General features: G+C 36.3%; 1 protein-coding gene and 2 long non-coding RNA genes across 4 annotated transcripts; 2 read left to right on the top strand and 1 right to left on the bottom strand.

Moving 5' to 3' along the window:
• The first annotated feature begins 24,524 nt into the window (after positions 1–24,524).
• Positions 24,525–44,615, top strand: LOC104604189 (indole-3-acetaldehyde oxidase). The gene is given in 11 exon segments (XM_010268456.3): positions 24,525–24,761; positions 25,429–27,011; positions 27,014–27,095; positions 29,418–29,677; positions 29,802–30,011; positions 31,642–31,860; positions 33,520–34,485; positions 39,200–39,295; positions 41,238–41,336; positions 41,788–41,977; positions 44,151–44,615. Coding segments are annotated over 11 exon segments (4,065 nt in total). The 5' UTR covers positions 24,525–24,619; the 3' UTR covers positions 44,369–44,615.
• A 517-nt stretch (positions 44,616–45,132) lies between these two features.
• On the bottom strand, positions 45,133–50,315 carry LOC148802318 (uncharacterized). Of its 2 annotated transcripts, none has more exons than XR_016082013.1 (2): positions 50,007–50,315; positions 45,133–49,937 (listed from the first exon to the last, which is right to left on the bottom strand). It is a non-coding gene; the product is annotated as an uncharacterized LOC148802318 (long non-coding RNA). The 2 variants fall into 2 exon arrangements; XR_016082012.1 differs by having other exon boundaries at positions 50,040–50,315.
• A 16,636-nt stretch (positions 50,316–66,951) lies between these two features.
• On the top strand, positions 66,952–69,801 carry LOC104604188 (uncharacterized). The gene is made up of 3 exons (XR_016083024.1): positions 66,952–67,776; positions 67,848–67,899; positions 67,970–69,801. It is a non-coding gene; the product is annotated as an uncharacterized LOC104604188 (long non-coding RNA).
• The last annotated feature ends 2,288 nt before the right edge of the window (positions 69,802–72,089 follow it).

The raw sequence follows: 72,089 nt of genomic DNA, 5'->3' as shown, positions 1-72,089 counted from the left end.
TTTTTGTCTTTTTTACAAGAAGGAAAAATATAAAAATACAAAATAAAAATATGAAACATAAAAATATAAAATATAAAAATATAATGACAAATGAAAATCAAATTATTATAACACTTGAATCAGGGATGTGGGAGGATTGTCCTTTATCCTTTAATTCATAAATAAGATATTACTAATAAATATGTAGTGTGTTGCACGTGGCAATTTCAGATAACACTAATAATTTCAATATCCTTATTAGAACCATTTAAAAACGATAAATAGTCAAAGCATGATGTGTTGGTGGATTTAGATTTTTATATTTCATTTTCATTGTTAATAAAAATAATTCTTATTTATCATATTTATTTTTGTTTAATATGATAAATTATTTATTATATTTATTTATGTTTAATATCATATTTATTTTTGTTTATAGACAAATTTTTTGTGTTTTCTATATTTTTATTTATATCTATTTTTTGAGCTTTTAGTATATAATTATGACATCATGTGTTGGCCTATTTGATTGAAAGAAACAATCTCATTTTTGGGCAACTTTAATAGTAATATAATATAATATATTAGTATAATATAAATATAAATATAGGTATATTCAACTTTTTTTCACAATTTCTATATTTTGTGTATAGAAAATTCTTATTTATCACAGTTAATTTTGTTTGATATGATGAATATACAATATTGGAGATGTTCTCAAATGTTTGTTTTTTGAGAAATTTATTTCTATTTTACTTTTTTAATTTTTACTATTTAATTAGGGCACCAATGGTTGACACATTTGATTCAAAAGTTGAACTATTAACCTGCCACCAAATGGAAAACAATTTCATTTTTTTTTGTTGAATTTAAATTTTTTATTTCATTCCATCATTAATGAACATATTTTTTGTTTATCACACTTATTTTTCTTTAATATGATTGATAAAAAATATAAGAGATAAGCCCAATTTTTTGTACATTATTTTATTTTTTGGCATTTTTTGTATTTATTTATATTTTATAAAAAATTATTATTTAACAATGACATCATGGGTTGACCCATTTTACCTAGATGTTTGGATTGCTTACCCACCACTTGAATCAAAGAATGAATTTGTTTTTTTGATCATTTTTTCAAATGGATTTTATATTGTTAAAAATATTGGGTATAAACCTAATTAATAGAATTTATCAATGAGAAAAACACTTTAAATATAGGATTTGAGAGTTAATACCTTAAATATAAGACTTAACATGAAGGAAATAAATGAGATGATAAGTAGTGGTTCAAATTTCATTTTCAACCCTCAAACACACACAGGGGAGAGAGAGAGAGAGAGAGAGAGAGAGAGAAAGAAAGACTAAATTAAAAAATAGGGGTGTCTTAATCAATAAAAATAAACGTGTTTTCATTTATATGTGTTTATGCTTTAATTATGACCATCATTTGATCATTAAATTTAGTATTATTGATACATTTTTTGGATTTATTTAAGTTTTTCTAGTGAACTCACATGTATTCTAATCAATTAATTGTATCTATGCATTTTCCAAGTGTATTTTGATATGCATCTTAACATTGCCTTTTGTTTACTCTTCGCAATACCAATACTGTTAACTACAGTATAGTATATATTATTGATACATTTTTTGGCTTTATTCAAGTTTCCCTAATGAACTCACATGTACTCTAGTCAATCAATTGTATCTATGCATTTTTCAAGCGTATCCTGATATGTATCTTAAAATTTGCCTTTTACTCTTCGTAATACCAATATTTGGTCCTTGGTTTTAGTGCTTGATATTAATGACTTACAAGTTCCTCAAGAGTCAGAAAACTATTTTTTTTTTCTGTGGAAAAGAGCTATAAATCAAACATTTTCCTCATATATAATCACAATAAGTAACACTACCAAGAATAAAAAAGACAAATGTTAGATGTGGTTGCCTTTCATGCTTATATCCATAAGATCCTGTACCATGAGAAAAAATGGGTTACAAAATATTGGGTTTTAGATTGCTCTAGTCACATAGAAAAACATAGACAGAAAATTAAGTCATAAAATACATCAAACACCACCAATTAAGAACATAATTAATCCACTCACACCAACCACAAATATATCCACAACTTTGTATATATTAAAACTATGTCCTTTACATAGAAGAATATAAGTAGCCTCTAACAACTAATAACCATATATTATCTATTGAAGAGATAAAAAGCAACTAACAATCAGAATAGAAAGACATTTTATTAGTTATTAGAAATTATCATTGGATAGAAGTAATTGATATAATAAAGATGTTCAAGTTCTTAATAACAAACTCTCAATTTAATGTGCATGTCTAAAGCTATTTATTATTCAAAACAAAAAAGTTATGTTTACTTTCTATCATAAAATATAGTTTGTTTTAGGAAGAAAAAGTTAATAATTTACATAAAAAAGCAGAAACTTAGGCTGTACATTATTTAATGACCCATTAATATGGGTCATTTCATAGACGCCCCCCTGGTTTAACATATTTACTAAAACCTACCCTAAAATTTGTATATCATTATGACACCTCATATAGTTTGACAAAAAGTATGAAATGATGTTATTGAAATGAAAAATAAAATAAAATGTTGATTGTGCCTCATGTTTTCCGTGTTTTTAAATGGTTGATATGAGATCTGACAAGGGTATTTTAAATAAAAACCCTAGACCCAATGCCCTTTCAGATTTTCTACATGACCATTCCCAAACGAAAATACAAAATGTTAAGGATAATCAAGTAAAGTGTGCAGTTGCAAACTATTGAGGTTGTTTTAATAATATACAAATTATAGGGTAGATTTTAATAAATATATGAAATTATAGGGGTGTCCAAGTAAATGATCCTTTTAGATAACAGAAATTCTTGGAAAAAGAGTTTTGGGAGGTTTTGAAAAGTTAGGGTAAATTTATGAAAAATGGAGAAAAATGAAGAGGAGTTTTAGATAATAACCCTAACTTTTTTCACTTAGAGGAACATGAAGGGTCATTTTGGGCCCGAAAAGACATAATAAGAATTCCTATTTTCTCATATTTTTTTGCTAGATCACACATAATTAATCTTGCAACCCCTAATAAAACACAGACACAGAATGACCATCAAATAGAAAAAAAAAAGAAGCAAATAAAACCAAACACAACCTTAATGGGGACTGAAGAAGTTACTAACCCCTTCCCCCCTACTTAGTTAATGAACACTTTATTGATAGCTGAAGCAAATAAAACCTTTATTGAGCTCTGCAAATTTCAGATCTTGCTATTGAAGGAGATGCGCTGGATGTTGTCCATTTCCTATTGGAGTCTAAATTGAACTTCGTCCCTTGGCACATGCAATCTTATGTGGCTGATTGCAGGAACCTTCTCTCTTTCAGTTTGTGTGTTGCCAATCAGCTAGTTAAATTGGCCTTGACTTAACCTTTTATTTATTTCTCTTTGTAACAAATCCTATGAAGTATCAATGGTTTTAAAACCAATTTTCAAAGAATTGAATGCTAGGGACCTGATGTTGCTCGATCCTAGGAAGTGCAAGAACCGAGGTTACAATCAGATAGTCCCTACCAACCGGGGAGCTGAGGTGGAAGGACGAAGCCGCACAATGAGATCTGTGATGTCAGAGGCCCGAGGAGTTATCCCAAATCCAAAGCTCAAGTCAGTAGAGGGCAGTAGAGAATAGTGCTGGTCCGAGCAGTATAACGATATGAGAACTAGAAATTGGATCCCTTACCTCAAGCGGGGAGTACCTTTTTATAGAAGAAGATCCGTGTCCTGATCCGTGTCGGGATGAGGTTAACCGCCGATGTCTCTAGGATAAGACCTAATCCCCAACAGAGTTGTCCCCATCTACTCTCCTGTCTTGGTCGTGTCTATCCACATGACATGGAGTCATCGTGGCTAGAAAGGCAGAGTGGGGCCGCGGAGGTGATGCGGTGCCAATGTGGCCGAGGAGATAAGGTAGGCTATGGATATGACGTGGTGTCTACGTGGTTGAGAGGATAGGGTGGCAATGTAGGCGCCACGTGGTGTCCGAAGCCAGCTCAACCATAACCCGAACAAGACCCATTACTCCAAACATGTGGTTTTGAAAACCGGATGAGATTGGATGGTTGGACCGGTTGACCTAGGAACCAATTATAGATCTGGGTCTGGTTTTAGACCCCAAAACTGTCCAACCTGGGTTTAGACTGGATGGTCAGACCATCTGACCCAGGAATCGGTGGCTAAAACGGTTCCGTTTCCGCTCCAGTTTCCAAAACCATGCCCCCATGATATATAGATAGTCAGAAATAGGGTGATCAATGGAGGCAAGAGAGTCGGTGATTTGTCTAGAATGCTATGAATACAAGGCTACCCAGACCTTAGACGCAATTTATATCAATGCACCTAGGAGAATGTAGTTTAAAACTGTGACTAGCTATAATATGACTTTTGGCAAAGTTGTCTACTCTTCACCATGTTAATTATTCTGAGAATGGTGAAGTTTCTGGAGGTTCCTTTTGTGGAAGTTCTCTTTCTTTGTATGAGTAGTGTTTCCACATTCAGAGACCACTGAGATAATTCCACATGAAAGTTTGGTTCTAGGAGAGATGTTTAATGTTGATGTTTGAAAGAGAATTAACCTGCAACTTCAAAACTAATCATCATTGACTTGACCAATCAACTGAGCTGTTCCATAAAAGAATGGTTCATCTCCTTAGGTTTGTATGGTTCTGAATCTGGTGATGTTTGACAAAGAAGCCAGAAAGAGGACGCAATGGGTAAAGTGTTGTAGCTAGAAGTATCTCACTTCTGACCTCTCTTTAACCACATTTAATATCATGAACAATCTGAGACCAAGTTGTGGAGATCTCTACTCACAGTATGCGATTAAGAGTGGAAATTAAATTAATCTCATTGAATATAAAGATTACAATTATACAATTATGTAACAACTTTTATACAGGTAATCAATTTTCCAATTGCAGGATAAGAAACCAAACTAATAATGAAATCAGAACAAAATCTATACAAATGAAACTGGTTATGTTTACAAGAGAAACCAAAGAAGAGGACACAATGGGTGAAGTGTTGTAGCTAGAATTGTCTCACTTCTGACCTCTCTTTAACCACATTTAATATCCTGAACAATCTGAGACCAAGTTGTGGAGAGCTCTGCTCACACACAGTATGTGGTTAAGAGTGGAAATTAAATTAGTCTCATTGAATAGAAAGATTACAATTACACAATTGTGTAACAACTTCTGTACAGGTAATTAAGTTTCCAAATGCAGGATAAGAAACCAAACAAATAAATGAAATCAGAATAAATATATTCAAATAAAACTAGTTATGTTGCAAGAGAAACCAAAGAAGAGGACACAATGGGTGAAGTGTTGTAGCTAGAATTGTCTCACTTCTGACCTCTCTTTAACCACATTTAATATCATGAACAATCTGAGACCAAGTTGTGGAGAGCTTTACTCACAGTATGTGGTTAAAGTGGAAATTAAATTAGTCTCATTTAATAGAAAGATTACAATTACACAATTGTGTAACAACTTCTGTACAGGTATTTAAGTTTCCAATTGCAGGATAAGAAACCAACAAATAAATGAAATTGGAAAAGGATTTAAACTGTTAAATAGAAATTGCATAATTACATCCAATAGGCCAATACTCTCTCTACTGTCAGACTCTCTCACACAAACACACACCCCTTCTTTTATTTATTCTCCCCTCTGTGTGTGTATGTGTGTTTAAGCAAAGACAACATGGAGAATGCAGAATGGCCTTGTGTTATGTCTCATCGTTGGATCAATAGGTTAGGTCTCCCAGAGGGAACAAACCCCATTTTCCTCTTTGAGAAGCAGCTTACACTTACAGATACTAGTAGCAGCCAATATCGTTTGACGCTTCCTGTTTACTGGGTGGAGAAAATTATTCCTCTATTGACAAGTGAGGAAAGAAATCTAATGGGGAGAGATGGATTAGAAGCCCAGTTGTGGGATCATACAGGGCGAAAGGGAGAGATTCGAATCAGGTCTCAACCTACTTTTGCTATTGTGGGGAGGGGGTGGAAAGAGCTGATGAATGCCAACCATTTGACAGGCGGTATCGACTCAGTTCGCTTATGGGCTTTCCGCCATGGGAATGAACAGAAGTTCTGTTTGGCTCTTGCTCATGTTCGACTACCCTCTGAACTTTATATGTGAATCATTTGGGTGATCAAGTTGTTTGCTTGCAATAGTTTTTACTTTCTTTCTTCTTTTCAGGGGTCATACCATGTTTCTTTGGGAGAGAAAATGGTTAGTCATCAGTCATTATGTCTTAAAATACACAGATAAGATGTGATGCTAGATCTTGGTTATAAATTATCATTTTATTCATCAATTAGAAACATGGAATGTTAGAAGAATTAATAGGAATTAAGAAGATTGAATAGGAAATGTAATACAGTTATTAAGTTAAACAATGAGTTTTGCATTTTTACTGAATAAATTGAACAAGGGAAAAAGAGACTTGTATGTTTGTTTTGCAAAAGAAGGATACTAGTATTTGTTCTTGTCTTTGATATACTAGTATTTGTGCTACAGGGTTAGAATGCAATGAGGACCTCCTTGTACTACATTTGGGTGTCATCATTTAGAGAAATCTAGCTAGAGATGAAAAACACAAGCTACATATTTTGGGATCAGAATGAGTTTCCAGAGAAAAGTTTCCCACCAAAATTTGAGCTTCTCAATGTGATTAGAAGTTTTGGTTATTACTGTCATTTGTGCAAATGTGAAATTCATTGTAGGGTATAGTGCTGGCAAGGATATCCTCCTGTAAGTTAATAAATGGTTCCCCCCTCTCCCCAATCTAGTGGATGATATAGATTGGCAATGGATTTTACTTCCATTGCAGAAGTTGGTGGGGTTATCTATCAAGCTTCCCTACTGTAGACAATTATTATTTAAACTTTTTTCCATTAGTAAAAAAAAGGCAATGGATCATCAAGACAAGCTTAATATTGAGATTTAAATATCAGTTTATGATATCACATTTAAAAGCAACAATGAATTTTGTCAACAATCTAAAATCAATCTATGTTTTTGGCATCCTTGCATTGATGTGAATCATTTAATATCCATTACCAACTTTCACAGAGAATCCTACATAGGGTGCTTGTTTCTACAAAAACAAAAGTCCCCAAAGATTTTGGTCCACTGAGCCAAAGAGTGAGCAGGCTTGGTAAAGGCACAAGGTTTAAAAACAAACTTAACAACAATAAAGGAATTTAAATAGTTATAAATAAAAGTAACCCAGTTTTCCAAAAACCAAAGGATTGCACAACTTTCCCCATTCAGTGAGCTCAAAATAGCTTTACCATCTGACCAAATGATTATATCCCTCCAACCCTATTCTTTTGACAATAAACAAGCTTTCCAAATTGCTTGAAGTTCAACTTCCAAAGAATTTGAAACCATACCATCTGTAGCCAAACAGAATTGTTTAGAATCAAATAAAGCACATATACCATAAGTGCAAAAACTTTATTTAGTAACAACACCCCCATCACAAAGAAGAAAATATGATTACTAACACTATTGACAGGCTTAGAAACAAAGCCAATCTCCCATCTCCAAATTGAATTACATTATTAACACATTTAACACCCAATTATAAGATAGACTGAAAATATTATTAAAAACATGATTATTTCTTGCTTGCAATATATAATAAAAAGAAACAGCCAACCAAGACAAAACTTTTAAGATTTCAGACTTATCTAGACTAGAATTTAGGACAAATGAAAAAGGAATCTAAAATTGAATGAAAATTAGAACATGAGACATTAAGGACATGTTTGGTTTGCTGCTCTTGGCCTCATTTTTGCCATGGTTCTCGGTGTTTGGTTACAAAATTTTTGTTATGGTTCTCATTCTTTTCAGAATGAAAAATCAACCTATAGCACAAAAATTGAGGCATCATGCAGCATAAAAGATAATCATGCCCCATCTTGCACATTTTCATTCTTTAAAAAAACTCTATTCCAATAATCATTAATCATCCTAGGTCCACAAAACCACCACCATTAATGTTTATTGGTGGACTGTTGTGAAAACTTATACCAACGGGCATTGACCACCATCCATCCACCGATAAACATCTATGAGATGATTTTGGAGACCTAGGTCGGCGGTTTATGACCACTAACACAGTTTTGTTTAAGAACGAAAATAAGCAACATAGGGCACTAGTTAGTTTGAAAAGAATTCATTTTTAAGATAAAAGTGTTTGGTTCATAGCAATATTTTCTCATTCTACCCATTTTTGTCCATTTTAAAATTTCATTTTGGATAAGAATAAGAAAGAATGAGACTTGAACCAAACATGACCTTAACCTCCTTGCATCAAATTGAAAGTGACTCAAGTAGGCACCACTATGAAACATGAGTAACCATTCTAAGTGCTTATTTGGAATGCTTGAAAATAAGTGCTTATTTGGGTCGGGACCACACCATTAAGCAATTAAGCACTTACTGGTGTTTGGGAAATAAACCCAAAATCAATGCTTATTTTAAAAATAAGTATTATACAATAAGCACTTTTTCAATGTTTTTTTTCCAAAACTGTCCCTAGTTATATTTTAAAATACCACTTATGCCCTTGCCAATCGTCTTCTCCACCAACCAGAGTCTTCTCCAATCATTGATCCTACTGGTTAGGCTAGCAACGACTATAACAGGCATAATTGCTATTGTTACTACTGAATCAACCAGAACCTGTGTTTTAAGGGGCGATTAGGGGTGGATTCAAGACGAGCCAAGTCGAATACTTGGCTATTCGAGCTCGGCTAGTAGGAATAGTTTCAGGCTCAAGCTCAACTATAAGCCAAGTTTTTTTTGAAAAATAAAAATTATATGTATAAAATTATTTTTTTTTAATTTTTAGACAAAAAATTAGGAATTATAAAAATTATTTACTATTATATATAAAAAATAAAAATATTATTATATATAATAAAATTATTTATAATATGTATGTATGTATGTATGTATGTATGTATGTTGTGTGCATATATATTTATGTATGTATGTATATAGATAATAAAAATTATTTATTTAATACTAGGCTTGCGAGCCTCACGAGCCAAGCTTCACTGGGCTCGCACTCGGCTCGAATAGCAAACGAGCCTATATATCATGCTCGAATTCAGCTCGAAGCTCGGTTTAAACCGAGTTGAGCTGAGCTTGAATAGCTCGTGAAAGGCTCGACTCGTGGCCACCCCTAGGGATGATCATATAGTAGCTATACCAAAACACATCATACTGTTGTTGTTGGTCACACAGATCCGGTCTAAGCTTGATACATTAGCTATACCAAGAGCAATTGCTACTATTGTTGTTGAATCAAACACCTAGAATCTGTGTTTTTGGTGATGTTTGATTCAATAGCTATAGAGCCTCAAACCTCTCAAAACGGTCTTGGTGTTGTTTCTCTGTTAAGTAGATAAGTCAAACTTAGAAGTTCCTCTGTTTTCATTTTCATTCTAGCATTACCCAGATATGTCTTTTCGAAAAAATAAGGTGGCATTTAATAACACTTTTTAGACGTTTGAAGTCTGCAAACTTTGCTTTTCAGATGTTGGTGTTTTTGGAGGACCTGAAACACAAATTTAGATCTAAATTTGTTAGACATGAAACCATGTCATACCAAAATCAGACGCATTTCAGACATGATAAAATGACATTAATGCCCTCATTATTGTCATCTATTTAATGATGATGATAATAATAATAATTATTATTATTTATTTATTTATTTATTTAATAATAGTAATATCATCATTATTATCTAATACTAATAAATATATTAGTACTGAACAATTATGATTATTATAAAATTATAAATAATATCATTTTAATTTAAATAAATAATAATATTTAGTATAAATATTTATATAGTAATAAGAATATTTCAAAATATATTTATTAGTAATAATTAAAAAAATTTATTTATTATTAGTTAATAATAATAAATAAATATTTTTATTTAAATAATAAATCATCATTTATTTCAAAATATATAATACTTATTTCTTAATAGAATACTATTTTTGTTTAATACTCTTTTTATTATTTATAATATTATCAAACAATCTATTTCTAAGGATAAAATAGTAAGCTTCACAATTTCAGATATTAGAGAATTGCTCCAACTCAAATGATCTTATCTTTTCAGAACCTCTAAAAAGCAAAAAATCATTTCTACTTCCTTTTAGATTTTAGACCCAAATAATATCTTTTCAACTTTTCATAATTCAGATTTCAAATTTATCAAACACCACCTAAGTTCTTATTAGAGAAAAAGACCACCAAACACCCAGAATCAACTAAGTGATTATTTTTTAAAATAAGCACTTGAAAAAGTTGAATGCCAAATGCAAATAAGTGCTTATTTGAATAAGCAGTTGTTTTTAAGCACTAATTCAATAAGCACTTAATTTTAACAATATTACTCCCAAACATAACCTAAGAATTTTAAATGGTTCTTCTAGGTTCTAAAACTGACTTGAGGGATATGATGAGTGGTTTTCTCCTAAAAATACTCAAAAATAAAGAGAACAATCCAATTAGGATACACTGAAAAATAGGAAGATGTAAAACGAAAGAGAGTAGTTGCCAAGATGGATAGGATTAGATCTCCGTTATTCTCTCCTATATATCTAATTGCCCATGATTTTCTCTTAATTGGAAGGGAGAGGGAGAGGTTAAGAGCCTTTCTGACTTGGCTTAATGGAGAAGACTAGGAAGGGGTAATGGATAGGGCTGTCAATGGGTTGGGTCTACCCGATAGACCTGAACCGTCCAAACCGTATTTATCGGTTCTGGTTCTATGATTCATTCCAATGGGTTAGTTCTGGTTTTATACTATATGTCCCAATTAATATCGGTTCAAGACCGTTTTTGACTGTCCTAAACCGGTTATATATACATGTTTTAGAGTTGTAGGTATACCAAAAATTGTAATTTTAATTTTAACACCTTAAACCCTCAAGCTCAAAATCTTTTGGCCTTTACCCTTTTGTTTTGCTTTTGCCGCTTGAGGCTTTAGCTTCTAAAGTTCTACTCGTCACTTTCTCTTTCTCTTTCTCTGAGAAAGTTTCTCATCACCATCTCTGTGTCTCACCAATTCTCAGTCACCACCATCTCCTACACACCAAGCTCTACCATGGACAAAGAAAAAGAGAAGATGAGGTAGAAGAAAAAAAATATTATCATAGTTTAAATTCCACCCATGTGAACCTGGGACTGGGAGTACCAGATAAATGGACGGCTAGTAAGTGGGCTCTAGCTTAATTGCTGGATATTTCAATTCTTGAATAAAGAGGCAGTCTGATTTCAAGATCACTCGATATATGCAGGTTTGCTTAGTTTTTTCCCATTAGCTTCAATTTAATTGCTATTATTTTGATTTTAGTAAGGTTAAATTGAAGTTATATAGAATTGTAGGTTGTTTCTAAATATTAAGATTATATAAGTATAACATGGTTTTTTTTTGACAAATATCCTATTGATATTCTGATAACAAGTTATTGAAAAAATTGCTCTTTTCTTATCAAACTAGAATCAAGTAAGTCCCTTTTTGTTGTTGTATTTATTAGTAATATTAATTAATTAATATAGATATTTATTAATACTACTAAAAGTGTATGTGTGTTCCACGTGGCAATATCAAATGATGATGATGATAATGATAATTAACAACCAAATGACCTTACTGGTTGAACCATTAACCTATTTAACCAGGAAAATGGACTATGATTAAGACATTGATTCATTTTTTCTTTGTATTTTAGCCATTTCTATCTTTACTAGCAATAATTCATATTTTTCAAACATATTTTTGTTTAATATGAAGAATATATAATATTAATGCATGTTCAAATTTTTCTATAAAATTTATAAAAAATTCTATATTTTTATTTTCTATTATTTAATTTATAAGATAATAAAAATTATTTATTTACCAAGAGGAAATGCAATTCCAATATATTGTTTGAATATTGGTTTTTAATATTGTGGTCAAATCAATTATTTATATATAATATATATGTTATTTATTATTTATTTATAAATATGTTATTTATATTGCATTTTGGTAAACTTCTTATATGATGAAAATAGTTGAAAAAATACTTATATTTTTTGTTTTTCTTTATTTCAACTATTATATTTTCTTTTCCTTTTAATAATTTATTATTTTTTAAATTAAATCGAGTCATATCAGATTCAAATATCCAATATATTGATTGGATTCAGATTTGAATCAATATTTATGAGACCTGATCAGATCTTCAGATTGAATTGAATTCACATATACCCTGATTCAAATCCGATCAAATCTATTTGCATTCTTACCAAACCACTTGCCTATAATGACCTATCTAATTAAATAATTGAACCATTTGACATGGTTAGTAGGGTCATGTGTTAGACATTAATGCTCTTTATTTTTTATCCTAACTTTTATCCCATTTTTATCATTAATGAAAATAATTCTCATTAATCACACTTTTTTATATGATGAATATATAATATTATAGAATGTACCCAAAATTATTGACAAATTTTTACATTTTCTAGAATTTTATGTATTTTATTATTTAATAATAACATCCATTTGACATGGATAAATTAACCACTAACCCATCACTTGGATGGAAAAATGATTTTGCTTTTTCAGTTGATTTTAAATCATGTATTCCATTTTCATCATTGATAAAAGTAATTCTTATTTTCACATTTATTTTTGCTTATTATGGTGAATATATAACAATAGAATTGTATCAAAATGCTTTATACAAAGCTTATATATATATATATATATATGTGTGTGTGTGTGTGTGTGTGTGTGTGTGTGTGTGTGTGTGTGTGTATGTATTTAATACTCATTACTTAGTTATGACATCATAGATTGACCCATTTGACCTGGAATTTTAGATCATTGACCTACCTACCATCTAGATATGAAAATGGTTTAATTTTCAAACTGGTTTTAAATTTTGCATTTCATTTATATCATTGATAAAATAATTATTATTTATCATACTTATTTTTGTTTATATTATTAGTATCTAATATTATAGATATACCCAAAATTGTTTCATATTTTTTTGTACTATTCTATTTTAAAAAAAATATTTTAATTATACATCATGGATTAACCCATTTGACCTGAAAGGTTGAACCACTAACCCACCCCCTAGATAGGAAGATGGTTTAATTTCCCATCGGTTTTAAGTTGTATATTTGATGTCCATCATTAATAAAATTATGTCTATTTTATCATAGTTATTTTTTAATATGACAAATATATAATAATAGAAATGTGTCCAATTTTTTTTTCAAAATTTGTTTTTTTCTGTATTTTTTGTATTTCTTATATTTCTAAATTTGTATTATTTATTTATGATATCATGAAATTATCCATTTGACCCAAATGGTTGAAGTATTTACCCACTACCTAAATGGAAAATATGATTTCATTTCTAGGTTTATTTTAAAAATATAAAATTGTATTCTATTAATAATTATTGTGTATGGATTTATTAGTAGAATTTAATGATGATAAACAAAAGTATTTATTATATTTCTAAATTTGTATTATTTATTTATGACATCATGAAGTTATCCATTTGACCCAAATGGTTGAACTAATTACCCACCACCTAGATGAAAAAATATGATTTCATTTCTATGTTTATTTTAAAAATATAAAATTCCATTCTATCAATAATTAATGTGTATGGATTTATTAGTGGAATTTAATGATGATAAACAAAAGTATAAATGTTGGATTTAATGAGAGATAATGTGATTTGTTTAATGACTTAAATGTGAGACTTAATGAGAGGTAATTGAATGTACTTAATGGTATTCTTTTAATTACATTTTCTGCCCTTTCAATGGAGATGAACTAAATCCAAGCAGAGGGGTATTTCAAAAAAGAAAAAGTCTAGAAGTCAATACCTCCTCATTCACACTTTTATAATAGTATAGATAGGATATTTTATGAAAAACTACAGGTCTTACCATCTTAAGTATGGGTTTTTATTTAATTGGGTTCAATTGGGTTAGACCCAATTGTTTCGATTGACCTGTCAATTCGGTACCAGTTGTGAAATAATAGAACTGATTGAGTCTGGTTCGATTCCGGTATTGTCAGTTTTAGCTGTCAATTCAGAACGGTTCTACCCTGTTCCGAACCAGACCGAGACCGTTGACAACCCTAGTAATGGAGACAAGAGAGAGCTACTAGTGTAGACTTAATTGCTATATAATATAGTAATAGATTCTTTCAAGTCTGACCAATCTGACTAAGCTTTACCCTACCCAAACCTAAACGTAATTCAAATTATATTGGGTTAAGCTCAGGTTGGACCTGGGTTAAAAAACTTGAATTTCACCTCAGGTTGGGCCAGACTTGAACTTGAGATTTGTACCTTCAAAATTTGAGCATAGATTTACCTTTAACCCGACCTAACTGGCCTGCATTTCATATCAGATTTTCCCATGCAATGGACGGGAGTTCACATCTCCTCCCCACAAGGGACCGCCCCACAACGTCCCACAGCACGTCTTGTATTGGGAACATCTCCCAATAATACTACCAGAATCGATGATGTCATCATCGGGAGATGTTCCCAATACACGACGGGGATGTACTGTGGGACGTTAAAGGGCGTCCCCTTGTGGGGAAGAGATGTGAACTCAATGGATGGCCCCTGCTAGTGGTTAAATGGAAAATCATCATCCGTCCAATGGATTATTTTTATTTAAAATAACACATTTAATACTTTGGTTGTGTTTGGTTGCAGTGCAAATTTATTTGCACAAATGCATAGGAGTGCAAATGTAAAAAATGCAATTTTTTTTTTAATTTTACTTTATTATGCTTCATGCCTTATTTATACTACAATTAAATAAAATAAACTAAAATTTAAAACAAAAATAAGTCAGAATTTACACCCAAATTATTTGCACTGCCGTGATTTTACATCAGTACAAATTTATTTGCATTGCAACCAAACACAGCCATCGCTCAACCACTCCGTTCAGTCATAGTTCAACCACTCCGTTCAAAAAAGCAAAGCTGCCCCATCGCTCTCATTGACAACGTAACAACTATTAACGAAGATTTTCCACTAACAAAAATCAAGATCAACCATAAACAGCCCAACCATTAATATTAAGTTGTTAGCGTGTCAAAGATTGTAGTGGTGTAAAGTTTGAAGTTTGAAATGATCACCCTAACACGTTGTAATATTTGACACGATATATAAATAAGATTAACTTCTTAAACATATGTGGAGTTAGTAGGTTTGAATTTACCTTAATCCTATTTATGTCAAAATCACATCTACCCATTAATACACGATTAATACATATGTCAATTTTGATAACTTGAGTACCAAGTATCAGATTATGTATATATATTTGGATGAATGTTATTATGACAGGTAAATAAAACATCAAATGATTTTTATGAATTTGTTGAGGTAATTGATGATTGAATGTTTATTTTACTATTTAAATTTATTTATTGTAGAATTTAAATAGGTTAATTCTATTGGGTTCATGTTAATTCGAGTTATACGTGTCATTTACTATACAATGAAAAGGGTTAATCGTATTAATTTGGGTTACGTGTGTCGTGTTTAGGAATGGCAACGGGTTAAGGCACCCCTCCTCGTCCCCGGCCTCTAGCCAAGATACCTTGCCCCATCCCTGCCTGTCCCCAATTGTGGGGTGGGCACGACTCCCCATTGATGATAGGGAATCCCTAAATCTTCCCCGGCCGTCTCAAGTCAAACACTTATAAATACATCTAATTTGGGGTATTTTGGAAATAAAATTATGTGAATTTGAGGGTATTTTAAAAATGGAATTATAGGATCCTAGGGTTTTAGGAATTTAGAGGAAACTAGGGGTATTTTAAAAATGGAATTATAGGAACCTAAGGTTTTAGGAATATAGACGAAACTCAGGGGTCTCTTAAAAATTAATAGTAACTCCAGGAATATTTTACTAATTTACCATCGGGTTTGGACAATTACGTGCAAATCCTATCCCCACCCCATCCCCGATTCAAAGAAAAAAAATATTTTACTTGTCCCTAGTTAAGATCAAATAAAACCCACCCCAAATGGACTGGGGGCCCCACTTTTATGGAAAAACATATTCATGTTTGAAAATTTGACACAATTAATTAATTGTCCTATATTCATATCGGCTCACATATGTCAATACTCCTTCCTTGACATGATAAGAATATAGTACAAAAACACAAAAAGTCAAGGATTCACTTTTATCGCGATGATATAATATCTACCCAGACATGGCAAAAAGTTGACCCAACCCGTGAAACCCAACTCAACCCAACCCAAAAAAATAAGGTTAGTGTCTCATATTTAGCTACTTGGATGTGAGAATGACTTGACTCGACCCAACCCGAAAAAATAGGGCTGGATTGGGTTGGGTCATGAGACAACCCGCTCACCCGATTGTCAGGTCTAATTGGGACTATTTATACATTGTTAGAAGTTTCCACTCTTTAATTTTTTTCTATTTAGTCTTTACTCTTTATTGTTTACTCCTTAAATTGTTAAGTGTTCAAGTTTTTTTATTTTATATTTGGAATTTTAAGATTAATTCCTTTAATTTTGGCATCTTTTATGTAGTTTTTCTTTATTTTTTTTAATTTTAGTTATTTTTTGGGATGACACGAATTGACACATGGGTCCCCTAACCTGAACATTTAGGGTTAGGGTCTAGCATTTGATAACCCAACCTGAAATTTAACCCGACCCACCCAACTCAATTGCTTGGTCTATATCCACCTCAATTGCGTTGCCTCTCTCTATCTCTCAATGTCTATTTGATCAGACATTTATTTCTATAAATTATTTTGTCATTTGTTTGGGTTTTCCTGAATGAACGCATTCAATTTCAACTGCAAGACAAAGTTCCATCTTCAACTACACTCTTACCCAAAAATTGATAGAAGTGTTAGGTTAGAGTCACCTATGGTAAGCTCCTAGAGAGTTAACAAGGAAGATAATATCTCTTTAAACTCAACTATAACAAGAGGTGTAGGTTTTTTCAAGGTTTTTAAAACTAGATTGGACAAGGAACCATTCTAGGTTCGGTTCCTAGGTCAAATGGTTCGATCATTTGGATCTAACAGATGGCCCGCTTTGACAAAAAAAATAAAAATTAAAAAAAAAAACAAAAAACAACCAAAACCATTGTCCGGGTTGACAGTTCAATTGCCTGAGTTAGTGATTCACTGACCAAATCAATGGTTGTTGGCAAATAAGAGGAATAGGGTGAAACAGAACCAATTAGGTGACTAGTTCCTGGTTTTTTTGGTCCAACTGTCCAATTCGGTCCGGTTTTGAAAACACTAGATTTTTCCTATAGAGATGAAGTCAAATGGTGTCCTTGTGGAAAGGGTATAATCAAGTCCCAAGCTTAAGTGGGATGGGGGTTGTGCATATTTCTTTTGGATCCTAAACCCAATAGTCTTTACTTAATTATTGTTAGACAGTGTATGCCCTTACCTCCAATATGATTGATGTACATAAACATTTATCTGTAAATGCATAAAGTATATTATTGTTTCATGTTCATATTGGTATTTTTCTGTGAATTACCCCTTAAACCGAGCACTTAAGAGACTCGTGTTAGTTTAGAATGCTCTTAGCCATTGGATAGGCTTGGAGAGTTTATTCTAACAAAGTTAACACAGGTGTGCTGCCAAATAGTTGGAGTAGCTTGTCTCAGCTACTAGGGTTAGACCCCAGGCATAAACAATGGATGTTTACAAAAAGCATTGAACCCTAATGGACTTGATTATTATACTGCACTACTTATTGGACTAAGTTGTATTTCAAGTTCCTACCAATGAGATCCATAAAAGGTCAAATACCTAGGCATGTTGGAGTAGTTTGGGAAATTAGTTGAGTAGGCGGTTATAATGATAAGATCGACCTCTTTGTTAGACAAAGTGAATATTAGGCTTTATACTCTCTTTAATGGAAACTTTATACTGCTAATAGTGGATTTCAGCTGTATTTGAAATCTAATTTGCAAAATATATCTATATGTTATATTACTATGTTATAAAAAATGTTTGCAAAATGTTTTAATCTCAAAATCAACCCAAGAAGAGAGTGTGACACTACCTTGCAGTTAGGGGAGAGGTCCTTTTCTGCGAGCATTGTTCTGATAATTATGGGCTGAGAGGTTAAGTGTAAGAGACCATTACAGGGTTTTATCTTACATAAGTCCATTATCCTTGGATATTCATAGGGTGGTTGAATCTAATGATCATTTAGTTGTAAATGTTGGGCCCAAACTAAGCCCAAGCTGATTGGGTCAAGGGTTCACTACCCTAAGCAATGAATTCGGCCTAACCTCTTTCAATGATAGGGTTGAACCCTTATAGACTTGTGTGAGAAATTTGTAGGGTATTATGCCATATAATAGTAAGGCCCAAAGTGGCCATAAAACACTTAGGGACGTCAGCCAATGGAGATAATGGGCCTATGGCCCATTACTTATGTGATTAGTTAAGTTGTCATGTGATTTCGGGCGAAACTAGGCATGGATCTAGGTATAGAGAACCCATCCTCTTAAGAGGATAATGTTTATTAATTAAGGATGGAGATCTGATCCAAATTTGATTTGGATTAACTCCTAGTTAGATTAGGAGAGTGCTCTACATAAAAGAGAAAGAGGGGAGAGTCCAATTCAGCTAATTTTCTCCATTATCTTGTTCTCTCCTCTTCTCCCTTGCCTCCCAAAAATCCTAAAACAACCTAGCCATTGCAAGAACTAATTTTTATAAGTTTTTCCACTTTGTTTTTGCAAGAAAAAAATTGGGGAAATCAGGCTCACAAATCTAATTTGATCCAAGCAAATTGGGTAGCAATTTTGCTAAAACAATGTTGTTGAATCAACTTTTCATACACACTGCACCATCTTTAGTTGGAGGCCGGTGTTGGGACTGATATTGGGCATGAACTACCATTTTGGTAGCTGCAACTTGTGGACTCTATATCTGGTATAATCAATTTTGATTTCCATTTTAAATTTGGTCCGATTCAGTGCAAGATCAATCCAAAAATTTCAAATTTCAAAATCGTTGAGAAATCGGTTCCCAGGTTAGGTTAGAAAAGTTTTTAAAATCGCCCAACCATCAAGCATGGTTCGGCCATCGATAATCTGATTTCTAACTCTTCCAACAATTAAACTTGTAGAATCTTCATCTAACTAGTGGACAAGGTGAGTGTATCTCCATCAAATGTTGTAATGGAAAGACGAAAAACCTAGGAATGTGGTTTGGCTGTCCATATCATTATGTCAAAGACACTCTATCTATGTGGTCTAGGGATTTGTAAAATATAGGCCTCCAAGCATGAATGGTCTAAGGGCAAGAAGTTTTGGCTTTGTACAAAGCTCCCAGAAGAGAATGGATGCAAGTTCATTGCTTGGATTCCTTCTCAACAAAGGGACTCTTACCTATGTATGCCAATCTCAGTAGACTTCCAATTTCAAGAGTGTCCTCTAGAACCTAATTGACTCTTCCTTCCAAGGAAGAAGATGAGTTTGATGAGGAACTCTCAGTCACTAAAGCAATCTAGGGTAATGGTTGGTCAAGTGATGACTATGACAATGATTGTGAACTAACTGTTTGAAAGCACTCCAAGCCCTAAACCTTCAAAATGTTGTAACTTCATTTTCTTGTATATATATATCGATTTGTTGTAATATATTTCTCTTCAAAGTAAAAAGAAATGATATTTTGCATTATTAAGAATGTCTTTTGATGATCCATCCATCTTACTTGGATAAATTGCTATTTGATTCACTTGTTACTCATGCCAACTTGATCAACTCTTACCTAATGATATTGGTATATCTATGTGTTTTGATGCTTTCATTGCCTATCAATGTGTTGCTTAGTTGCTTTTCCCCTCTTCTCATTCCTTTTAAATGATATCAAAAGGGGAAAAATAAGTGATTGTTTGAAAAATGGTAATGTGATGAAAGGGGAAGAGAAAAATGTTGGAAAGAAGAAAAGTGTTGGAAAATGCTCATATGTTTAAGTAAGCAACACCTGCTTCTTTTAACACATAAAGGGGGAGAGAAAAGACAAAAACTCTTCTAAATCTAAAAGTGCATCTATTACTTAAAATAGGGGAGATCCAAAATGTATTAGGAATACATCTATACTTTCATGAAACAATAAGAGATTTGAAATAAATGGTATTATAATATCTATACACTAACGGTGTTGCTTGAATGATCAAATATTAATGATTTCCCTAATTATTGCATTTATCCATGTCATGAGAAATAGCATATTGACGAGGGGAGCTAATCTGCACTCCCCATATGCTTATGTTAATGATTTATCATCATCATAAACAAGGAGATTGTTTACCCTATGTATTTTGATGATAAAAACTCATTAAGAGTGTTAATGATATGAAATATAAGTGTATAGATATACCAACTATTCTCTTAGATAGATTAAAGCATATCCAAGGAATGGAAAACTACTCTTATGAACAAGAATGAGATATTAAGTTCTAGTGTTTTCAATATCGTTTCATTTTATTTAGACATGATGTAATCAACTTGCAAGAAGCACAACTATGGGTTTAATTCTTACATTGGTTCTACCAAAACCTTAGAGACTAATGGTTAAGTTAAAAAAAAAAAGGTCAATAGGTTTTTCCCAAACTCTATTTTGGACAAAAATATGTCAATTCTAAGATTGGTAGCCTAAGAAGTTGACTCCCAAATCCTAGGAGTCAACTACTTAAGTGATTTAAGGTTGGGCCATACTTAGTAGTTGATTGTCTAAAAGCTAATAATCAACTAGTTATGACAATTAATTTCGGTGTCACTTAAGGTGGCATTTGATAAATTTGAAATCTGAAATATGTAAAAGTTAACAAGATATTATTTGTGTTTAAAATCTGAAAAACAGCATAGATGCTTTTACTTTTTAGAGGCTCCAAATAGATAAGGTTGTTTGTGTTGGATGTATCCTTTAACATCTAAAATTCCCTGATTTTACTATTTTACCCCTAAAACATACTATTTGGTAATTTCGATTTCAGCGGTCTCATAGAGGATAGCCCCACGGGGAGTTTCACCATTGTCTCAGACCTCAATCACCACCAACAATTGAATGGATTCACACAAAAAATTTAGCAGAGAAATCATATAACATTGACAATAATAAAATCGAGTTCACAGTAGTGCTATCACCTAGTTCTCATTAATGACATTATACGGCTGCACCAAAACTCAAAATATGGAGATAAGTTTTGAAGATTACAAGATTTGTAGTGTGGCCAAGGAATGGGATCCGTTGCAATGGGAGATGGTTGATGTAGATAAAGCCATTGTTGTTTCTATGCTGCAATGAGGGAGATAATTGATGAAGATGAAATCATTATTTCTTCCGCACTTGTCTAACTAGGATTTGAGACTTCGCCGGAAATGCTATTGTGACGTAGGTTTAAAGATGGTGTCAATCATTGATGACAATAGGAACGAAACACTAAATCAATGTATTGGTTGATCAAATGAGGTTTTGGACTCTCCTCATGAAGGGCTTAGACTCCATTGAGTTTCTCGAGGGTGATTGAAACCTATCATAGCACCTGACCAGCTGGTAGAAGTCCAAGATGAAACCAAAGAGTTGTAGTGATGGAAGAGCGGCGGTGATGAACAAGGGAGCAGTGAGGACAAAGGGGTGATGAGAACAAGGGAGTTGGACAAAGGGAAGAAAAGAGAGAGAATGGGAGAGATGGATAACAAAGGGAAGAAGAATAAGGAATGGGAAAGAGAGAGGCTAGGCACGGGTGACACTGCCACTACTAGGAGTTGTAGCAGCAATGATGTGAAGCAAAGGATGTAGAGAACATCGAGGAGGGAGAAGAAGAAGATGATGATGAAGAAAGAATAGAGAGGGAGAGAGAGAAGGCCAAAGGAAGAAGCTTGTCACCACTGTGTCAAGTGGAGAAGAGGAACAATGCCAAAAAATATCAAAATGGATATCAACGTTGATGCATTTCCTTTCTCTTTCCAGTTGAAGAGTTATGTTGGCCTAATCTTCGAGTTAAAAGAGGGGCATAATGAGTTATTTTAAAAATATATAAGGTTATTTTGGACTTTCAGCTTGGTTTGTAACACGTCTGACCGCATTTAGGGGTCGTTTGGTTGCACTTTCAGAGGTCTGAATCTGAAAATGATGCTTTTCAGATCCTCACACTTGTTTGGTTTTACCTCTTAAACTTGACATGAATATTATTTTCAGATCTGAAAATAATAGACCTTGGACCAGCTCTTAATGCGCTTAGAGCCGGTGCAAGGTCGAAGCTGCCCTTACACTATTTTGGAAATGATGCGCGCTACCCCTGTCTTCTTACGCAGTCTGACTGTTTCTCTCTCTCTCTCTCTCTCTTGCTCGCTCTCTCCCCCTGTCTTCCTGCCACCGCTGCTGCAACTTGCAACGACGGCTCTCTCTATCTCCTTGTATTCCCGCTTCCCGCCACCGCCGCTACAAGTTGCAACGACGGTCCTCTCTCTCTCGCTCGCTCTCTGTCTCTCTCTCCCTTGGTTTTACCTCTTAAACTTGACCTGAATCTTATTTTCAGATCTGAAAATAATAGACCTTGGACCAGCTCTTAATGCGCTTAGAGCCGGTGCAAGGTCGAAGCTGCCCTTACAATATTTTGGAAATGATGCGCGCTACCCCTGTCTTCTTACGCAGTCAAACTCTCTCTCTCTCTCTCTCTCTCTTGCTCGCTCTCTCCCCCTATCTTCCCGCCACCGCTGCTACAACTTGCAGCGATGACTCTCTCTATCTCCTTGTATTCCCGCTTCCCGCCACCGCCGCTACAAGTTGCAGCGACGGTTTTCTCTCTCTCTCTCTCCCTGTCTTCCCACTTCCCGCCACCGCCGCTGCAACTTGCAGCGACTCTCTCTCTCTCTCTCCCTATCTTCCCACCACCGCCATCGCCGCTGCAACATGCAACAACGTTGGTTCAGTGAATAATAATAATATTTTTATTAATTATTAATTATTAATTATTTTAATCTTTTTTATTAAACATTAATTATTTTTATTAAATTTATTTGTGTTATTTATTAATTATTGATTATTTTTATTAACTAGTAATTTTAATTATGTCATTAATTTTTAAAAATTATTTTAATTTTTATTTGTGTAAATTATTAATTATTTTAATTTTTTTATAGTCATTAATTTTTTAGTTTTAATTGTTTCATTTATTAATTATTAATTATTAATTTTTTATTTTTGATTTGTATTGTTTCAATATTATTTTGAGGTTGAAAATTATTTTTTTATGAGAATGCAAATTGAACTCAACATTTCCAAATAATATGTTTTAGGGGTAAAATAGTAAAATCAGTAAATTTTAGATGGTAAAGGGTTGATCCAACACAAACAAACTTATGGATTCAGATCATCTAAAAAGTAGAAAAGCATCTATGCCTCTTTTCAGATTTCAGACACTCCTTAATATTTTTTTAACTTTTCAGATTTATGAAACGCCACCTTGGTTGACAATTGCCTTCTGAATATAGTTGACTACTAAGTGATGCCAGTGTGATACCCGGCCCGACTGTTACAACTAGATGATTTGAATAGATGATCCGAAATGAATTTTCAGATCTGAATCGGTAAGACGTGGGCTAGGCACTAAATGCGATCAGACGTGTTTCAAACCAGGCTGAAAGTTCAAAATAACCTTATATATTTTTAAAATGACTCATTATGCCCCTCCTTTAACTCGAAGATTAGGCCAATATAACTCTTCAACTGGAACCAGAAAGAAAATCCATCGACGTTGATATCCTTTTTGAGTAATACTGGAACGAGAAAGGTAACAGCTGAGATTGAGCTTCACCTAGTAGTCAACTACAAGAGAAAAAAGATTTTCTCTTATGAGTAATACTCAGCTGCTTGGTCCTGATAATTGACTATACCTACCTCTAACGAGAAGAAATCCTTGCCCTACTTTTTTCTCTTGTATATTCAATTAGACTTAAATAGTTAAATATACCTTCTCACCCTACTTTTTGACAGTTTCAACAAAAAGAAATCCTTGCCCTTCTTTATAACGTGAAACAGGATTGTTTCTACCTTGAGACACCACCCTGCAAATTGGTGGTTCTTCATTGACAAGAGATTCTTGAACCTATATTATTACTATAATTATCATTATCATCATTTATAATTAACACGTGCAAAGCAAAAAGTGATAGAATCCCTTTGTGATTTATCACAGTGACGTATCTGCTGACTTGACGTCCACATATCGTTTTTTGTCTCTCTATCTCTCTCAACGTGTTAATCTGGCTTCATTGAAAAAGTCCTGGCCAGCTTAACTTGGTAGTTTGGTAGTTTGGTCGTCTATTATTTCTTAAAAGTTATTTTGTCGTTTGGTTGGTTTTTCCTGGACGAACGAGTTCAATTTCAAGTCGAGGACGAAGCTCTATCCTCGACTACACTCCTACCCAGAAATGGATAGAGCAGAGGAAAAGCTGATATTTGCTGTTAATGGAGAGAGATTCGAGCTCTCTAGAGTTGATCCTTCAACTACGTTGCTTGAGTTCTTACGTTGTCATACACGTTATAGAGGTGCTAAACTTGGTTGTGGAGAAGGTAAGTTGGTTTGCCGAATTTCTTCCTTGGTTTCTCCCCAAAGTTTTATTGTTTCTTGTTATTTGATGCTTCGGGTTGGTTTCTGAAGGTTTCATTAATACGGAATTTTGGGCTTCTATGTGGTTTCTTTTTTTTCTTTGACAGAATGGATATAACTGTTTGATTAGGTGTTGTAGAAGTAGGCTTTGTTTACCTGGCTTCTTTAGCATATTGAGAAGGTTCTTGATAGTGGGTCCTGTGCATTTTGAGCTTCTTTTCGTTTTGTGGAAATGGGTTTATGGATTTTGATTGTTTTTCCTGCTTTGGAAAATGAGTTTGTCTATTTATTTATTTGTTTTTAATGTAGTAGTTAGTTTTGGCTTCTGTGGCATCTGCTTGAAATCGGATGCTCTTTAACATTGGATACATAATTTTATTGTTGCTTCTCTTCATACTGTTGGACTGTGTCTGTGGTCTGTGGTATTTGGTGTTGAATTTCTTGTTTAAGGTTTGGATTCTTACTGAATTCATTACTACTACTCTGTTTTATTTTTGGAGATTATGATTTGACAACATCCTTTTTTTCAGTTGTTTGGAAGATAAGAGAATCTTCCATCATATAGGTCTTCTTAGACTGATTGGAGAATAAAACTTGCATCTAATATTCAGTTTGGATTTTTCGTTGCAGGAGGTTGTGGTGCTTGCGTGGTTCTTCTGTCAAAGTATGATCCTCTGCTTGAAAAAGTTGAGGACTTCACAGTGAACTCATGTCTGACACTTCTTTGCAGTTTACAAGGATGTTCTATTACAACAACAGAAGGTCTTGGAAACAGCAAAGATGGATTCCACCCAATCCACCAAAGGTTTGCTGGTTTCCATGCTTCTCAGTGTGGCTTTTGTACTCCAGGCATGTGCATGTCTCTCTTCTCAGCTCTAGTAAATTCTGAGAAGACCCCAGGGCCAGACCCACCTCCTGGTTTCTCCAAGCTTACAGTATCAGAAGCTGAAAAGTCAATTGTAGGAAACCTCTGCCGCTGCACTGGTTATCGGCCCATTGCTGATGTTTGCAAAAGCTTTGCAGCTGATGTTGATTTGGAGGACCTGGGCCTCAATAATTTTTGGAGAAAGGGTGAGAATAAAGAGAAGATCTTGAGTAGATTACCCTTCTACAGCCATAGTAATGAAATTTGTACCTTTCCTGAGTTTTTGAAAAGGGAAATCAAGTCCAAATCACTTTCTGATTTCAATGGCTATTATTGGTACAGTCCTGCCAGTATTGAGGAACTTCAGAGCCTATTGGAAACTGAAGAAGATGGAAACCGGGTAAAACTAGTTGTTGGGAACACAGGGGTAGGCTACTACAAGGAACAAGAGCAGTACAAAAGGTACATTGATCTAAGACATATCCCTGAGCTCTCTTTAATAAGAAGGGACAGAACGGGGATTGAAATTGGTGCAGCTGTAACAATCTCTAAAGCCATCCAAGCCTTGAAGGAAGAAAGTGAAGGTGGGTTTCACCCAAATGGAGAAATGATAAAAAAGATTGCTGATCATATGGAGAAGGTTGCATCAAAGCCCCTGAGGAATACAGCAAGTTTAGGTGGTAATTTGATCATGACACAAAGGAACCATTTTCCCTCTGATATTGCCACTGTACTTCTTGCTGTCGGTTCATCAATAATTATACAGACAGGCCCAGAAAGAACAGAACTTACACTAGAAGAATTCTTGGAAAGGCCACCATGTGATTTTAAAACTATAATTACAAGTGTTAGAATCCCAAGTTGGGAATCAGTAAGAAGATTTTCATCTGAAACCAAAACTAAGTTGCACTTTGAAAGCTATCGAGCTGCACCACGACCACTTGGATTTGCATTGCCATACCTCAATGCTGCTTTCTTAGCAGAGGTTTCTTCCTCCAAAACTTCTGTTGTTGTAGAAAGCATTCGGTTGGCTTTTGGTGCCTATGGGAATAAATATGCAATAAGGGCAAGGAAAGTTGAGAAACTTTTAGTTGGACAGTCACTTAGTTTGAATCTTCTATTTGAGGCTATTAAATTACTGAAAGCAACTGTGGTGCCTGAAGAGGGGACTTCATATCCTGCCTATAGAACAAGTCTGGCTGTTGGCTTCCTTTTTGATTTTCTTTATCCTATGCTTGAAGCTGGTTCCACAATTCTACGTGGTGGCTTGAATGGATATATGAATGCTTTGCCAACCAAGGTTTCTAAACATGAAAGTAATAATGACCATGTTCAAACGCCTGCTCTGGAAATCAGCTTCTGGAGTTTAATAGGGAATATAGTCCAGTAGGGGAACCGACTCAGAAATCTGGAGCTGAGATCCAAGCTTCCGGTCTGTTGCACTCAAATAATTATTTTCTTTTATGTTGTGGCTCCATTTATTTCATCCATAACTCTATTACTTCTTTCTTTTCCTTTTGGTAGTATCACCTGACTGGTTCCATCTTTATATTTTTATAATTATATCATTATTTTCTTAACCAACACAGTCATTATTATAAATGAACTTACAGGAGGTCTTGTAGTTTAAGTTGTTTGCTACTAAAACTGACCCATCCCCACCGATGGGCTCCAATCTGCCCCACCCCAGTTGGGGTGGGTTTTCTAACCACTGATCGGGTTTGGGGCGGTTTTCAGGGAAGCCCGAAGCCTTGGTGATCGGGTACGGGGCAGGGATGGTGTCCTGACTAAAAAGTGTGTGTCTTTATAATTCTAGGTAGGTTTCAAAAATGAAATAATAGATTTGTAGGAATGATGGGGGCAGGGCGGTGGCAAATTCAGGGGTCCCCATTCCCCAGGGATGAGGATGGGATTTCTAGACCAGTTGGGGTAGGGGGCAGGGTATTTGAGTTCGGGGTCAGCCCCCAGGGCAGGCATCCCCAGTAACAGTACAGATGTGTTAAATGCAAAACTAGAATGATTTAGAGATGCTTTAGAAATTAGAATTGACAGGTTTTATGCAGAATGACAAATCCAAGAATCGAAAAATATGATTAGAATGTAGAGAAAACATGAAGAAAACGAGAAAGAAAAAACAGAGCACTCAAGCACACAGAGATTTATGTGGTTTGGTTTATAGCTTTCATTCACATGCATCAAAGGAGAAGAAATCCACTATAAAACAATACCAGAGATTACATTTGCAGTTTACACAGCCTCTCATAAACCCTAGCTCCCAATACAACTGAAACACCTTTTTACACACTCAATGTGTCTCACACTTTCTCAAGCTCTCTTCTCTTTCTTTTCAAGATACACGACACAAGACAGTTTTCTATCCAGGATATAATGAGATATACAAGAGAACCAAACCCTAACAAGGTCCATAAATGGGTTGGGTCCAATATTGACACAGGTCTGCACCGTGGGGGCTCTAACCTTGAGCCCTCAGTGGTGGGCTACGGGCTAAGCCCTCCACTTCCCCCACAGACCACCATGAAATTTTCCCTTTGGTTTTTTCTCAACATTATGCGGAGTGGGTACTTGAAAGCAGGTTGTGACTGCAATTCAACACATGAATGCAACAGGTTTTAAGATGATATTGCAATTTTAGTAGAAACAATAATAAAAATGGTGGTGAATTAATAATCAGGAGATACCTCAAACTGATTACGTCCATTCTGTTACCTTAGAAGAATCATCCAGCATGAGAAAACTGGAAAAGGATCATGCGCAGAAATTAGAAAAGATGCTGAGGTGGACAGATGGCAAAACTAGAAATAACATATGCAATAGATGGCAAAACTAGAAATAACATGTGTAACAGACGGCAAAACTAGAAATTAAAAAAGATGCTATAAGACCAGTAATATTATATGTAACAGAGTGTAGGAAAATCAAGAAATAACATATCCCAAAATTGAGTATAGCTGAAATGAGGATGTTGAGGTGGACAGAAGGCAAAACTAGAAAGCATGGAAATAGAAATTACTGCATTTGGGGAGGAATTAAGAGTAGTCCCAATAGATAACAAAATGAGGGGGAAAGTCAACTAAGATGGTTTGATCATGTGCATATTCAACATTGTCTACACTAGTCAAAAGGAGAGATCTGCTGAAATAGAAAACTCCCAAAAAAATGTGCTGAAGTGGTAAGAAATTATACCATTTCACAATTTAACAGAAAAATCATGGAGCACAATAGTGAGGTTAGGATGTATATCCAACACCAAATAGCTTGGAATAAGGCTGAGTTCAGTCGAGTTGAGCTACATGCAATTTTAGTTGATAACAGCTAAATAATCCCCTGAAAAAGACTCTGTAAGTACTAAAATATTAAACAGTTTGTACCCTAAGTTCAGATTCTTCTTTCACAACATTCCAATAGATTTATGTTGGTGTTCTTCCTATGTATACTGCTTGCTAATTTTTGGAGATTTTATTATTGATAACAATGCAACTACCTGAATCATGATTTTTTTTCTCTTTCTTAGTTTTAGGATTTAGTGTAGTTGTTTTACTTATTAGATTAAATTTCAAGGTAATTAATATTGATTAGAACTGAATTTAATTGTCTTTCTCACAATTTTAATTACTTTTAAAGCCATAGGCCTCATTCCCCTTATTCATTGTGCCCTCCACTAAAAATGAAATGTTTTTTATTTAATGGAGGCTGAAGGTGCCCTTTTTGTTGATTATTAATGTCACACCTTTAGGTGAGGCCATATATGTGGATGATATTCCTTCTCCAAAGGACTGCCTTCATGGAGCATTCATATACAGTAACAGGCCTTTGGCACAAATAAAGGATATTCAATTCAAATCTCCACCCGAATTGTATGGAGTTGTTAGAGTTATTTCCATTGATGATATCCCAGAAGGAGGGGAGAACTTAGGATCTCAGACCATGTTTGGTACTGAACACCTTTTCGCTGATGATCTTACTCAGTATGCAGGAGAACCATTAGCTTTTGTGGTAATACATGTGGATTTCTATTCTGGTGCATTTTTCTATTTTTCATGAAGGGTTGACCAAAATTGGGCCTTTCCTTCATGGAGTTGTCTTCTGTACGTTGAATTCATTGAAATGGCTTCTGTAGGTTGCTGATACACAGAAACATGCTGACATGGCAGCCAATTCTGCAGTGGTTGATTATGACACAGAAGATCTAGGGACACCTATTTTATCAGTAGAAGAGGCAGTCAAGAGATCTAGCTTTTATGAAGTCCCTCCTTATCTTAGGCCGAAACAGATTGGCAATTTCTCAGAAGGAATGGCAGAAGCTGATCATAAGATTCTTTCTGCTGAGGTTTATCTGATTTAATTAACCATCTATTTATCTACTTGCTTGTCTTGTTTCCATTTTTGATAAAGGACTAGAATCTGGGAACTTGACTTGAACCCACCAAGGGGTCAAGCCCCTAGCCCCCTAGTAATGAAGATTCCTCTACCCTTAATACACAATACTAGGAATTGGAGGACTTATTCCCCTCACTAACAAATCTAGTAATATGTCTTCTGCCATGATGGAATCCTCAGAAACAAATATTGCAAACACATTTCTGAGAACAAACTATTTTTTAATATAATATTAATTTTTCAAAACCAACTTTAAAATCATTTACTAGTAGATTTAGATCCTTTAGAAAAGACATTACCAAGGCATTCACTTTGTTTGGTAGAGTGGAAGATCTCCCTATGATCATTTTTGTAGATCCCATTCTTATCTACTCCAACATACCCAGGTGTTAACCCCAAAAGGGTTTCATTAGTTGGCATATCAAAAGTAGACAAATCTGAAACCCAGCATAGTATCATTATCAAGTCTAAGGATCAAGTGCAACAATTCAAATCCTCCACCAATCATAATGTTTAAGGGCTATTTGAACATGGTTCCAGTTCAAGTGTTTCCACTAATTGCACCTTCTCATAAGCTAGCACTTACATTGCCAACCTTGTCAGGCTTGAACTGCCCAAGCTTAGCCATAGGTTGATAACAATTTATTCCACATACCAATCATGATGGTCTTAATCATTTTATTTTTATTTATGATTATCACAATCCTATATTTTGGATCAAGGACCATCACAAAAGCATACACCGAATGACATGTGATTGTATAAGAAACTATTCCATTATTCATGATGAAAGCAGTGTACATGTCATATTGGTTCTGAAGGTCATAATACACTGTCCAACACTCAGGTGTTTTGGTTGAGATCTCGTCTTGTTGAGCTAGTTGTTAGTTATGAGAAGCCTTCAAGGCTATATTGTGATAATCAAGTTTCTATCAATATAGCGCAAAACCCAATATAGAAAGATGTTACTGGTATATTGAGGTTGACATGCATTTTCTCGGAGAAAGGATTGTATCTGATGAAGTTTGCTTGCCATACATTGATTATGATATGCAGTAGGTGATATCTTCACTAAGGGCATCATCAATTCTAACTTCTAAGATGGAGACTGACACAAGTTGGGAAGAAGTAGCATCTATTTCCCACTTGAGGGGGTGATGAAATATTATTTCCTATTATTGGTTGCTATTTTATGTTGCTTTTGTTTGTTGTATTAATGACTTATACCTGCTATGTAGCTTCTGTCTTTACTTTTTGTTTTATGTGTTTCATATTGGTGACAGGGTAGAATGATCTTTGTATAGCATCATTAATTTTATATAAATAGGTGAACAGGGGGTAGCAGCATATTCTTTTGCTTACATCCCATTCTTCTTTTCTCTTCTACACTATCTTCTCTTCTAACTCTGTTTTTTTCTTGTTTTATTGACTTTGAAACATTGTTCTTTGCTAGTAACACTCGACAAGTGAGAGTTATATCCCTATTCCCTATATCCATAACTGCCCATCAAAGCTGTCTGCAAATTATTTGGTTGTTTATATTGCAACTATTAGTATCACTGAATTTCTTGTTTTGGTAGATAAAACTTGGGTCACAATACCATTTTTATATGGAGACACAAACTGCGCTTGCTGTACCAGAAGAAGGCAATTGCATGGTTGTCTACAGCTCGACTCAGTGCCCTGAGAACACACAGATTGTAATTGCAAGATGTCTTGGAGTTCCCTGTCATAATGTCCGTGTGATTACAAGAAGGGTTGGAGGAGGGTTTGGTGGAAAGGCCATGAAGGCTATTCCTGTAAGTTATCTGTTTGACTTTTCTCAATGAATACTTCTCCCTTCTTGAGAGTTTACCCAGTTATTAATTTCAGAGCTAAAATGAAGCTTCAAAAAGGAAATAAAAGAAAACATGAAAGTAAAACTGTTATCATATATGAGGATGAATATATGATTTCCATGAAATGACCCACCCATATCAATGAGCGAAGATACTGAAATGTTACTTTGGAATTAATCCAAGCACCTAGCTTCAGAATGATAGAATAATAGAGTTTTTTACATGTTTTGCATTTGATGCTTCTGTTTTTCCAGGCCTGTATGTTTGAGGACCTCTCAGATTTCCACTTAGATATTTTTTCTTTCTATATATTAATGAAATTCTTGTCATATATAAAAGCAAATAAGAAAATATTTCCTTGTTTAATCCTGCAAGGGAAGAAACCTGTGTCACAATGTGATCTATAAGAAAAAAAAAAAAAAAAAAACCATGTTGGATATCTAGGTCAGATACATTTGCCTCTTTGCTGTACTGTGTTAGGAGATTATCGTTATTCATTGTCCTTTTTTCCTACATGCGGGTCCCTTATATCTGCTGGACATATCAACTTTTAGCGTAAACCTGTAAGGCAACTGGAATGGGAGTTGGTAATTACCTATTTACCTACACATGGTTTTTTTTTCAATTCTACCTATAGTTTGTAGGGGTGTCAAAAGAGTCTTATGGGGTTGGTTGTTGTTCTATGGATTTGAGAGGATGGAGTTGAGGTATATTTTGTTTATTTTTGTAATTTTCTTCTTTTATGGGTTGGTTATCTCCCATTGCCTCATCTAATTGTAATCCTTCTATTATTAATGGATTTGTTATTTATCTTTAAAAAAAGTCAGAAAATCCAGTGGCTCATAAAATGGCCAGAGTAGGGGTAGGTAGGGCTCAAATGTTTTGGGGTTACTTGTAATTTGGATCAGTTTAATCCATAAAGAGAAATGAGATAAGTAGCAAATGCTAGTCTATGTCCTGAAGTTCTCTGTTCATATTCATTTTTCTCTTATCCTCAATAAAATTTTAGTAGTTACCGATAAAAGAAAATGTTCCAAATCATATTCCATATGGAATTTGCAATTGCTCTGGTTTTATAAAGTTAAAACACTTGAGACAGACAACTGTGTCTGCATCCAACTCACATAGATTCTTTTTCAGTAATCTTTCTTGACAGACCAAAATATTAATATTTGAAAAAATTCTGAATTGTTACATTGATAATGGAAATGTTAAGAGGTCCTTTTGGCAATAACTATAAGAATTGTTCCCTATCTTATCACTTCTGCATATCCAGGAAAAATCTGTAGATGACCAAAAGGTCTGAAGAATAGGTGTCTATCAGAAATGTGGATCAGAAATTGGGACTACCACAGCACATCGGCATTTACACTCCATTTATTGGAATTCTGCTACCCCACTGCCCTTCTGGTTTCCCTATCTCATGCCAACATTGGAATATAAAAACATAAATGGAATAGCCCACATATCTTGATTCCCTCTGAAATATTGCATGATTTTAATACCTTTGATCCTTGCAGTTTTCTATGACTTCGTAGTGTTTATATGCCTACTTTCTGCATATTCTTTTGCTCCACACTACATATGTAGGAATTACAAGTTACTATGTGATGTTTCTAGGTTGCTACCGCATGTGCTCTTGCAGCACACAAGTTACAGCGTCCAGTCAGGATTTACCTCAATCGCAAGACAGATATGATAATGGCAGGAGGACGGCATCCTATGAAAATAAACTATAGCGTTGGCTTCAAATCCAGTGGGAAGATCACAGCTCTACACCTTGATATATTAATTAATGCTGGCATATCTGCAGATATCAGTCCTGTCCTACCACTGAATATATTGGGAGCCTTGAAGAAGTACAACTGGGGATCTTTGTCTTTTGATATAAAGATCTGCAAAACAAACCATTCAAGTAAGACGGCAATGCGGGCTCCAGGAGACGTGCAAGGATCATTTATTGCTGAAGCTATCATTGAGCGTGTAGCATCAACTCTATCTATGGAAGTCAATACTGTCAGGAGCAAGAATCTCCACACATTTGAGAGTCTCAAGCTTTTCTATGACAGTAGTGCTGGGGAAGCCCTTGTGTATACTTTGCCTTCAATTTTGGATAAGTTGTGTGCATCTTCAAAGTTCCACCAAAAGGATGCAGAAATAAGACAGTACAATAGTTGCAGTAAATGGAGGAAAAGGGGAATCTCAATGGTGCCCATTCTGTATGAAGTGTCATTAAGGCCTACTCCTGGGAAGGTAAGCATTCTCAATGATGGGTCTATAGTGGTTGAAGTTGGAGGGATTGAGCTGGGCCAGGGGCTCTGGACAAAGGTGAAGCAGATGACTGCATTTGCTCTTAGTCCAGTAAAATGTGATGCAAGTGGAGACCTCTTGGAGCGTGTACGGGTCATTCAGGCAGACACATTGAGCTTAGTACAAGGGGGGGCGACTGCTGGGAGCACCACATCAGAGGCAAGCTGTGAAGTAGTTCGAATCTGCTGCAATGAGTTAGTTGAAAGACTAACCCCTCTCAAGGAAAGGCTGCAGGAGAAGATGGGTCCAATCTCATGGAATATGTTGATTCTCCAGGTGATTATTTAAATTTAAATTATTTACGTTCTGGATTTTCTCAAGTCATGATGGAGAGGGAGAAGACATTCTTCTCAACTTGGACATCAGATGATCTTAACCATCTTTACTATAAATTTGATGTTCAAGTTTATATGATTACATTCTTACCAAGAAGTAACTGGTGGGGCCTACCAACAATCCCTGTGAAGGGAGGAAGAGAATTTCTTTTCAACAGAGACAACCTACCAACAAGCCCAGCTGCCCTGGTACCCTCCAAATGTACAGGGGTGATTGGATTTCATTGTTTTGCTTCTATTTTGTCTCAAGCAGTTGTTATTCTAATTTTCTGAGAGAGAACTATCTTTCTAATTGAATATGAGAAGAGGTATGATCCTCAAATACAGGTTTAGTTGTAAGCTAAGCCTGAAATACAGTTTCACAGCCTACGCATGTTTAAGTTACTATATGTTCTACCTGTGGTGCTAGCCATATTGTCTATGTTAGGCCCAGCGGAGGAGAAGATCCAAGCGGTGCAGGTCAGGCCCATCGGGCCCATGCGCTAGTCCAGTACAACCCAAGGATCACGCGAGTGACACCACCCATCACACTCGTATACAACCGACGTCCACGTTTTGAAAAGTAACCATGTACTGAGCGTGATCATGCACTGAGAAATGTCAGAATCGGTTATACTTGGCCATTTGCTATATAGGCCCATTTACGAATGCATGAAGGCAAGAATGAATCATTGAGATTTTCCCTCTCTCTCTCTCTCTCTCGTCTTCTACCTCTCGTCCATTTCAGGAGGGCGAGCTCCCTCGAACCAGCTCACCAGTGATTACACAGTAGCAGGGCTTATCAATTGGTATCAGAGCCTTGCCACGATGCCAACCACCAGGGCTTCGTCTGCCGAAGAGCGGATTAACCGAGTAGAAGGAGAAGTTCAACAGACTACCAATGAACTGAGAGAAATCAAAGAAACCCTCTCAGCACTGGTAGGCCAGTTCGAACGTATGTCATCAGCTCCCAGATCCACGGAGGTTGAAGGGTCCAGCAGTAGTGGCGTTAGGCGAGGAGGAGTGTTTCCAGTCAAGGCTGCCAAGATCGACTTCCCTCTGTATTCAGGTGATGATCCTATTCCTTGGATTTACAGGGCAGAACGCTACTTTGAATTCCATAAGACTCCGGCAGATCAGAGGGTCTCCATTGCCGCCATACGTATGGATGGTTAAGATATCATGTGGTACCAGTGGTACCGTAAGACCCACCCTCAGACCACCTGGTTGGACCTTACTGAAGCCTTACGTGTGAGATTTGGTCCCTCTGGTATGAAAATTTCAATGAGTCTCTCTCTCGGGTGAGATAGACGGGCAGTGAGGGAATATCAGAATGAATTCGAACGGTTGGCAATAGGGGTTCATGGTTGGCCGGAGGCTGCCCTGGTAGGATGCTTTATAGGGGGCTTGAGAGAAGACATTCGCATAGAGTTGAATACTGATGAGGGCGGATTTGGCTCTCATTGTAACACATGAGACCTCGGAACACCCGGAATCACTTAGGCAACAACTTGCCTTAGCCAAGTTGATGGTGTCCGACTTGGCGGCCCGGCCCAGGCGCGACTTGGCGGCTGACACAGACGTGCCCTGGCGGCCTGGCACAAGCGCGACTTGGCCCTGACGCGACCTGGCGGTCTAGCGCGCCTTGGTGGTCTGGCCCTGATGTGACTTGGCTGCCTAGCACAGGTGCCGACCTGGCAGCTTGGCCCAGGCGCGACCCGGCAGCATGGCACAGGCGTCGACCTGGAGGCCTGCGAGACGTACTCACCGACGAATTCGGCATGCATATCCTAACACTCCCACGATCCTTGGAAGTTGGGCCACGTGCCGAACGATCCGGAGGGTGGTCAACGTGCATGGCAATTACCTCTAGGAATCTCGGACCACTTAGACGACCTCGCGAAAATCTCCGATATGGTGCGTGAAGCCCACGCCAAACAATGCCTATATAAAGGCACCAACCCCAATGGCATAAAGGGGGCAAGTAAGCAAGTAAGCAAGTAAGAAAGTTCTAGCTCTCATACTTTATGATTTTTAGCTCGCAGTCTACTATGAGAGTACTGACTTAAGCATCGGAGCGACCTCGCCAAGTTAGCCACCCCGGGTCCTCTAACATTTGGTTCCTTGCAGGTCTCTAAAGAGCAACAAAGCTCATCAATCCAGCTTGCTGCTAGGCAGCTTGGCACCTGGTTAGCCCGGCACCTCACAGGCAACTCGACACCTGGTCAGCTCGGCACCTCACAGGTAGCTCGGCACCTAGTCAGCCGGCACCTCATAGGCAGCTCGGCACTTGGTCAGCCCAACACCTCACAAGTAGCTCGACACCTCACAGGCAGCTCGGCACCTGGTCAGCCTGGCACCTCACAGGCAGTTCGGCACCTGGTCAGCCCGACACCTCACAGACAGCTCGGCACTATAGTCAGCTCGCCACTTAACCTGCCTAGCTTGACCCAACTCGGCAACCAAAGTTCTCCACTTCGGCCTGAGTCATCAGCCACAATGACGAGATACTTAGCACAAAAATTGGCCATCACCCAAAAATTGATTCATCAGGTGTGAAAAGGATGGTGCAAGAATTTGTGGCCCGATGCACTATATGCCAGCACTGGCAGGGTTGTTGCAACCTCTACCCATTCCGATGGGGTATGGGAAGAAGTTACTATGGACTTTATAACTCGGCTGCCCATGTCCCATGGAAAATCAGTGGTGTTGGTGGTGGTGGACCGACTAAGTAAATATGCTCACTTCATCAGTCTTTCCCAACCATATTCAGCAACTACAGTGGCCCAAGCCTACATCCGGGAGGTAGCCAAACTGCACGGGACACCACAGTCCATATTAACAGATCGGGACCCCCTCTTCATGAGTGCCTTTAGGAAGGCATATTGCACAACTCAAGGAGTTCAGATGTTGCATTCTACCAGCTACCATCTGCAGACAGATGGACAATCCGAAGTCGTCAACTGTTGCTTGGAGACATACCTGAGGTGTTTTGTGGGTGATAGGCCCAGACAATGGGCCCAGTGGCTGCCTTGGGCTGAATATTGGTATAATACCACGTTCCAGGTTTCAGCTGGAACGACACCCTTTAAAGTGTAATACGGTTATGAACCTCCTTCCATTCTGCCGTATGAGCCGGGGTACTTCGTCGGTTGCCAAGGTAGAGACAGTTACAAGCAAGGGGCAGTACTATCAAACTCCTCAAATTCCACTTGCAACAGGCCCAGCAACGAATGAAGTTAACCTATGATAAGAAGCATCGAGAATTAGAGTTCTCAGTAGGGGATTGGTTTATCTACGGCTCCAACCATATAGACAGACCTCCTTGGTGAGGAGGGCATCCCAGAAGCTATCTCCTAGGTACTTCGGCCCATTTCAGGTGGCAGAGCGAATTGGGCTTGTGGCCTACCGTCTCCACTTGCCTGCCGGGTGCCAGTTGCACCCCGTCTTCCATGTCAGCCTTCTGAAGCCATGCCTGGCTTCCACTGATGTTATCAGCCCCACCCTTCCACAATTCACAGAGGAAGGGAAAGTGATGTTTGAGCTACTACTGATCAGAGATCTATGTTGGGTTCGCTGGGGCAGTAAGGTCTTTAAACAGGCCCTAGTCATATGGCGTGGCTTACCTCGGGAGGATGCCACGTGGGAAGACTATGACCAACTACAGAAGCAGTTCCCTTCCCTCGACCTTGAAGACAAGGTCATTCTTGAAGGAGACGGGAATGTTAGGCCCAGCGGAGGAGAAGATCCAAGTGGTGCAGGTCAGGCCCATCAGGCCCATGTGCCAGTCCAGAACAACCCAAGGATCACGTGAGTGACACCACCCATCACACTTGTATACAACCGACGTCCACGTTTTGAAAAGTAACCATGTACTAAGAACAGTGATCATGCACTGAGATATGTCAGAATCAGCTATAGTTGTTAGCTGGCCATTTGCTATATAGTTGTTAGCTGGCCATTTGCTATATAGTTGTTAGCTGGCCATTTACGAATGCATGAAGGCAAGAATGAACCATTGAGAGCTTATCAGTCTATATGTTCGGGACAACCTAGATTGCCCATGGCCATAAAGCTGCATTATTCAAAGCAAGAATTCTGTAGATTATTAGAAATTCTCTTAAACAAAGAATTAGTTCTGTTATGGATGCTGAGGCTATATTGTTGTCCAGACATCAAAATAATAGACTGTTAGACCGTTTTTTTTCGGTTTTTCCTCGGTAAACTAAAGAGGCTGTGTTTTTAAAGGACAGTTATTAAGTTTCCTTCAACTTTCTGTTTCTCTCTTACTTTCTGTTTCTCTCTTATTTTTTATCAAACCAAACATAGCCATTGGATACAGCCAAAATTTTTTTTACTTGGAATATTAACTGTAATAAGGAGATTTTTCAACATTGATGGTGAAAATCTATGTATATTCTGAATACCCAAGAAGGCACCTGGTTGAACTGTCTTGATGGCTAAAAGTGTTCGTTAATCCAATGGTTCCTCTAATACTTGAACATTGTCAAGTAATTCCAAAAGGATGCATTAATATTATGATGCTGGATTTGCTAATTATTACAATTTTATCACAGAAGTGATAAGAATTTCACTTGTCTTTGGAAATTTTGTAGAAACTGCATTTGGCAGGAAAAGCATTCTCTGTCTCAATACATCTGGTTTGCACCTTGCAGGCAAATCTACAAGCAGTTAACTTATCTGCAAGTGCTTACTATGTTCCTGAATTTACACCTATGCGGTATCTAAATTATGGTGCTGCTGTTAGTGAGGTGAGTACATCAATATATTTGTTTTACATTTTTTATTTGTATAAAACAACATTAGTGTATTTTTGAAATTTTTGGGAAAAGAGACCAAGTCTGACTCATATGCTTTAACCTTGAAACTTAGATCCCTATTCCAAACAAACATAGGTGCTGCTCTCACCGTCAATGAGCAGAAGATTCATGAAGGCCCTTCATACCTGCATTAAACATGCTTCAAAACTCTAGTCATGCATTAAAACAGCCCCACTACTCCCTATCACTCACCCCCTTGTGTGAAATCTCTCATGCAACCTATTGTTTGGAGGAGAAGTGAATGAACACCTCCCTAACCACTCCTCACTCTCATAACCTTCCTTTATGAAACAAAAGCTGAGGCAAGTCTAAGTCTTTATTTCTCTACCTTGCATGCATATATACACCTGTACCCTCATCAACTAACAAAATTGTCTACCCCCACCCCCACCCCCCAAACGAATTTTTAATTAATTGGACTAGCCACTCTATACAAGTAGGAATTGGAAAGTAATATAAGTATCCCTTCAATATAATATTGCCAATATCGTTATAATCAAAACAAATAGATATAGTACAATAATGAGTACATAGAAGACAGGCATTTCAGAAATACAAGAGAAAACAACCCCAAGAAGAAGCCCTGGAACACTTCCTGAAGCAAGACAATCAATCGGAAGACCACATAAGGACCAACCATAGCTGCCCAACTGTCCAGAATAGTCCAGTATCCCTTTCTACAAAAATCGATCTCCAATAAAGCCTTAAATAAATCTTCCCAGGTTGAAGAAAGAAGGTCAAGCCCTTTTTCCTCATGATTCTTCCTGTTCTCTAGGTAGATCTTCACTATCTCATTGTGGGTAATAGGAAACCCCAAAGAACTCCAAGAATCAGGCCAAGAAGTTGTAGTCGATCATCCCTACTATACTCTCATGCAGCCTCTGATCCTAGGGCTGCATGAGAACTCTCTCAAAAGAGTTTAAAGCAGTTCTTATACCAAGTAGTCAAAGTATAACTTGATAAGAAACAGAAAACAGCAACAAAACCAAGCAGAAAAGCCTGTAGAAAGAAGAGAGAAAATGAAAGGGAGGCCAAAACAACCATTCTGCTGCCCATACCTCTTCATTTTATACTTGTTTGCGAATACAATCAATTGACAACAAACCCCTGCCAACCTAACTTAAGTGTGGTCCCAACAACTTAAATAAAACTATGCTAATAACTTAGGCCCAATAACAAACAGTACAAATAAATAACAAGTAATTAAAACCTAAGAACTAAAGGCCCATTGGGTTCATTAGACCTATCAGCTCTACAAACAGCCCATAAGCTCGACACCTTCCAATTGAGCTTACTTACATGATGCACAGATATGGACACGAACATGGACATAAAGGTACAACTCTCCATTTACTTAAATCCTTGAAATGGATATGCATATGGGTGTCCCATGTATATCATGCTTATTTATCTAGTTTTAAAAGCAAAATGTAATTTCTCACGACTAATGTCTTTCAAAATTTAATTAAATTTCTTATTATGTACAGATTTGTTTATAATATAATTTGTTGAAACATGCCATTTGACATATTTTACGAGTGTTAACTCTGTAAAACACATCTATAAGTGTGCAATATCCAGTGCCATATCTAATAAGTATGATGTTCAGCATTGGTATGCAAATCATGTATAGGTATCTAGGTATCATAGGTCCACTTCCCAATCATTAGAACTTCTTTTTTATGGATTATGGGACTGAGCCTAATACTCCATAGTTAATTCTGATATATAATGACAATATGTATACAATTTAACCTAATTTCTGTACTGAAAGGTCATGTAGTAGATTTGCTAGGTACCATAAAAAACACTTGTCTACTACTCTTCTTAAATTTCAATAAACAGCCAACAAATGAAGCTGTTTGAATCACAGGTGGAGATAGATCTTCTCACTGGAGCAACTTCAATTTTGCAAACGGATATTATTTATGACTGCGGACAGAGCTTGAACCCTGCTGTTGATTTGGGACAGGTTTGTTCAACTGCAATGCTATTTGAAGTTGTACCCCATTCTTAAGTTCCTATCCTTCTGTTACTCACATTCTCAATACTTGGAAGTTTATTTTGTTTTTCTCATTCATTTGGTCCATAACATGCATGTTAGTAACAATTTGACAATCACACTTCTGTAGCTAAAACGCATAGGGGCTGCCACTGACAGCTAATCATTGTTATCATATTGATACCACCAGGAATCTTTCTATGTGAAATTGATCTGGCTGGATGATTCTAACCATTCTGTATCATATCTCATCCTGTTATTAGCCAGAACAATTGGTAAATGTGAAAAATCTGTAGAATGATTATGATATTCAGTCAGGTCCTTTTGTTCTAGGACTGTCAGGTGGAAGATTTGAATGGGTTGTCTGGGCTACCACAGAACTATGTAAGTGGGCCTCACATTTGAAAATTTCTTTGCACAGATTGAAGGTGCTTTTGTACAAGGAATTGGTTTCTTCATGCTGGAAGAGTACCTCAGCAACTCAGATGGGTTGGTTATATCAGAGGGTACATTCACTTACAAGATCCCAACCATTGACACAATACCAAAGCAGTTTAATGTTGAGATCCTGAACAGTGGACATCACCAAAAACGTGTTCTCTCCTCCAAAGGTAAATTCTGATTTACAGAGCAATTATAGAAAGACTTCCTTAACCAGCTATTTAAGTACTTAAAATACCTTCAAGCTACCATTATTTTGTTTTTGATGGGCAATTCAATTTACCATCATTTCAATTATAGAAAAGAACATAATTCTTTTGGAAAACTATCCTATATGAAACTTTTAGAAATAAAATATTTAAGTCTCCCACTGACCAAAAAAAAAATATTTAAGTCTCCCCCCCCCCCCCAACCTTTTGGTACAAAATGTGGGAAAAAAAGAGTAAAGCCAGGGAGTAGCCCTTCCCCTACTTTCATCTAAGTGAAAGATCACCCTCAATTTTTTTAAGTAGAATGCTCTTTTTGGATAGCCAATCATCAACTGTTGCCTTCCCTCCAAGAATGATAAAATTACATAAGGGCTGTCTCCCAGCCCCCAAATCATATTTTATTAACTCTAATTACAATGAATGATAAAATTACATGAATGCACTTAATAGGGTTGCAGCAAGAAAACTAAGAACTAGTGGCCAGCCCAACATATCAATAGTCATTATACTTGCCAGGTTTGGAACTACTTTTCATTATTTGGGAAATCTTGGATTGCCCCTCAAAATGTAATGTAGCTGTTCTCACAAGACTTGTAGGGTGCAACACTAAGAGAAAGAAGTTACCATGGCATCATATAAGGGCTGCAATATTATTGAGCATTTGGGGGGAAAGAAATGCAAAGTATTTGATAATAAGAAGGTAGAGATGAAGCTTTGATTGAATTAATCAAGGTAAGAGTGGTTTATTGGGGTATTAATTTGTGAAGAATTTAAAGGTATTAACATGAATGATCTCTTGAGAGGGTGGAAAACTCTGGTTGATTGTGAAATAGGAAGACCACAGAAAGTGGTTGAATGGCACCCACCAAAGATAGCAGTCTCAAGTTCAACTTCAGTGGCTGCTATCTTGGCAATACAGGAGAATCGGGGCTAGGTTGAGTTGTAAGGATGAAGATGGTGTTATCAAATTAAGTTTCTGTGGAGCAATTGATGTTGGCAATTCATTAAGGGCCAAATTGTCGGCGGTGATATAATGACTCAAACTTCTGTCACTACAGAATGGATAGGGATGATTGTTGAAGGTGGTTGCAAAGTGGTTATCTCATGGCTCAATTCCAAGGAAGAACCATCATGGAATTTCAGGGCCTTGGTCAGTGAAGCAAAAAATTTGGGAAGAAACCTGAACAGCTCATTTATATGGGTCCTCAGATTGGCTAATTCCCTTGCTGATAATCTAGCCAGTGCTGGTGTCAATTGTCAAGGGTGTATTTGAGGAATGCCTGGGCTAGGGTGGTTCCATTTGTAATCTGCCTCTTGTATTAGTATATGCGTGATCATTTCTTAGCTGTTGTTCTGATCTCCTTACTGTCTTGTTTGAACAGTTTGGTTATACTCTTCTTCTATTAATATAATTATGTCCTTTATCAAAAAGAATAAAAAAAAAAATAACAGCAAAGAGACCACTGGATACAGTGGTATGGGCAAGGTCCAGGTAGACCCACACCAGGACCCTAATAAATCCATCCTAAGTATGTCTTTTATGGTCTTGGTCTGTGTATGAAACAGGTGGTTATAGAGCTGTCCTGCAAATAATTAGCATTTGATTGGGTATCTAGAAGTTGATGGTATCTCATAAAAAAATACACAAATCTAATCTTTCTTGCATTCTTGCAGTAGCGAAAGCATGTTGATATGCATTATCCTCTCTTATAAATTTAAAGATTCATATGCTCATATTTTTAACTGCTACCCACTAACTGGGTCCAAACTTGAACCTGATTCTTAAACGGGCCTTCAGTCCATGGACCAGGTTTGAAGCTTTGGGCCTAGCCCCTACAAAATTTGACTGGGTATGTCCACTATCTTGCTAATTGAATGCCCATTGCAACCATTCATACTGCCCAACCTTTAATTGGGCCAATTGGATCATGCAAATGGGTTGGATACCCTGCATCATGGCTAAGGGTTCTATGAACTTGGTAAACTGGGAGTATTGGTTTTCTTAGGATACAGTAATAGTTATTTCATCAAAAATAAATAAAAAAAAATCCTAGTGGAATATGCACAATTACATATTTTATCAGGTTAAGCAACATGACTGATAATAACCAATGGTTATTTGACTCTTGTGCAGCTTCCGGGGAGCCACCATTACTTTTAGCAGTATCTGTTCACTGTGCAACAAGAGCAGCCATTGGAGAAGCCAGGAAGGAGCTTCTTAAATGGTGCAGCTCAGATGAATCTTATTCAGCCTTTCAGTTGGAAGTCCCTGCAACCATGCCTGTTGTTAAGGAGCTATGTGGGCTTGACAATGTGGAGAGATACTTGCAGAGCCTGCTTTCTCATAAATGAATTAGAAGCTCATGGTCATGATGTTTTGCGCATTATATAGACACACGCACATACTGTGTTTTGCTAATAAACATAAAAAAAAAAAAGCATATTGTGTTTTGCTAATGGCATATGATTGAATGACTAGTGAATTTATTTTGATGTGCAATTTTCATGAGTTTTATTTTGATCAAGTAAGCATCTCTTCAGGGGAAAATTATGTAGTGAATATTGAATGTTACATGGAAATGAATGCATATTTGTGACGGATTTGATGCATAAATGGTTGATTTCACATGAATGTATTGAATCTTCTCCAAATAACTCTGTATGCTCATTAGTTCTATATTAGACAAACAGGAGAATATAACATTTTCAAAAGAAGAAGAAAGGAAGAAAGTAAGGTATGCTATCAAGTTTTAAAGAGTTACATCATTAGCATCTTGCAAAGAAGAAGAAAGGAAGGCGTACTGCTCAAGCTTCAAAGGTTCTTCAGTTCAAGCAACCAAGATCAAGTACGAGTACTGCCCATGTGCTGATATGTCAAAGCATGTTGAACAAGTAGTCACTTAGCTGTGGCTTAAGTGTTAAACCTGACCATTTAGGGTCTTTCTCATTATTAGCTCATATGCATTGATGAAGGGCTTGAAGGAGTGTTTTCCCCCATAGATTGGACCTTAGGAGATTTACCCAAGTTCCCCTAGACTTTGGTACTTACTGTGGTTAAGTTTTAGCTTTTTTTTTTTTTGATAGGTAAAATAAAATTTCACTGAAACAAAAAAGAATACAATCTATTAGGTGATAAGGAATCACCCGCTTACAACAACAATTAAAATAAATTAGAAATCAAAATAAGTTCTTCAAATTACACATTTGAATATTGATCAAAAAAATTACACATTTGAAAAACCTAAAACCTCCCCTAACTTTTCCCCCAGGTCCTCTTTATCAATTTGTCTGAATTCTGGGAGTACCATAACCCAATCTGCCACAGATCTGCTGACAGAAGCTACAATCCTATCCAAACTGCAAGTTTTGTCTTCAAAAATTCTTCTATTCCTCTCCTTCCATACGTTTCAACATATAGCCAATGGAATGCATTTCCATATCACCTTCATCTTCTTCTCTCAACTTAGGCCATGAAGAGAAGATTTCTGCAGCTGAATTTGGATGAAAATCAGAGACCTCAAACATAGCAGTGAACATTCTCCACGTGAAACCAGCAATCTTGCAGGAGAAAAATAAATGACTGACATTCTCCACTTGTTCTTTGCATTAACAGCACCTGTTAGCCATATTGAAGACTCTTGATTTCAGGTGATCCACAGTCAAGATGCTATCCACTGCCACCAGCCACACCAAAGTTTCAACTCTTGGGGGCACCGGATTTCTCCACAAACCATCAAGTTGATTTGAGTCTGAACTCGTCCGGCTGAAAGCATATAATATGATTTAACAGAGAATTTTCCATTTGTACACACTTCTCACCATAGTTCACCCCTCAGCTGAGATGAAATTTCCACCATAGTTCATCCCTCGGTCTGTGAATCAATCTTTGCCAAAAAGAATAATGAGCATTAAAGTTTTAAGCATCAAGAGACAACTCTTCCGCATTTGGAATAGTGATAGAATTGGCCTTGGCTCATGAGACGACCCATGGTAATATGGGGATATCCCCCCAGGATTTGAACTTTGAAATGTAATATTTTGGGTTTAAAGGGACAACCTCTAAGGGATGAGTAATCAACCCTTGAGTTTGAATGTTGAGACAAAATTTTGGGTGATTAAGGGGTGGTCCTGACTTATAAAGAGACATCCCCTATGTGTTACTCTATTTGAATTTTCTATCCGTTGAGCCCGCATTAAATGCCCAAATTTAAAATGGTAAAATGAGCATTAAGTGTTCAAACTTTGAGCAATGGTAAACTTATGGGGACTGAGTATTTAAGCCCAATTGAATCAATTTGAAAGTGATTTTCTAAGAGGATCAGAAATTTTAGAACTTGAAAGATTAAAATCTTTAAGAAAATGAAAGTGGGGGAAAAACAGAAAGACCAAGTCATACTCATCAAAAAAAAAACAGAAAGACCAAATCAGAGAGCTTTAAGTAAATTTGTAGAATCTGTTGAAGCTCCATCTAGCCCGAGTTGAATAGTTTGTGCTTGCATTGTTCTATCTGATCAAAGAGGGTTATATTGTTGAACTTACACTGTAATATCTCAAGAACTCTGTCTATGAAAGCAAGTGTGATCTCGTGTAGCAGACACTTTGTCAATCTGCAAAGTATGGTGTAACCAAGCATCATAAGAACTGGTTGTGTATGTGTGACTAGCACCCGTGAACACTGGTTGGAAATGATGTGCCAAGAACCCGTGAACACTGATCAAAAACAGTGTAATTACACCTGTTAAAACTGGTTTGTTGTACTATTCAATGGAATAGTGGATTGAAATTCTCAAGGGGGTTTCCTTGAGGAGCATATATAGGCTAGGAGAGCCGAACCACTATATATCCAGGTACCCTCTTCTCCTTGTCTCTTATGCTTACTACATTTATTATTCCACTGCATTTAATTATTTAATTGACAAGCTATTAAATTGAAATATTTATCACTCACCCTTCATATACACATTCACCCTACTAAAACAGAATTGTCATATTACATCTCGGACAATCATTGCATGTTTAACCAGTAATAGAAGTTAGTTGACATCTCTGGAAAGCAAGATACCCATTTGGATTCTAATCTTATCCTTTCATCTGTTTTTCATTTACCTAATTTGATTACCAACTCAAACACAGAGAGGGATGATCAGAGATCTTGAAGTTGATTGTCTCTACCTTCTAGATTCCACTTTTCACCCATCTACTTTGCAGCCCACTAGTCAGTGTCCTAATAAATCTAGAATCTACTTGTGGCATTCTAGAATGGGTCATCTTAATTTTCAGTCCTCGAGAGTTCTTTTTTCTTAAGTTGCTTAAGCTTGTGTCTATGTTTAGTCTTTAGTGTGAAGTTTGTGAATATTCCAAGCATTGTAGAACAATTTTTTATACTAGTAATAAAAGAAGTTTGGTTTCTTTTAATATTATTCATATTGACATGTGTGGACCTCTTCCTGTTATTGCTATGGGTGGAATTCAATATCTTATTACTTTTGTGGATGACTGCACTAGATGTACCTAGCAGTATGTGATTAAATCTAGATATGAGATTTTTGGGATTGTAAAGAATTTTCGCCACATGATCCTTACTCAATTTGAGAAGTCCATCAAAATCCTTAGATCAGACAATGGCAAAGAATATTTTGAAAAAGATATAAATGCATTAACCAGAAAAGGTGTCACCCATCAAAGTTCATGTAACTAAACGCCTCAACAAAAATAGAGTGGCTGAAAGGAAAAACAAACATTTGTGTGAAGTTACTTGTGTATTATTGTACCACATGAATATTCCTTGTCACTTTTGGGATGAAATCATGCTTATCTTATAAATAGAATGCCATCCCATAGCCTTAACTCCAGTCTCCTTTTTCTCTTCTCTTTCCTAGTCAATCCCTTTTTTCATTACCTCCTTGAGTCTTTGGCTATGTTTGTTTCATTCATGTCTTGGGTCTACACAGGTCTAAACTTGATCCCAAAGTTATCAAGTGTTTTCTTGGGGTATTCTTCTACTCATAAGGGACACAAATGTTATGATCTAACCTATGACATGTCACAACACCATGATATTACCTTTTTTGAAGATACTCCTTTATTTCCCCCATTCTCTCTTTAAGGGAAGAATACAAGTATAGAAGAGATACTTCTTCCTCTTATGGTCACCATTCTCCTTCCTACTGCTACTTTGCAAGAATTCTAAAGGCAGATGGATAGGAAGAAAGATATGGTTGCCATAGGTAAGAGCCCACCAAAATCATCTCACTAGAATTGCCTCAAATGGATCTACATTCAGGTAACTCCTTACCCATTGTTCCCATTGCTAATTCCTCTCCTATCCTTGTTAACTCTTCTACTCTAATGACCTTGATTTGCCTATTGCTTAGAAAAAAAAAGGAATTAGGAAATCTACTTTACATCCTATGTCTAAGAAAATTTCCTACTCCCACTTGTCCTCATCCTCAAAATGTTAGAATATCCACAAACACAAGCATAGGACTATTTTTACAGACTGGCACCCAACATACAAAACACGGCTAATCAAGTAAACCAGACCGTAGTGGGAGTAAAGAAAACATGCAGTTGAACTGGACCTATTGAGAAGATACAACAAGAACTTGAATCAGGTTACATCAAACTGGAGGATAGGATGGCATTTCTAAGGCTATTAATGACCCAAGTTTCTAATACAAGTAGTAATTCTCACTAGCAAGTCAAACCATGTACATGAGTCCTTGGGTTTAGCAACCATGAAACAGTATTTCCCATGTCTGGGTGACTAAGGTATGGTACTTTGCATGGTTCAAGTTTCAACAACTATGAAGTTATCTTCCCATGCTTCGTTTTGAAAATGGAGTCCAGAATCTTATGTTACTGCTCTGTTTATACACAAAACATGGTGATCAAGGGGAGGTGTCCAGACAAATCCAGGAATCAGGCTACATGAGCATGTGTTGTTTCCAGATTTGCTTGATACACTGTTCGATCTTTAACAAGTCAAAACCCTACAATTAGGATCTTAGCAGGGTTCATTAATTAATTTCTAAGTGCATGGATTCTATATGATGTAAACACAGATATCATCTCAATAGTATTCAATAGGTTTCAGACTGAAAACCTGTCTATACAACTTTCACAATGATGAAAACAAAGCAAACCCTGTGAATAAAGTCGTATGAACCTAATTAGTGCTACGTGGGTGAGCCACGTTTTCAATCGTTATAAATCAATCTACCATAATCTGTTATCGTATTTTAAATAAGTGGATTAAACTCTTAGGTTAGTGGTTCACAAACTAGAACTGAAAAGGTGTTCGACTTATTTTCAATCCATTAGTCGTTCATCAATCTCAAAACTCTCTGGACAAAATCACCAACAAGGAAATAGATGAGATTCACACTAAGAAATTAGGTGCTGATCACAACAGCGATCACATGGCGAGAAACATTGAAATCTCATCAGATCAAAACTAAGAACATTTTTTTGTCTTGTCAATTAAAGGATTACAGAGTACCATCATACACGGCCAGCACAGTAGGAAGCTCCTTTCCCAAAACAATTCAAAGAAAAAAAAAATCTGATACCAAGAATCAACCGAGTGGGTTCAGTGATATGATCCCAACCTCAAAATTTCCGAAGTATCATTGTGGAAATTAGAAAGCATAGGTTAAAAACTAGGATTAGAACACCAATGATACAAGCGAAACAAATCATACCTGAGACTGCTTGGATTCTTGAGGCCAAGTAAAGCGTAAAGCCAAATAGGATGCAGAAAAGCTATGCCAATTAATATGACCGCAAGGTTCCTTAAAGAATTGAAGAGATGAGAAGCGCTGATGACTGCTCAAAACGTTTTGATGCACTTGACTTCTTGTCCCCATGAGGAACCGATGATAATGCAAAAGAATCCCCATAACGGGGAACAAATCTCCACCTAAATTCGCTCCCATTAACACCGAAAGAAAAGTCAGGATAAAAAAAAAAAAAAAGATTAGGATCGTACAGTGGTTTTGAAAAAACACCAGATCAACATGACCTTTCAATTCCAACTCTCTCTCAATGATCGGATTGTGATGAAGCTGCTACTTGATAGAAAATCTTTAAAGTGCCATTTTCTCAGAGATGCAAGCCCGACCCAAACGTTCTTTGTAAGCCAACCGGCTCCAGACGGGGTGGTTGTTTGACTCCGAAAGTTCAGCAAGAATGACGTGATTGCAGAAGGAGAGGATAGAGAATGAACAGGAGGAAGAGAGGTCGTGCTTCCCATGTCGGTAACCGAGAGAGAGCGAGAGAGAGAGAATGTGCCTTTACGGCTACGGGTTTAACACAGGGCTGTCAATGGGCCAGGTCCATCCGATAGAGCCGAACCGACCGAACCAATTATGTCGGTTCTGGTTCAGAATTCTATCCCACTAGGTCGGTTCTGGTTCTTTATTGTGTGTCCCGATTATTATCGGTTCGAGACAGCCAAAGCCAATTAAATATTCAATAATTAGACCAATTACCTGCTATTATCTTCATAGCTTTCATGGCATTCTTGAAATTTGTATTATATTATTGTCTATAATTGTAACAATTTTTAAAAAATCTACAGATTTTAACATTTTTTAAATAGTTTTGGTTATTGAATAAAATGTTCTTTGTTTACAAACTACAGATTTTAATAGTTTTTAAATTTAATCGATTCTTATCAGGCCAGACCCGATTGTCCCGATAACCAGTGGGACCGGTACTAGTTCTAATTTTATAGAACCATTAGGATCTGGTTCGATTCTGGGTCTATTGATTTAACAATCGGTTTGGAATGGTTCTATTTTGTCTCGAACCATTGACAACCCTAATTTAGCTAGCAAGGGACCCAATGCATGGGTTTTGTTAATAAAAAATGAAACAATCAAGAATTCTGAACATTTACCAAAAAAATCAAAAACTTATAAACAAATTAAAATAACTAAAATAAATTATAATAAGAATGGGCAAAACAAAATCCATTGGATAGTACATGGAAATAATCATAACCATAAACAATATAATTCATGGAAAAAGAAAGTTAATGTAGTTCATCAACATTCACATAAAAAGATAAAATCAATTAAACTCTAAATTATTAAAATAATGTTAAACCATTCTAATTGCTTCATCACTGTTGTTGAGGCTCCAACAAAAAATATTGTAATCACTATTTTAAAAATATATATTAAAAAATTCAATTAGTTTATAAATATAAATTAAAATACTATGTACATAGATATAATTAAAATTTAGCTACCATGATCGAATACCCTATTCTTCTACAATGAAAGGATTGAAAGCCAATTTTGTGTTTTTAACAGAAGTAATAATGAATTGCCATATTATCATGTTTTCATACATAAGTAATTAAGGAAGATATTTGTATAATTTCAAAAAGTTAAAATCAAAATTACCTCTATAATGCCTCACTTTCACATAATTTCCAACAATAATCATGGTATATTCTTTCATTGCTAGGAGGTATAAATCAATAGCATATGCAAAATGATTCTATAGAGGAAATTTTATCAGTACTAACATATTATTTTTACAAAAATAATGTTAAAACTAAATAAATTAAATTTATCAACATTATGTACAAAGATAATAACAATTATATTTATTTACTGATAATCCAATAAAAGGTATCTCTTTTTATTGCATTTGAGTACACTTTGGAAGTACAACAAACATTAATAATTACTCCAATGACATCTATTGTGAATAATATTGTTAAGATAAATTAATGTTTAAACATACCAATAATATTTAGTATAAAAAGAATTTATACATACTTATAAATATATTATTGTCTTCATACTTGGAAATTTTGTTAAATGACACAAAATTGTATTTTGGTGCAATCTCTCATACTTGTTACAATTTATATAATACTTATAAAGTGCAATTGTATAGTATTTCTACTTATAATATATTAAATGTCACCACAACGAATTCTTAACCATAAAAATATATTATACAAATCCTTCAATAAGCAAATGCAAAAATTTGTCAATATTTGTATTAAATAACTTCACTTCTACGTCATCACCTTGTGAAAAACATAAAGGAACAAATTCAATATATCTATATTTCATAATTAAAATATTTTTAATTTACTTATAAGTAAGTAAAGAGTTACTTGAGAATCAAAAAATAGCATATTACAACCCTTATAAATCTATAACTTGATTGGTATGTATGAATATTGAATGTTTTTTTACAAAGAGCCCCTTAAGGCCCTAATATGGAACCTAAAGATGCATTTTAAAAATTGGTGTATGACCAAATACCATTTTGTATTAAATATAAAATTGAAGTTTCTCAACAATAGTAAATACCACCCTAAATATAAACAAATATATAAAAATGTCTCAAAAGATCAATAAATTGAATAAAACTGTCAAATGTATAAAAATGTTTCAAAAGTTCAACAAAGTCGATCTAAAATTAAAGTTAAAATTTTGTCAAATATCCTAAAAATGTCTCAAAATTCTTTGTTCTTTTTTTTCATTCACTAGCAACAAAAATGCTCCATGTGAGACCACCTAAACATTTTAAAAAACAAAATTAGTTTAGTTATATGCTAAACATTAAAAATGGTGATACATGTTATAAAACAAAAACTTAGGTCTCGTTCGCTTTTTGGTTACTTATCCGAGTAAGTTTTTCCTATGAAGCACTTACCCGGGTAAGTGCATTTACCTATGTTCTTTTATTTGCCATGTAAATAAGGCAATTACCATTTTAGCCATAAAAATCCATTATTAAAAAGGGCATTTTTGTCCCATTCAAGTGTTGGCAACTTTCCCCCTAGGTGGGAAAGTTATTTACCCACCTTGGAGACGGGTATTACTTACCTGGGAAAGTGATACCCAGGAAAATAAACTTTCCCTAGTCCCCACATAAATCTGAAAAAAGAACATGGGATTCTTGGTCAATGGAAACCAAAATCCCATTGACCAACTTTCCCCCCTCTCAAAATCCGAAAAAAGAACGCCCCCTTAATACCAGTTAACGCTACTCAATGTTGGGCATTTTCCTCATTAGGAAGATTTAGATTACATTCAACTTCTTCTATTACAGCAACCATCAATGCATCTTCCTTACAATCCTTCAAAACATACACCAACTCAAGGAGTTCATATGGTGTTTGTTCTTCAATGTATCTTAAGCCTATTTCTAATAATGAAGGTGGTAATGTCGATGCATACGCATGATGAAAAATATTAGCTGACATTGAAAAACCACGTTATTTTAATTGCTGAAACAGACAGTTCGGTGTAGTAGTGATCTTCAAGAGATGCCCATTCTCCTTTTGGATTTTGCTCAATTTCAATCCATAATCTATTGAAATCATGCTTGTTAGCACTCGATTTTTACTCGATCCATCATCTAAACTGCCAATTTAACCTGAACACTTGATCAAACCATCTCAATATCTCTGAAACACCAAATCCCACCCCTAAAACCCAAATTTCACTCCAAAAGCCTATAAATCCCTTATTAAACATGTCTACTATCAATCTGATGGCTACGACTAACCCCCATTTACACCTTGACCTTTAGATGAGAAACCACCATCAAACCACAAACCTCCTAAAACACTTACCCAAGAAATTTCAACCCTGGATTCCTATGTTCACCCTTCTACTAGACTAAGATTCTCATTCGAGCCATCTCGTTAGCCTGAAACACCCGTAGCCCAAATATCCTTGATCCTAACACCTCTGAACCGATCAGACCATACCATTGAACCCTAGACACATGATGATCAGAGGTTGTAGAAACACAAGATACCAATATCTCTCACTGTACTTGAATAAAAGAATAAGAAAAATATATGTTTTATGATGTAATTTACAAAGAAGAAGAAGAAGAAAAGTCACCCTAGGTTCGAAGAGAAGAAGAAGAGGGAAGAGAGAAGAGAGAAGAGAGAAGAGAAAGGGTGTGGTTAGATTATTCTTGCCACCCTACTGAATCTTATTTATATTTATAACTTTACAAAAAGTAGAGTTACTCTAATACCCCTACTTAAAAAAACAAAAGAAAACAAATATGGCCCAGTAGGCCCAACTACCATAATTGTAATATAAAGAAATAAACGGTAAACAATATAAGGAAGACACACCTCATGAGATGTAACTCGCTTTCGGATAAAGTGTTTGTCCACCTCGACATGTTTAGTCCTGTCATGCTGTATTGGGTTGCAAGTAATGTTAATTGTAGCTTGATTATCACAATACAGCACCAGAGGTTTCTCATAGTCAATTCCCAACTCATCAAGCAAAGATTTCAGCCATAACACTTCTACAAACATCATTGGCTAGGGTTGTTCATAAGAAGACCCAAACCCACCAAACTGACCAACCCGGTCCGACCCAACCTGAGCTGGCTGAGTTTTCTTCAGCATCGATCGGTTTTGGGTTACAAAAAAGCATAAACCGATGGTTCAGTTCGAAAACCAAACCAGCTTAGTTCCTATTTAGTAATTACAACCTAACTGTAACTTAGCTTCCAGTTACTTATTAGTTATTACTTAACTAGGTTGTCTCTATCCTCGTTACAACCTAACTTAGTTTCTAGTCTTCTCTTTAAGAATGCCATTAATGAAAAGCATTGCAAGACAAGGAATCCCAAGTCTTACTCCCTACACCTTTCCTCCTTTAGATGATAGCTTCTTGCATTTTTTGGAAAGGTTTAAAGAAAGGATCCTAGTCTCTAAGGTCCTTTACACCAAATAGGCAATTACAATTAGGTGTCATTTTTTACTTAGATTAGAAGCATTCTTGAAATTTCCAAATTTTAGTCTTATTTCTCTAATACAATTTGACTCTCTTTTCTTAGTAACTTACTAACTTGGTCCGCCCTTAACCCCTCAACTCAAGCATTCTTCTTTTTCTAATACAATTTGACTCTCAAGAATCAAAATTTTGAAAATTCAAGTTCATTGTTCAACTTCAAGACATCACTCGAACTTGGCTCTCCCATCTCATTCTCTCAACTCTCAACTTGGCTCTTCCATCACTCAAGACATCACTCGAACTCAAGTCTCAACTCTCGACTTCTCAAGACTTAAGCAACAAGCATCACATTCAGTCATTCAAAGGTTACTATTTTTTATTTAATATTTTTAAAATTTAATGCATGTTATAAGTTGATATTTTATTTGTGTTTTGTTTAAGCTTTGAAAAAAAATCTGGTTATTTATGATATATTTGCACAAAAAAACTCCAATTTGTATGAAAAACCTAATCTATTTAAATATATACTTCGGTTTTAATTTAAATTATATATTTCTAAAATATATAATTCAGTTTTAAATATATTTCTAGAAAATATATTTTGAAATATTATATATAATATGTGTATTTCCGAAATATATATATTTCAGTTTTAAATGTATATCCAATAAATATATTCTCATTGAAATATTATATATAATATGTATATTTCAATTTTAAATAAATATATTCTGAAATATTATATATAATATGTATATTTCAATTTTAAATAAATATATTCTGAAATATTATATATCATATGTATATTTCCGATATATATATATATATATATATATATATATAAATCTGAAATATAGTAATATATCTGAAATATATAATAAAGCTGAGATATATATTTCCATAAATATATATCTGATATATTTTGGAATATATATTTTTGAAATATAGTAAGAGATATTTATAGTGATTTCATAATTTGCACAAAAACTATATTTTTATATATTTCAGTTTTAAATATATTCCAGAAAATATATTATGAAATTTTATATATAATATGTATATTTCAGAAATAAAGTTGAAATATATATATATATATATATATATATATATATATATATATATATATATATTCACAAATATATATCTGAAATATATCAGATATATATAATATCAGAATATATATTTCCAAAAATATATTTTGTGAAACACATTTTTATTATTTTATATATTCCAGTTTTATTGATGTTAGATGAAAAAAAATATATAGTTTTTCGATTATAACCAATTAGTTGTTTTTTTTCTTAATTTGTTACATTAGGGATGTTCATCTTGAGAAACTCAATAATCATTATAAATTTATAATGGTATTTTGTTTTCAGATGGATCCTAAATGAAGTTGAAATGTGCTGAAGTTGAAGATCCAGTAGCAATGGTCTCAAAGCAACAAGATTCTGAGGCTGCAAATCCGATAAAAAATCCCCCTGCTCCTTGTAAAATTACTAGGACATAGCCCACTAAGCAGAACAAAAGGCAAGGTTCTAGATTAAAATCAGAAATTTGGAATCATTTCACTAAAATGGAGGATTAGGATGAACCTAGAGCTGCATGTAACTATTGTGGCAAAGACTACTCATGTGATACAAAAAATCATGGCACTAGTAACATGTGGAGTCATTTGCAGCAACAGTGCATGAAATATCCCTATAGGGTTGATAAAAGGCAAAAGACATTGTTTTTCGAGCCTAAAAATGAAGGAGGAGAAGATGGTCTTACTACTAGTAAGCTAAAATCAGTGACCTTTAGTGTTGATGAAGTTAGAAAGGAGTTTTCTAAAATGATTATAATTGATGAATTGTCTTTTAGGATTGTGGAGGGGGAAAGATTTAAGAACTACTCTCGAGCTTTGCAACCTAACTTTACAATCCCATCCCGTATCACAGTTTCTAGAGATTGCATGCAAATTTTTCTTGAGGAGAATATGAAACTGCAAAAAGTGATGAAAAATCAACGTATATGTCTTACCACTGATACTTGGTTATCAATCCAAAATTTAAATTATATGTACTTGACTGCACATTGGATTGATAGTGAATGGAACTTGAATAAAAAAAATTAAACTTTTGTCAAGTTCCTAATCACAATGGAGAAACAATTGGAAAGACCATTGAGGATTGCTTGCTAAAGTGGGGCATTGATGGAATTTTTACAATTACTGTTGATAATGCACTATCCTAGAACATGAATTCATGCATTTAAAATATTCTGCTCATATTGTAAATTTGATAGTGAAAGAATGATTGGCAGACTTACATGAGTCTATTCTCAAAATCCAAAATGCAATAACATATGTGAGATTATCTCCATCTAGGATTCAAACTTTCAAAATGTGTGTTGAGAAGGAAAAAATAGAAAATAAGAATCTTGTATGCCTTGATGTTGAGACTAGGTGGAATTCTACCTATTTGATGTTGGAAGTTACTGAATATTTTGAAAGAGCTTTTGATCGGCTAGGTGAGAATGACCCAAAATATCTCTTATACTTTGAAGACAATGATGAGGATGAAAAAGAGGAGAGTGGAGGTGGGAATAGGAAAAGAAAAGGGAAAGGTAATAAGCATGTTCAGCCTCCTAATTATGATGATTGGGATAATGCCAAATGTTTTGTGAAGTTCCTAAAGCTTTTCTATAATGTAACATTGCGGTTTTCAGTATCTCTTTATGTCACATCGAATGCATTTTTTCATGAACTTGTGGCATTGCAAATTAAGTTGGTTCATTTGACTAGGAGTGGAGACAGTCTCTTGAGTTCTATGGTAGAACGCATGAAACGAAAGTTTGATAAATATTGGGAGAACCTTGAAAATCTGAATTTCTTGTTATATGTTGCCATTGTTTTGGATCCTTGTTATAAATTAATATATGTGAAATTTTGTTTTCCTAAAGTTGTGAAAAGCTAATTGATTCATTTGACATTTTGATTTGGTGGAAAATGAATTCTTAAAAGTATCCTATACTTTCTCAAATAGTAAGAGATGTCTTAGCAATGCTAATTTCTAGAGTTGCTTCTGAATCAGCATTCAACATAAGTGGATGTTTACTTGATCCATTTAGGAGTTCACTATCTCCAAAAATGGTGGAGGCTCTTATATGTGGCCAAGATTGGTTACGGTCCAAACCAATCCCAATTGATATTCGAGAAGCTATAGATGAAGTGGAAAAATATGAAGAAATCACATTATGTAATATTTGTGATCTTGTGAATAAACTCTATTTTATGATATTATTTATAACTTCTATAATTTTTTGGGTTACATACTAATATTTGTTTCTTTGTTTTAGAATTCTCAGGAACAACGGAACAAGTGTAATTAAGTGATGATGATTGATGTTTTGGTAAGACTTAATAATCTTTACAAGTGTAATTATTTTTTCTACAATTTAAAATTTCATTTTCCAAGTAATGTGACAATCTAAAACAAATTTTTCTTGTTTGTTTTTTGACAGTTGAGTCATTAGCATGGCAGCATTTCATCTTCAAACATGATGTTCCAAAGTCCATTAGGCCACCTAATTTTTGAATGGCTGCAAGCAATTTTGGATTAGTGATTAATGAACAATTTTTGTCATTAATTTTTCATTTAAATTTTATCATTAAATGGCTGAAATGATGTTCAATTTATGACTGCTTTTAAACCTTACTTGACACTTGTTTTCAAGTCCAAAAGTTAGTGATGTTCAGTACAACTCACAAGTTTAAGCTTTATTAGAAGCCAAGATGGCTTTATTACTTTATTAGTGATGTCCACTTGTTCAGTTATAAGTTTAACTATTTAAGCTTTATTATTAGACATTAGTGATGTTCAGCTCAATAAGAGAGGCTTTCCTTTTCTCTAAATACAAATGGTGGGAGAGAAGGATACAACTGTTAAGAGCCATTATGAATTGATTGCTAGTGATGTTGTGTTAGGGACAAAGAGGAGTAGCTCTGCAAGCTATGAGTATGTTCTAGGAGGAAAAGAAGGAAGCCACATCAAGTTCTTGATGCTTCAATATCTTTCTGGGGAGAAAAAATGGAAATGTAAAAAAAAAAAGAAGTATGTTTCTGTAACGTGGATTGTTGGTAATATTGATCAAAGGATTAAGTTTGAAGGGAAATAGCCTTCAAGTATAAGTGAATCCCCACCCCTTGAAATTCAACTCATTTCCTTTCTTATCAGGCGCTTCTTAGAAGTCTGTGACACAGTGATAGAAAGGAGAAAATGCAGGGTAACTTTCTTATAAATAAAGTAAAAGATGACATATGGACATTCCTTTGAAAGGTTGCTTGCTTTTCAACTTGATAAATAGGGTATAATTGTAGGTTAAATTCTCAGGCAAAGGTGAATTGGCCATAGCCTTCTACCATCATCTGACATCAAGCCCTTGGACTCTCCTCTCTCCACCTCCAAATTTATCTTATTCAAGTAGTTCTCTCAATCTGGGATCTGCTTAATGGTTTGGTCCCCATTTGCAAAGAAGCTTGGTTGATTTCACCCAAAAAAAATCTATTTTTATCACATAAGTAGCATTTTGTTTTCAAAAAATATCCTTAATTTACTAATTTTACTAAAAATGAAGGATGAAGAATCTGTTTGGTTATACTTAGGATTAAAAAAATAATGTTATTTACCATTTTGTTTGTAAAAAATAGATGTTATCTAATATGAGAGATAGCATTGCATAAAATGCTATTCTTAATATCTGGTGGGCACAAATGCTATACACATATTATAGATAAGACACTATAACCATAGATCGAGAACATTTCTCCTACTTGTATACTGTCTATAGCATATATACAGCATTTTGCATGTAATTACAATCCACTCATATATTTCTCAACAACAATAAGTGATTTGACATTTTAGCAACTTTTTTTATGGATAAATAAACCTGTAATATTACCTATTCTACAACTCAATTTAAGTTTTTGAGCTACAAAATGAAAAGCTCTATTACCTATTCTACATATAAATACAAAATCAAAAATGTTTTTTTTTTTTGGATAGTAAATAAAAATATAATAAAATAAGAAAGACATACAAAAACACCCCTATTATAGAACACAATTTCATCTTTCAACATTCTCCATAGAAATAATGTTTTCCAAGCATCCAGCCTTCGCTTCTTAGACTTGAATCCTTTATCGTTCACACCGAGAGAATCATTCACAAAACCGAAACCGACTCAAATCGACCAGGTCGGTTTTACTTAGTACAGGGTTGGTTTCGGTTTCATTTCTAGGTAAACTAACCAGGTCGGGTCGATTGGAAAAACACCAATAAACTGACCCGTAAATAACCCTATCATTGGCCATGGACCTGTATTCAACTTTAGCATTGGAGCGAGCAACAACATTTTGTTTCTTGTTTCTCCAAGAAACAAGGTTTCCCCCCTACAAATGCATAATACCCAAAGGTAGATCTTCTGTCATCAATGCATCCAGCCCAATCAACATTTGCATACCTCTATCTTCATGTGACCATTATTCCTAAAGAGTATGCCTCTCCCTGGACATCTCTTTAAGTAAGCAAGTATCCTTTCCACCACAAGGTGAGTGGTCCTAGGAGAAGGCATGTATTGATTAACAACACTAATAGCATATGAAATATCTGGTCGTGTTAAGCAAAGATAAAGAAGATTCTCAACCAACCTTTGATACATAGCCCTATCTTTAAGAAGTTCTCCACCTTCTGCACTTATTTTATGGTTCAACTCAATGGGTGTGTCAGTAGGCTTTACTCTTAACTTTCCAGTTTCTTCAAATAAGTCAAGGACATACTTTCTTTGAGAGATAAAAATTCCATGCTTAGATTAAGTTACCTCAATTCCTAGGAAATAACACAATTCCCCCAAGTCCTTTTCACTTCAAATTCTTTGTAAAGATGCTACTTAAGGGAGTCAATCTCACTAATATCACTTCTCGTTACCACAATGTTATCCACATAAATAGCAAGTAAGGTCAATGAAGAGTCTGTCTTCTTAAAGAAGAGAGTATAATTTGACTGAGCCTGCATGTAACCAAAATTTTCCAAAGTTAGTCTAAACCTATCAAACCAAGCTCTTGGAGATTGCTTCAGCCCATATAAAGCCTTCTTCAACAGACAAACTTTATTTCTTGCTTTTGTACTGTAAAACCAGACTCCATGTACACCTCATCTTGCAAGTCTCCATTAAGAAATGCATTCTTGACATCCATCTAAAATACTGGCCATGACAAGTTTGCAGCAATAGATAGTAGGACTTTGATAGTGTTCATCTTGGAAATTGGTGCAAAGGTTTCCATATAGTCTATGCCATAAGTTTGTGTGAATCCCTTTGCAACCAATCTGGCCTTATATCTCTCTACAGAACCATCAGCATTATATTTCACTGTAAACACCCATTTGCATCCAAGTGGTTTCTTCCTCTCAGGCTAGTCAACTAGTTCCCATTTATTGTTCTTAACGAAAGCATCCATCTCTATTTTTATTGCTTACTTCCACTTAGGTATCAAAAGAGCTTCTTGCACTATTCTGGGTATAGGAATAGTAGCAATAAATGCTAGGAAAGATCTATAGGATTTTAAGAGACAATCATAAGAAAGGAACTAGAAGATACAATGAGCAATAGATGAAGTACAATGGCGCTCCCCTTTACGAATTGCAATTAAGAGATCAAGGTCATCTGGAGGAAGAGGTTGAGGCTCAACAGTGTTAGGCAAAGTGTCTGCAACAGTGGGCTCAACACTAGGAGTAGTGCCTAGATCTGAAGTTGTAGAAGGTGTTGGAATCGGCCTGGACTATTGAAGATGGGAATCAACCTGCCTCCACCACTATTTGTGATACACTCTCAACTCCCTGCACTTCTGACAACCCACTTCATGACCCCCCCCCCTCAATAACTGGAATTGGTAATGGAACTTCTAGGGCTGAAATCCCTTCCTCACTAGTCTCCCCCTGAGGAGAAGCCCTATGATAGTAGGGCATATCCTCAAAAAATGTGACATCCATGGACACAAAACGCCTCCCTGAAATAGGCTTATAACAATAATACCCCTTTTGATTTTGTACATACCCAAAGAAAATACATTTAACAGCTTTGGGATCAAATTTGGAGTGATGAGGTCCAAGGATTTGAACAAAACAAGTAAACCCAAAAGTTTTAAGGGGAATAATGAATAAGTCCTTGTTTGGATACAAAGGGTTGAAAGGTGTTTTCATGTCTAAAACCCGTGAAGCAATTCTGTTAATAAGGTAAACAACTGTATGGATTGCATCCCCCAGAAGCGTATGGGAACATTAGAGTTGAGCATGATGCTTCTAGCTACCTCCAAGATAATGTCTATTTTTTTCTCTCAGCAACCCCATTCTGCTAAGGTGTATGGGGACAAGTGCTCTAATGAATGACTCCATGATCTAGGAGATATGATGCCAAGGGTTTTGTAAAGTAACCCTTGGCATTACCAAATCTGAGAGTTTTGGTCATGATTTCAAATTGGGTCAGTACCATCTGATGGAAACCTGGGTTAGAGAGGGGACCTTCTCTCAAGAGTGCATAAGGTATACCCATGAGAAATGGGTATAATCATCAACAAATAACAAGTATTTGTACCCCCCCATAGTAGGAATATGATATGGCTCCCAAACATCTGTATCCACAATTTCAAAAGGAAGATTGTTTCTTTTATTGCTCAAAGAATAAGTTGATTTACAATGTTTTGCAAATTCATAGCTTTCACACCTCAAACTAAACACTTGGACTGACTCAAACAAAGTTGGAAATAGACTCTTTAAAGACCAAAAAGACAAATGACCTAATCGGCTATGCCAAAGCATAATATGGCCCAAAGATTGAGAAACAAACAATCTCTCAACTTCACTCTCCTTCTCCTATGGATGCTCAAGCAGGTAAACTTTATTTGTCTCATGACTAATCCCAATCACCATATTCGTTTCCAAATCCTGAAAAACACAACGATCAGGGAAAAAGGTCACTGAACAATTCTTAGTAACACTACTAACTGAAAGCAAGATAGCACTAAGCTTAAGGACATGCAAAACTGAGGACAGGGAGATGGCATCAAACAATCGATGTCTCCCTTGACAGAAATAGGTATAAGGGAGCCATCAGCAATAGATACTTTGTTTCTACCAGAGGATAATCAATAGGTGGTAAACAAGGTGGATAAAGTGGTCATATGGTCAGAAGCACCTGAATCTAATACCCAAAGGGTCTAATGTTACTTGGGACTGAAGTATGATATGTTATAGCTCTTGTACCTGAGTGAGCAAAGACTGAAAGAGGATTAGCAGAAATAGTAGCTGAAGGCTAAGATGATGACCCAGAAATACCAACTTCATTCTCTAATTGTGTCAAGGCAGCCCAGACAGCAGTTAAGGCATCTAAGGATGTGGTCCTTGTGCTGGAAGTGAATGCAATGTTTGTAATAACTGCCACATTAGCACTTCTCTTCTTGTTTCTGAGTTTCACTGGTATCAAGTAGGAATGCAACTTCCAAAAAGTGTCCCTAGTATGTTTTGGCTTCTTGCAATGATCACAAAAATGTCACTTTTATTTTCCTTCTTTATTTCCCTTTCCTTCTCCCCTCCAACCTTAGGTTTTGTTGCTGTTAAGGCTAATTCTATAGGCTGAAATGGTAACATAACCTTTATCTTACTCTCTTCACTATGAACCATTGAGTAGACTTGAGATAACGTCACACTCTCCTTAGTACGAAGTTGTTGTTCTACAATGTCAAAATCTAAGTTCAGACCAATTAAGAACTTAAACACTCTATTTGTTTCAATCAACTTTCTATATGTTGCTACATGCCTTTGACTTTTCCACTCAATATTTTCCAAGTGATCAATTTCATGCCATAGGGATTTCAGAGTAGCAAAGTACACTAAGACTGGCTTCTCCCTTACTTGAGATTATTCACTTCACACTTCAGCTCATAAGCTTTAGCTACATTAAGAGGTTGGGAGCATGTCTCTTCATGTTATCCCAAATCTCCTTGGTTGTTTTTGTCCATAAGTAGTTTCGGATGATGTGAGGCTGCATAGAGTTGCATAGCTAAGTCATCACAAAATAGTTCTTTTGAACCCATTTGGGATGTGATATGTCATCCTTGGCTGGTTTCTTTGTATCTCCAGTTACATAACCTAATTTACCTCTACCTCCAATGGCTATCATTGCCGATTGAGCCCATTCCAAATAATTGGTTCCATCAAACCTAACGGTGGTAACCTGAAAAGAGTTTCCACTCATACTACTAGTCCCTAAAAATCCTTCCCCTTGAGTATTTAATGTAACTCACTTCCAACCTTCTCCATTCTATGTAGAGCACTAACCGGTCAAGCTTTCAAGAAAATAACCCAAAAAAGGAACTTCTTTTATGTTGAAACCCTACGAAATTGAAAGACAAACTAACCCATAATTTATTAACAGCTAGGAACAATCATCAAGAATTCAGTCTCAGCCGATAATCACTTTCCAAGAAAGCATCCACAATCAATTATCAACTCCCCAGTTCATCAACAATAAAAAAAAAGAAAAAAAAATATCAGTCTTTGAGTCCCCAAAAAATTGATTATAGGGTTTAAAAGGTAGAAAACAACAGGGAATACTAGGGTTTATCATTCGCTACTTATAGAGAGGATTAAACTACTTCAAACCAAGATTAACCTTGCTAAAGATTGCACCTTTCTCAGAAGAACGCTGGTCGCCACCTCAAATTGAAACCCTAACCTTGGTTGAACCTGGTTTCTTTGATTCTTCCCGGTCACCAGGCAATCTCCAAGAATCCTTCAATTCCTTGGGCATTCTCCAAAACTCCAACAACCTCCAAGAACTAGGCACTACTGCAATAAATCCAGTTCTAAAGAGTTTTCATGTAGCTAACCAGATCAGGCTCATATGAGAACCCTAATCTTTATTTGCCTTGCTTCTGATACCAACTTGAATAAAATAATAAAAAAAAATATATGTTTTCTGATGTAATTTAGAAAGAAGAAGAAGAAAAGTCAACCTAGGTTCGAAGAGAAGAAGAAGAGAGAAGAAAGAAGAGAAAGGGTGTAGTTTAGATTATTCTTTCCGCCCCATTAAATCTTATTTATATTTATAACTTTACAATAAGTATAGTCACTCTAATACCCCTACATAAATAACAAAAGAAAACAAATATGGCCCAACCAGCCCAACTACCATAACTGCAATATAAAGAAATAAATAGTAAAAAATAAAGTGTGAGGCTGGAACCACACACACTAATAGTCTATCAATTATCTCTACTGTATACAGCTTGATGACACTTGTAAGGATGATAGTAGAAAAAGTGGCAGTTATGTTAAAGGAGAGGCATCAAAGGTTGTTAAAAGGAGTTAAACATAAAGTGAGAAATGTCAATTCCTCAAAGAAGCCATTAAGTGCTTTAGAAAAAGCTATAGCAAAAAAGGCAAAGAAGACAAAGAGAAAGAAGAAACCATCTATGGATGAGCGTCTTGACCAACATCCTATACATGCATATTTTTTAATTAATGTACTACTTTTTTTAATATTTGCAATTATTTTTAATATTGGTATTAACAATTTTGCATTATAGAAATCAAGCTTATGTGAAAATAGTGTGGAACAAACAAACATTAGTTTGTTAAATGCTCCAACCATACCCATCGAATGTCAAGTAATCATTTTAAACTATTTACATAACCCTAGTATAATTTGCTCTCATATTTCTTTGCTTATAGCTGCCACGGCATTTTGGGCACAATGTAGTCCAATGCTTTTGTTGGGTCCACTTGCAATTTCTTAACTTCTTATACAAATACAACCTCAATAGGAAAAGTGGAATCTTTGCAATTTGCTTGGAAATAACCCATGGTAGTATATATGGTCTTATTCACGTTGGACCAAGCTTTGTTAATCATTTATTATTGCAAATATTACTCGTACCTATATGTCTCCCTAATAATAATAGGAATGAATACTAAAGAGTTGGGGGTTTAGCTATTTTGGGAAGGAACATAATAATAATATTCCTACATTGATAATAGGTTGAACTTTTATTGTAACTTGCCATCTTGAGGGCACCCTTAATACTATTTTTTTTATAGTAAATGAAAACGAGAATTTAGGAGATCCAAACACAGCAAAAACATATCCAATAAAAATGTAAATAACACACCAATAGGAAAAATCCAATTACAATTAAATTATAATTTGTAATACGGAAAAGTATGAACAAGTTCAATGCAGATTTCTGAATTCCACTGCAATCTATAAACATTCAAAATGTCAAATATTCCTACTCTATACATCAATGTCCACCCATGAATTAGCATCAATTTCGAGTTAGCACCTACTCCAACTGTACTTTGGGCCTAAAAATTCTGACCCTGGCATTGATGGGAAAAAAGACAACTATAAAGTCAGGAACCAACCAATCAATTGTAAAACAGGGAAGGGGAAAAGGGTGTTCCCTACTTTCTCTGCTAATCTCTAGAATGTTGTTTCTATAATTAAAAGGAGAATTTCAAATATCTATGATATCTCTTTTGTTGACACGGCCACCGGGTAACCGGGGGATCTTTGTATGCAAGGGAGGAGGAATCTGATGCTGTATCTAAGAAAATGTACACCAGTACAATTAGAACAAGATAGGCCATTGTCGGAGAAGGAGAAGCTTTTATAGACGGTTATGAAAGCTGGGCCTCTACTTCAAATGCTTCTCTTGGCCAGACCTCTCTTCAGTGGCGACATCCCCCTCCTCCGCTTGATGCCCTTGAGATACCACCAATGACCATTCCTTCACCACCTCCACTACTGGCACCTACTCTCCTGCATTAGGATTCTTTTATCAACACTATTAGTGATTTCTATCAATAAAAATTATTTGTTCATTTTTGTATTTCCATTGTTGATGTTAATACCTGAATCCATAACCAGTTTGATATCGGAGGTGGTTACTGGTTAGAGATTAGATACCAATCATAAGAAAATTAGATGATAGATGATGGACATTTTTGTCTTTCTACATGATACATAACATTCATTAACGATTTTAACCCAATTTGACACTTTTTAAAAGTTTGGGTACTAACTTGACACTATCCCCAAAGTTCAAACATTAAAAGTGGACTAAAAGTGAGGTGCTTACCTGTTACAACACGATTGGGTGACCAGCCGCATAAAAAATTGTTGTGTTCAGCTCATCCGGACCCGCTGGAATGGCATTCCCCATTTGAGGGAATGGCCATTACCAACCCATTCCTTGGGAATGAAATCCATTCCTGCTGATTCCAAAACCCATTCCCATTCTTATCTGAACCCATAGGAATGGACCATTTTGATTCGAATTCTGAAGGACTCCGATTCCGATTGTAACTGTGAACCAAACGGACCCAAGGAGAGAACCCCTTTCTTCCTTAGCCCCGGCGTCCTCAGTCCTTGGAGACAGGGGTGGAGGCGGTGCTTGTTCGCCCAAACACATGCGAGCAATGCTACACACGGCGTCATTGGACACCACGTCTCACAGTCCGACACTTGTCAGTCTTAGTCACTCATCCTGGTTCGTTCGATCCGTTATTCAGATATCACGTAGGGCTTCAAATAAACCGTCCCCGGTAGCCCTAGATTACACGGCCTCCACCAGCTTGCTTGGATTAGGAGTTCAAATCGATAGAGGAACAGCATTTCCCTTGTGTCTTGGGAGTTCAAATCTGCGCCCCACCCGCTCTCGCCCCACAAATGCCCCACACGCCCGTAGTGTGCCATCTGTCCCTTCACAAGGCTTTCGCTTGTAGCGCGTGCGGGGTTAGAGGGACGTCCGTTTGCCCCTCCCGTTACCCCCCAAAACTCTCAAAACATATCATTCGAAATCTCAAAACCCTATTCGAGTTCGTGCAGCTGGTCCCTTGACCTCGAGTTCTCTTCCCCAGCTCCCCAGAGTTCTCTTGTCCTTCTCCGGCACCGGCGATCTACAACGACAATCAGCGGGTACTCTCCAGCTCACCTTTTTTACACATTTTTTATTTTTTCTTTTTTTTTCTGATATTTTCGTTTTCCAGAAATTAGAGAAACCGACGGCAGAGTTTTCTTCTCCTTCTCTGGCACCGGCAGGTACTTTCCAACTCACCTTTTTCACACATTTCTTCTTTTTTCTCTTTTTTCTGATATTTTCATTTTACAGAAATCAGAGAGCGGGTGGGCATCAACTGGGGTGGTTAATGATAAGATCAAACGGTGAAGCAGAAAAAGGTGGTTAATGATAAGATCGATATAGTTGAATAATTTAACGTGGAAGGTGGAAATGGATGCATCAACTGGGGACTCCCGGCCTGTAATATTGATCAAGGAGAAGAAAGTAGATTTGATGGAAAAATCTATGATGCTGGAAAGAGATGATACCGATTGATTGGTTGTAAGTTTTTCCAGCATAGTTGGGTTTTACGAGCAGGTGCTACTGCATCGCTGGACGCTGCCTGAGTGGATTCCGATCGAAGAAGTGAAAAGCTGGTTCTTACGCTCCTGAGGAATCCGTTGAATCTCTACCATAGAAGAAAGTAAACAAGATCTTGGATAGGAGATAATACGAGAAAACGTTCTCAGACAAGATCTCTGGACAATGTTTCTGAAGGTCGTGTTACCACTGCTACTGTGCCTGTTTGTTTTTCTACTCGTGTCCTCGGCGGCCTTGGAAGATACCGGCTTTATCTATAATGGATTTCGAGGTGCCAAAGTTAGCCTGGATGGCGAAGCACAGATCATACCCAATGGGCTCTTGATGCTAACGAATCAATCTAAACGACAGTTGGGCCATGCCTTCTATCCCTATCCGCTCCACTTCAAGAATCTACCGGACGGCAATGTTTTCACATTCTCTACCACTTTTGTATTTAGGATCCTCCCAAGTTCTAAAATTTTTATGGAGAAGCACGGATACACACGATGCAGAATTTGAATTCCAGCCCCCCCCCCCCCCCCCCCCTACTACTATGGTCATGGAATTGCTTTCGTGATCACACCTTCAAGAGCGCTACCCGGAGCTCGACCGACCCAGTATTTAGGCATCTTCAATGAAATCCAACAACGGTAATCTGTCCAATCATGTTGTTGTAGTAGAGCTCGACACCATCAAGAACAGTGAGTTCTCAGATATCAATGACGACCATGTCGGTATCGATATTAACGGCTTGACGTCTGTTTCTTTTGCCCAAGTATCGTATGCTATCGATCAAAGTGATAACCGTAAGAATCTAAGCCTCGTAAGTGGGAAACCAATTCAAGTATGGATAGAATACAATGGCGTAGAAGGACAGATGAATGTAACGTTGGCTCCAATTGATGTTTCTAAACTCCATATCCCCCTTCTTTCCTATTCTCGCAATCTTTCTCCTTTCATGGAGGATTCCATGTACGTTGGCTTCTCATCATCGACGGGCTCCTTTTCTACTTCCAATTACGTGTTGGGATGGAGCTTTAAGATGAATAGACCTGCTAAAGAGCTCACCATCTCCCAACTTCCTAAGCTACCTCGACTAGGACCGAAAAAAGCAATCCAAATCAGAGAGCGGGTGGACATTTGCTCCCATATTAAGGTACCTGCCGGTGCCGGAGAAGGAGAAGAGAACTCTGCCGCCGGTTTCTTTGATTTCTGGAAAACGAAAATAAAAAATGTGTGAAAATATCAGGGGACCAGCTGCACGAACTCGAGATAGGATTTTGAGATTTCGAATGATAGAGTTTTGGGGGGTAACGGGAGGGGCTAACGGACGCCCGTTAGCCCCGCACGCGCTACAAGCGGAAGTCGTGTGAAGGGACAGATGGCAGGCTACAGGCGTGTGAAGCATTTGTGGGGCGAGAGCGGGTGGGGCGCAGATTTAAACTGGTGGCTTAGTACACACGGGAGTCACATCAGTTGGCGACGGGGCAATTCTTCCGGTGTGAGTCGTGTCACATCAGCAACAGGGCTTTTACCACACACAATGCAGCTGTTATTTTCAAGACTTTAAAACCTTAATTTGGAAAGAGTATAAATACAAATCTATACAAAATAATACAAAATATAACGTTTTCCTCTCTATTTGTATTCCTTCAAAATGGAGCCTTAATGATATGAGAGAGCATCAGTGGTTGTCATAAATGCCGAAAGAAATGCAATTCCCACAGAGTCTGATAATCTCAACGGCAAAAGGAAAGATGGGTTAGTACTGCCTTCTATTCTTTATGGTTGTTTACAGGTCATGTTGGGTCGGTTTATTAGTGTTTTTTTAGCTGATATGACCAAGTTAGGTTACCTATAGATTAAATCGAGACCGATCTTCTATTAAGTAAAACCGATTTAGTTAGTATGAGTTGGTTTGAGTTTCGACCAACTCCAAACTTGCACAATGCACAAGAACTCAAAGTGCTAATAGTATATATAATATTTTAGAATATATTTTCTGGAAATATATTTAAAACCAAAACATATATACAAATATATCGAAATATATATTTTCTAATTTCTGGAAATATATATTTGATATATTTCAGAATATATTTTTTCATATATATATATATATATTATTTAAAATTAAAATATCTATATTTAACATATATTTTTCTAGATAACTTGGTTCGGTTCGGTTCGGTTCAATTTCGGTTTTTGATGAAGGATGATTTGACCCGACCTATGAAATGGCGACACGTGGACACTGACTCGACGTAAGCGATAGCTCAGCATTGTGGTCCAGTACAACTAAGTAACGGGCCCATAAAGCAGCTCGCTATATCGTAGCGCGCAAAAGGAGGAGCTTGCCATGACGCGAGCTCCGGGTTCCCCGAGCTACCTCCAAAGCAGACAAGTCATCCCGATGACCAATTCTACTAAGGGCACTCCTGAAGTATTCCGAGCTCGCTGCAAAGTAGCTCGCGAATGGGCCGCACGAGCATTCCTCAGGAAGCTTCTATCCAACAGGCTGTACCAATCAGACTGCGCCACGTCCCTTACTGACGGCGCAGTCCCTGTCCTTTCGACAGTCTGCACCCACGTCTCCTAGCAGGCGGAGGCGTGCCTGTCACTTTGGAGACGTGTCACTTACCCGGGCAAGGAGTACGTCACAACGGACACATGCGCAGCCCTGGCAGGTAACGGCTATGGCAGGGGCCCAGTGGCGGTTATGCCCGATCTCACAAAAGCGCCCCAATAAAAGCCCTCAGGGCAGAGGAGAAACTTCTTCTGGAAAAAAACCTCTAATCACTCGAATATAGTGATAAAGCGCGACCTCCACTCTTAGCCTTCATTTTCTCTTTACTTCCCACACACAGTACTAACTTAAGCATCGGAGTATTCCCACCGGGTAAATCCCCGGGAATCCTTCCTTCCATCTTCTTAGGTGTCGTTCGTTGCCAACAAGGAGCCAGTCAGCATTCAGCTAGGAGTGCCCGGATCGCGCTACATCATTTGGCATCGTCTGTGGGAATCGCTTCAAAAGGCCTTTCTCTCTAAACTCTTTCAGTTCCTTCTTCTTCCTTGAAACAATCCAACGCTCATGGCTTCCTCTAGCAATGTCGGACGAAGCACGAAAATGGATAACTCCAGGGAACAACCCCAGCTTCCTACTGTCTGTATCGGACAGTTCACCGTCCCCCTCTCAGTGGACGGAATCCCCAGCTTGAATGTGCCCCTCACAATGGCACCCGTCGTCGCTCCACTCCCTGCTACAGTCGGAACGACATTCACCAAACCTTCGGTCGTGCCCCCAGCGGTCAGCCCGAACCATCTGGAGGACCTGATGCAGTGCATGAGGGCCATGCAGGCTCAAATGCAACAACTCCAACAACTTCAGCTCTATCAACAGCATGTACTGCACCAGGTCTCCCAGTACCAGTATCAGCAGCAGTTCCCCCAGCTGCCCCAACCTCAGCTTCAGCAGCCTCAACTCCCGCCTCAACGCCTAGCCTCGCAGCAAGCCAAATCTCGCCACCAGAGCAAGCACTCCGGCCGAGGAGAGGCCCTCCAAAATCTCCCAAAAAACCAGGCCTCCCCCCACGGCAGACAGGAGAGACCGGCTACCCCGATCTCGCTGCGGGCGGACAGGTCGGGAGGACCCCGGCTCGGCTGGTCTACGTCGCCTTGACAGTCGAAGTTTGGAACCCCGATCCTTGAAAACCGGTTCAAGATCCTGGCAACATACTCCAAGCAGGCCCCTTCTGTCCGTAGCCATCACCAGCAGACTGGGCTACTCTCGGCGCAAACCATTCTGGACAGCGCAGAGGTGAGTAGCATGAACGCCGAGCCCATCAAGAAGCAGAGATGCCGCCGCCGA

The sequence above is a fragment of the Nelumbo nucifera genome, chromosome 2 (assembly GCF_055504915.1).
Source record: "Nelumbo nucifera cultivar China Antique chromosome 2, China Antique-T2T, whole genome shotgun sequence".
NCBI lineage: Eukaryota > Viridiplantae > Streptophyta > Magnoliopsida > Proteales > Nelumbonaceae > Nelumbo > Nelumbo nucifera.
The sequence above is the reverse complement of the archived record's forward strand: the minus strand, read 5'-3'. Positions and strand labels throughout refer to the sequence as shown.